This window comes from Cibotium barometz, chromosome 45, assembly GCF_041138505.1.
Source record: "Cibotium barometz isolate CiBa-2024 chromosome 45, ASM4113850v1, whole genome shotgun sequence".
Lineage (NCBI taxonomy): Eukaryota > Viridiplantae > Streptophyta > Polypodiopsida > Cyatheales > Cibotiaceae > Cibotium > Cibotium barometz.
The window spans coordinates 29,630,057-29,702,145 of NC_141090.1; the positions used below are offsets into that span (position 1 = coordinate 29,630,057).

The 72,089-nt window shown below is 42.6% G+C and overlaps 1 protein-coding gene and 2 long non-coding RNA genes across 3 annotated transcripts; all 3 read right to left on the reverse strand.

The window, feature by feature from the left end:
- Window positions 1–29,499: 29,499 nt before the first annotated feature.
- On the reverse strand, window positions 29,500–33,061 carry LOC147612621 (uncharacterized). Its single transcript, XR_015263477.1, has 2 exons — window positions 32,360–33,061; window positions 29,500–32,044 (listed from the first exon to the last, which is right to left on the reverse strand). It is a non-coding gene; the product is annotated as an uncharacterized LOC147612621 (long non-coding RNA).
- A 1,940-nt stretch (window positions 33,062–35,001) lies between these two features.
- On the reverse strand, window positions 35,002–37,282 carry LOC147612622 (uncharacterized). Its single transcript, XM_086783550.1, has 6 exons — window positions 37,137–37,282; window positions 35,933–36,421; window positions 35,717–35,845; window positions 35,546–35,632; window positions 35,293–35,415; window positions 35,002–35,193 (listed from the first exon to the last, which is right to left on the reverse strand). The coding sequence occupies exons 2-6, from the start codon at window positions 36,419–36,421 to the stop codon at window positions 35,002–35,004; spliced, it is 1,020 nt and encodes a 339-aa protein (XP_086639676.1). The 5' UTR covers window positions 37,137–37,282.
- A 4,608-nt stretch (window positions 37,283–41,890) lies between these two features.
- LOC147612623 (uncharacterized) lies at window positions 41,891–43,421 on the reverse strand. The gene is made up of 3 exons (XR_015263439.1): window positions 43,308–43,421; window positions 42,953–43,233; window positions 41,891–42,516 (listed from the first exon to the last, which is right to left on the reverse strand). It is a non-coding gene; the product is annotated as an uncharacterized LOC147612623 (long non-coding RNA).
- Window positions 43,422–72,089: the final 28,668 nt, after the last annotated feature.

Genomic DNA, 72,089 nt, shown 5'->3' on the forward strand with positions numbered 1-72,089 from the left:
TACACCCGTTGAGCATTTGAGACAATGGGTGGTGATTGGACGGGATCTCTCACCCCTAAGATGGATTAGACGAAGGGGGTGATTGAGTTGATATCCCTCCATTGAATAGGCTAGTATATCTTCAGGAGGAGGTCATGGAGGTAAGAGTATGAGTCAGGCACTTCATTCCTAGACCATCTCCAAGGTTGTCATTGAAACATTAGGCATTGGGCACCATGTTGTGACATATGAGCTCTCAAATCGATGCATTATTGGAGTCAGGTGCATCATCCATGGATTAGACAAGAGAACCATGAAATTCACTTGAGCCATGGATATCTCAAGGTTTCAACTAAATGGTTTCTCCCATACCATTCCATCATACAAGGGTTGTGGTGGTAGTAGAACCTTGGGGGACCCACTCTTGAGGCATGACCCTAACGGTTCTAAGGATCAGATCATTGACTTGATGCTCAAATTTGACTTTCCAGGTTCCTTGACCGTGGTTTTTGAAAGCCCCATGCTCTTTGCACAGGAGGTAGGACCTTGGGGGACCTACTCCTGAGGCATGGCCTTAAAGGTTCTAAGGATCGCATTATTGACCTGATGCTCAAATTTGAGCTTCTAGGAGTCTTTCCTTGACCCACTATTTTTCTAACTCCTCATGATCTCTACGCAGTGACTCTTGGTATGTTGGATGTTTGGGGATTGTGAATCTCTATGGGGTACAATGCCGTAGCCCTAGAGTTGAACCTATGCCAAATATGTTGGTCACTCGGCCAAGGACACCATTGGCTAACATAGTAGGTGAAACTGGGGCCACGAGTCCTCATAGGCTCTTGGGCCTCCATGTCACTTGTTTCAATGCTTGTGGATTCTTCTATATGAGAGTTGTTGATGTTGAAGGGCCAGTGCCCTAAGTGGGACTCATGCTACTATGCCCTAAGTAGGACTCGATGTCCTATGTGATATAAAGTTGGGTGTGTGGATGGAAGCAATGATGTTGGATACACACTCTTCGAAAGCTATATTTTTTGTAAGTGATCCCTTTTTTAAGAGTGGAGTATATTCTTGGCAATGCTTACACACTATGGGATCATATAAGTCTTCTTGACATGTGACAACACGGTGTTGCTTCGATACCTTTACTCATACCTTGGCCCTATTATGTGCTCATGGCACCATATCTCTCAACACCTTCTAATGGTGCCAGAATGTGTAGTTTATTGCAAGGCGATGGGATGTGTGTTACCCAAAAAAATCGACCATCTCTCCTTAGTGCATACATTGCTACTTTAGGTGGTTTAGTGTGGTTTTACAACAACATGCCAATACCTCACCTACTTGAATAGCTACTCTTAGGTGGTTCGCTTTGACAAAAGAGAGTAGGTCTACTCATTTGGAGACCATTTACAAACATCGGCCAAGGTAGTAAGGTTTATTGATTACTACTTTCCTCTAGAGAAGTTAGTTATTTAGGCCCTATTTTCTTGCAGAAGACTCCTTGGTGCTAATTGCATGCTTATTCCTTCTAATTTGTTGATGTATGTGTCTTAGCTTTTCCTCTCTTTCATCATCTTGTGGGTTGCTACTTTGCACTTGATCTTTGCTCTTTGGTTTGACTCTTAACTCTCTTTGAAAACTTCTTTGATTTGGATTTGATGCTCGTTGTTGCATGATGCTTCACTATTTCCTTATGTGCCTTTGAAGCATTATGTGTGGATGACATGTTATGTGATATTGTCACCTTATGTACTTGCTCATTATTGCATGATGCTTCACTATATCCTTATGTGCCTTTGAAGCATGATGTGTGGATGACATGTTATGTGATATGGTCATCTTATGCACTTGTTCTTTAGGATGCTATAACATAGTGCTTTGTCCATTTATACTTTTGATGTGTTTTTCCTTTTGCATGTAGTCATGCATGTTTTCCCAAGATACTTCTCTTCCTTTATGAACTTCTCAACCTTGAGATGGTTGATGCTATTTATGTTTTTGCAAAGGCCTTGCCACATGAGATTTTGAGATTCAATGTTAATAATCTTCAACTACATACAATGGTGTGGATGTGATGCTTGTTGTTGCATGATGCTTCACTATTTCCTTATGTGCATTTGAAGCATTATGTGTGGATGACATATTATGTGATATGGTCATCTTATATACTTGCTCGTTATTGCATGATGCTTCACTAATGTGCCTTTGAAGCATGATGTGTGGATGACATGTTACGTGATATGGTCATCTTATGCACTTGTGCTTTAGGATGGTATAACGTGCTTTGTCCATTTATACTTTTGATGTGTTATTTCTTTTGCATGTAGTCATGCATGTTTTCCCAATGTACTTCCCTTCCTTACGAAGTTTTCAACCTTGAGATGGTTGATGCTAGTTATATTTTTGCAAAGGCCTTCCCGCATGAGATTTTGAGATTCAATGTTGATAATCTTTAATTGCATACAATGGTGTGGATGTGATGGGGATGTATAGCCCAAAATTTTGATTAGAGTTTTCATGTTTCTAACGTATGCTAATTTGTCGTGGATCAAAAGTTAGCTTAGAAGTGTCAAAATGATGAAGGGGTGTGCACATACAGAATACAAAGTGTGCTTAGATGGCATTGTATGTGCTTATATGGAAGGTGTGCCATGTGGCACTACTAAGGTGTCTCGATTGATGTAGTTGTTAGTGTGCCATATGTTTTTCCACATGTTCTTATTAAATGGAACATGGCTTCTTCACCACCATAGCTATGGTATCATTCTCATTGTGACTTGTTGATTTTGTGATGTATTTACGGAGAAGAAGTGGTGCTACATGAAGTCCATAGTATGCAAAACTTTTGCTAGAGATTGTCATGTCGTGCTCAAAATTACACCTGCACCATCTTTTTTTTTTGGGTGAATGCATTGGTGATGATTGTGTGTCTTCTCAAACATTATGTGGCTACGAGCAAGTAGCTTGAGAGCTAGGACCAAGATCAAAGCAAGAGTGAGGTGAGGTCTTGAGCCATATACTTCTAATTGGAATTAGACTTGCTAGTAGATCAACAATAGCATATAGAAATTTCGTAAAGGGCATAACTTCCGTAGTTGCACCTATTTTAAGCAACATCAACCAATCTTGCCAAGGGCACTAAAGCATCATGGAGTAGAGACTAACCGAGAATTTTCTTGTAATAAAAATAGTGCTAGTACCACAACTCATGAACTTCCCTAGTAGGGCTGCTATCCAATCTCCAATAGCGTAGCTTTATGGCTTCCCCCAACACACACACACACACACACACACACACACACAAGACAATACTACAACTCAGCAAGGCTACTCCTAAATTAGATATGTGTATATGTATAGATTTGTGGCCAAGTGACATTTCAAGATATTTCTCCCTCATATTGTTTGATCATTGAATCAAATATAATGTAACTGCGGGCATTCTGTTGACATGAGCTAGGAAGTCCGTAGGCCCGAGTTCGAGCTTAATACAAATTGCAGACGTTCTTCTTTCACAGTTCGCATTACAACAGGAGTACTCTCGTTAGGAGTTGCATCATAATCGTAGGGGAATTCAAGCTACACAGGTCAAGAAGACAGGGTTTGCTGTTTGGTCAAGCATAGGAGAGCAGCGGCCTGCGGGTCTGAGTACAGCGATTGGAAGCCATATGCCCTCTGGCTGGCACTGGTCGCTAGACTTTTGAGTGGATTGACAAGCTGGGTTTCAATGGGATATGCATGGGGAAGGAAGGAGTTCACATTATCCAGATACGTAGATCGCGGATTGTCTGCTAAAGTCGTAACCATGGAGTCAAAATTCAAACTCACAATCTTGGCGCATGTCCACAGTATTATTCGCCTCAGCGCCCAGTGGGATTGAATCGACAGGCTGCTCGGGTAAAGTAGAGACCCATGGACCAGCTTTTTTTTTTTCGTACACACCCGGGGCCCACTCTCAAGTGGGTGGAGCCGATTTCCCCTTCTAACAATTAGCCAATTATCATGGTCGGGCAAGGGCCACGTACCATCGGGCAAGAGCCACGAATTAGGCATCCCCCATGACCACCGCGATGAGTCGAGCGCTGGAACAGCGGAGGGGTCTCGTATGGATCCTCCTATCTCGGGTGATCCACCCATGGGCCAGCTTTATGTGATGCGATAGCATGCAATCACGTTGTGTCTCTCTCAAAAGCCTGGTTGAGCTCCTCCTCTTTCTACGCTACACTCGCTCTCCAATCTTCATTGGCTAGAGATAGAAAGCGTGCGATATCCTTTCACCCCCATGAACCAACTAGGAAATAAGTTCAACTACAGTTCCTCAATGAAGCAAAGAGCATAGGGAAGGAGTCACTTAAAAAATTCTTCCATCTATCTTTATTTCATTTGGACCCTATGCAATCCTTCCTCAAAAACTATATATTAAGAACACACACTTATTAGGGTCTGGCACTAGAATGGGTCTACGATGGGAATGTATACTCCTGTCCTAGACCACTTGGTCTAGGAAGGGTCTACAATAGGAACAACTTGTTTTCTTCCCATCCTAGATCTTAACATTTAAATAATGAGGTTTCGTAAGAACAAAAAACAACATGTATTATGTTGGTTGCAAGTACAAGTGCCCTATGTATAGGATGTTGGAGTCACCATAGGGGCAAAATAGCCCAGGGAGTCCACAAAGCAATATATAAGATATCACGTGAGTCAAAAAAAGGAGTTTTGTTTTCGTGTGGAGTTATAGAAAATATACATACATAAGGGTTTTTTTACTTGTAAAGTGAAAAATCCATGCATAAGGGGTGATTTAATTATGAAAAGGGGTACATAAGGGGTATTATATCTAAACCTCAAAAATATGTAAGTAGGGGGTTTTGTAAATACCATTCGAACATATAGGTTTTTCATGTACTGACCTCGGGAAAAATAGTCTTCATTGGACTCATATACAAAGGGGATAGAGGGGCTATGGCTATAGGCCTTTGGCTAGTAGTTGATAGTTTCCTCCTCTTAAGAGATTTTGTGTCGTGTGACTAAAAGGGGTTTTTGTCTTTATTCTTCAACTATGGGGGTGAATCGCTAAGGGAGCATTTTCTAAGACTTTCTCAACTCAAAATTTATTAATAAATAAAGTTCGTATGATATCCATTTCCAACCAATGTAGTAGGTGTGATAGCAAAAGTAAAATTCAAAGCTTGCCATGCATATTGGCCTACCAATTCTTAACTTCCATGGCTAACTAGCCTTGATCTACCCAAATAGCCTAGTCTTTTCTAGGGCTAGACTAAAATGAACTTATCGACTACATGAGAGTTGTCATAAATACTCAATGGTCCTCTATCATGCTAATAATATTCTCCATCATATTAGGAGTTGAATGAAAGGATTTGCCTCCAAAGTCCACACACATGCATGGTGATTGAAACATATGGAGAAACTATCTAATGTTAGTATGAAGTACCTGTGTTAAACACAACCTCTCTCTTTATTAATTTGATAGATCCCAAGCATGATGACTTGGTTTGAATTTGCTATTCAATCATTTTTTGATTCCTAGTGATGTCATATTTTCTTCAACGAATGCATACTAGTGTTCTTTTGATCAGAGATGTGGATGTAGAATTTCATAATTTTATGTTATAGGTATAAAGAAAGCACGTCAAAAAGATATAACAGTTTAAGATTAATGTTTATTGTAAACAATGAAATACAAGGAATCAAACCATGATGCAAATATCCCCAATTAATTATCTTAAAAGTACAACTCTGTCTAAATTCTACTATCTTAGTGTAGTTTAACAATACAACACTAGGTAGCACTCTCAGTAAGAGAATGAGCTTGCACATATACTATGCAAACTTTTAAGGTAACATTGTAAGGTCTTTCGTAAACACATGACAAACAATTAATAAATAAAATTGTTTTAAAGTAAATTAAATGATGCAAATATTTATTGTGATCAAGAGTAGGCACATCAAACAAGATGCCATCACAACATTTTGATTAGGTTCTTTACATGCATCATAATGATACATGGCACAATTACATGGGTGCCTTTTTCGTATTTGTTCATCTATCTTGTGTCCAACCTTTTAAATCATTGTGAAAAGGAATAGAAGGACCTAAGTTTATAATCATGAAGTTCATTCTCCTATTCCAATCAAAGCTTCAAGTATTAATGTTTAAATGTTCGTAAGTGCCACATGGTTCTATATTGTTAAATATTGAGTGTGTGAGTGTATTTTAAACATAAGTAGCTTCTCAATATTTAGTCTACATGTTTTCTTTTTTCAAAACTTGGATGTGTAAGGGTCAATGCACAATCGGGTTGGGCCCTCTTGCAAAACTGTTTTTGGGGCACTTTTGAGGCTGCAATGTGACGCACTAGAGGGTGAGATTTTGAATTTGAGGTGGGCCTCTCACAATCTTTTTTTTTCATAGCATAGTGATTTGCAAAGTGCTATAATAATGACATGCAACCTATGGAAATTCCTTGCTTAGAGCATTGCATAGCCCACCACATGTCACTACATGCATTTACTCCATGTGTAATCTATGATGCTTGTCACCACCATGTCCTGTCAAAACTCCCTATGTTGAATGCTACAAAGCTTGACATGTGTCGATGCGGCTCTCATGACTCTACCACTAGTAGTTTTAACAACTCATCGTAAAGAAAGGCTACATGCTATAAAGAAGTAGGGAGAGAGGTAGGAGACTCAACTGCAGCTTTCTTCACAACTCACAAAAGAGAGAGGACACACGGTTGGAGGCTGAAGCCTATCTTCACTTTAGCACACAACAATAATACAATGAGAGATGGGTATACACTATATGTGTAACCCTACAATACACGGTTCATATGTGAACACAATTCAAACATACATGGCTATCTAACTACGCCACAAGTATATCTAATAAAAGATGGTGACATAAATGATAGTCACCCAGGATATACATCAAGGGTGGAGCTTGATATCTCAACACTCCCCCTCAAGCTCAAATACATCTCGAGTACACCAAGCAAGCTCCTAAATCTGCGAAGCTTCTTTGTACCTAAGGCCTTTGTGAAGACGTTAGCCACTTGCTCCTCGGTGCTGACATATACTAGATCAACCTCTCTAGCTAGAACCTTCTCTCTCACAAAGTGATAGTGCACCTCAATGTGCTTCATTCTAGCATGCTAAATTGGGTAATTAGCAAGCATAATGCTGCTAATATTGTCACAATAAATGACAATTGCACCATGTATTGATTGGCCCAAATCACCAAGTAGTTTCTGTAACCAAGCTACCTCACATGCAGAGATTGTTGCACCCTTATACTCAGCCTCTATGCTCGGCAACTATCGATTGCTTCTTGCTGCTAGGCAAAATTCCCAAGGGAAAACATAAATCCACTAGTAGATCTCCTATTGGAGATACTACCAGCCCAATCAACATCCGTGTAGCCATGTACCTGTATCAACACTCAGCCTCATAAAAAGTTCCATACTGCAAAGTGGACTTTACATATCTCAATATGCGCCTAGCCGCATCCAAATGTGACTTCCTTGATGCTTGCATAAACTGACTCACCAGCCCAACCACATAGCTCAGATCTGGTCTGGTGATAGTCATGTATATCACACTACCAACTATACGTTTGTACACAATCACATCTTCAAGAAGCTCCCCTTTTTTTGCACTGAGCTTCACATTCTGCTCCAATGGAACAGAGATGGGCTTACAACCTGTCATCCCATACCTAGACAATATATCCAATCCATATTGCCTCTGCAACAACCATATCCCACCAGGGGATCTAATAACTTTAATGCTTGAGAGGTAATGCAACTCTCCTAAATTCTTCATTTCAAAATTTTGCTTCAAAAGTAAACTCACATCATCAATGTCTGTATCACTATCACTTGTAATAATTAAGTCATCCACATAGATGACTACCAACACAATCCCTCTATTTGTTCTTTTCACATAAAGTGAAAAGTTTGCATTGGAAATATGAAATTCAATGGTGACAAGACACTAGCCTATCTTGTCTGACCATGACTTGGGTGCTTATTTTAAGCCATACAAGGCTTTGCGCAACCTGCAAACCAAATGAGGATGTGCATCATTTTGTTAAACTCCTAACTGCATCATATAAAACTCTTCTTGCAAATCACCATGCAAGAAGGCGTTCTTTATATCCATTTGATGCAAAGACCATCCTTTTGTAGTAGCCATAGCAATTATTGCTCTCACAGTTTCCATCCTTGCAATTGGATTGAAGGTTTCTTCATAGTCAATGCCATATATCTATGCATATCCTTTGGCAACTAACCTTGCCTTAAACTTGCTTACAGACTCATCGACATTGTGCTTCACCTTATACACCCACTTGCAGCCAATTGCCTTCTTATCATGAGGTAAAGACATCAATTCCCAGGGTGGTTTGCATCCAAGGTTGCCATCTCCTCATCCATGGCTTCCTCCCAATCTTTTCCAACTGCATCCCTAAAACAAGTTGGCTCTAGTTCTTCTAGGATTTTGACCATATATGCATAATGATGGGCTGAAAAGCCATCATATCTTAGCCTGTCAACATGATACCTTACACATGTGTACTTGCATGTACCTACATCACCTCTAGGAGTCTTCACCACATTCTTGCTTTTTCTTGCGCCTAGAGTAACAACTGAAGGAATCCCAAGCTCATCTCATCAAGGCTCATTTTTGAGTCATTGGACTCTCCATCAACAGGAGAGTAACCACATGAGACATCAAAGACAGGTGCAGGATCCACCTTCTCCTTCCCTTTACATGATATGTGTGCACCACTACCTGGACTACCATGAGAAGAGCTACTAGATCACAGTCTTCCTATCCATGCATTGGATCCATTGTTTGAGGACTCACCAGCTCCACTCAGACTTTGTGATTGTTGCTTTACATTTGCAGCAGCATTGCCATTTCCTACATCTGCATCTTCTGTCACTTTTGTTGGACCATACCAACAACTCATTTCATCAAAAACTACATCTTTGCCCACTTGCATCCTACAATTGGAAGGGTTATAAAAACGGTACCCCTTTTGTTGTGGAGAATACCCAATGAAGATGCATTTTTTTCTTGCCTTTGGATCCATCTTAGTTCTCCTCTCATTAGGAACATGAACAGACGCTATGCAACCAAATACTTTCAAGTGTGAAATACCTGGTTTTTAGCCTATATACTTTTCCTCAGGCGTCATGCCATGGATAGCTATAGTGGGGATTCTATTCATAATACACACAGCAGTTGCTACTGCTTTAGTCCAAAAATAATCAGGCATCTTCTTTTTATTTAGCATAGCCCTTGCGACTTCTGCAATGTGCCTATTCTGTCTTTCTACAACCCCATTCTGTTGAGGGGTAGATTTGCATGAGTACTTTCTCTGAATTCCTTGCTCTTTTAAATAATCACTAAATTCATCTGAGAAATACTATCCCCCTCCATCAGATTTCAACACTTTTATTTGTGTGCCCTTTTCCTTCTCAACCATGGCCTTTAAGGCTTTGAAGTGGTTGAACACTTCACTTTTATGCTTCATAAAGTACACCCATACATTCCTTATGTGATCATCAATGAAGCTCACATAATAATGGCATCCACCAAGAGAGGCAGCTTTGGTTGTCCACACATTTGAGTGGATCACCTCCAAATCCCTGTTGCTTACTTCAACATTGCGTTGAAATGCATGTTTGGCCTACTTCACATACCTTTTGCATTCCATCCACTCTGAATTTTGGTAAGCCTGCAACAATACTTTGCATTTGCTTAGATTTTAGCCTTTTTATATTCACATGCCCAATGTGCTTGTGCCATATTTCAATATCTACAATGACAAATCTTCCATGCACAAACATAATAGCTTGCGCCTCTGGGATATCAGCATCCAAGGTAAACATTCTGCCACTTTTGTTGCCTTTTGCAACCAAGTGGCACCAATTTTTCAAATCCTCAACAAAGCACCCCTCAGAGTTGAATTTGACTTGTAAACCCTGCTCAACCATTTGGCCAACTGAGACCAAGTTCTTGGTGATGTTAGGAACATGAAGTACATCTGATAAGTACTTAGTTCTTCCATCTTGCATAGCCAGTGGCACCTTACCAACCTGTGCAATTAGATGAGCAATATCATCACCTATTTCAACATAACTTGGATTTTCTAGGTTTCTGACATCACTAAACCACTCAACATGATTGGTCATGTGGTTAGGCACTCATTTTTGTCATCACCATGCCCACTAGATGATGCATAGTTGGTTTATTGCAACTTTCCACTTCTGATGTCATTTTACTTTTTATAGCAAGTCTTCTCTTTATGTCCAGGCTTCCCACAATAATAGCACTCTGTGTTGCTATCTACCAGCTAGTTCCTTTGCCATAACCCATGTCCTCTTTGGCTCCCCCTGCCTCTAGAGTCACCATGTCCTCCTCGATAGGATTTGCTTTCCTCTTGTTGATGTTGGTTCTGATTTCGTGAATAGCCACCAAAACGGCCTTTTCCTCTACCTAAGCCTTTATCCTGATTTGAGTAGAATGCAGACTCTTGAGAACTTCCTATGGTTGAACCACCATTCCTTTACTGTTCAGTCAACAAGAGAGCAACAAGTTCTTGAAAATCAGGAAAGGACTCACGAACTCCAATGAATGTCCGAAATTGTGCATATTCTCTCTCAAGGCCATTCAAGGTCATGGATACTAAGTTCTTATCATCAATAGGTGCTCCAATTGAGCCAAGAGAATCTCAAGGATTTTAACCTTCATGGAATACTCATTTATGTACAACTTATTCCTTTGCGCATTATGCAACTCTTGTTTGAGCTGCATCTTTTGTGCAGTGGTATTACTACTATACATCTTCACCAATGTATCCCATGCCTCCTTCAGCATCTCTGCATCTTCATAAATATGCCCTTATGTTGAACTCACGTGATAGGCACATTTATGAAGGAGTGACCCCCCCGAGCCTTTCACATTACATGGGATTGTTCCAGCCACGCATGATTATGTGCATGCACTCCATGTACTCACCTTGTAGGAAGGAGGAGTTGATAAAATGTCGAGCTTTGTCAAAAGCTGTGTCTATTGTACCTTTAGTCATGAAAGCGCACAAATGCATTTTGGTAAGGCACGATGTGGCCTTAGGACCATTTGGGCAAAAGGTGACTGGAATAATTTTGGCAGTTGCGGCAATATGTGCATCTATCAATGTAACTGATCCGCAACTAATTGCATCTACTTTTACAAAGCCAACTATCTTGTCTAGGAAGAAAAGATCCGATGCAGTAAAGGCTATAGAAGCTACAAAAAAACACATGTAATTCTATATGGTTTTTGTATACGGTGTGACATGATTATAGTACAACTTTGGGTTATGTTATTTTGGTATACATTACTATCAAATGATTATGCTAAAATGTCTAAATGTGTAAAGTGTCGCATACGATAGCATGGATACAATATCCACATCATTGCATACGATCAACAATGTTGATATCATCGCCAAACATGTCTAAAGTATTGCATTCAATCTTTAACATATTGCATTCAATTGGAATAATGCAAGTGCATACGATGGCATCCCATGCCTTACAATCGCATAAGAGGATGTCCACATCTAATCCTATACGGTCTTTGTACATGGTATGACACCACTATAATACAACTTTGGGTTATGTTATTTGCATCTCCATTGGTGTCAAATAATTAGGCTAAAATGTCTAAATGTGTAAAGCATCACGTATGATAGCATGGATACAATGTCCACATCATCGCATACAATCAACAATGTCACTAGCATCACAAAACATGTCTAAAGTATCACTTTCAATTTTTAAAATATCGCATATGATTGGAATAATGCAAACGCATACGATGGCATTCCATGTCTTACAATCACACAAGAGGATGTCCAAATCAATAATAACTTTGAAAGAGGGCGCAAAGTCTTGCAGGTAAGTCTCTCTACGATGCCACCTACTCCACAACCTGGAAGTTTTGGCTTCGAAGGCCAAAAAAAATGGCTTGCTTATGTTGGCACACAAGAGGGCCAAACGGCTCTGTTGTCTTGGCCTCCTACATGCCAACATGAGCAGGTCATTTTTTTGGGCCTTTCAGGCTAAAATTTCCAACTATGAATCTACATATTTTGTTAAGTTGCTTCAGGATGATAAAATCTCATTCGATTACGGTTGCTTTGCTATGAAAAAATCTACATATTTTGTGCTAGTTTGTTGTGTGCATCGGTTGCACTCTTGTTGCACGTGTGCTGTTCGACACATAACCACGTAATGGTACCTTTTTTAACAAGTTATTCACATAAGTTGCCAAACAAACTTACATGCTTCCATGATTGGATAAAAATCTTCATGCCTTTACACCACCACCCATGGATACTTTGCTTGGCAAATTTCTTGAAGCGGCTAATAGTTGAGCATCTTTTTGAAGCTTCACATTCCTACCATGCAATCCCATTCTAGAAAAGAGCTCTTCAACTTTTGAAACCCTATCTTTGGGTTTCATATTCCAAACATACACATTATGCAAAAATTTGAATTTGTCAATCAAGCACATCTCGACATGCAACACACAAAAGTGCAACCTTGCCAACAAAATGTTGAGAATTGCATCCCATTTCTCATCCAATTTTTCGTGATTTGGACCAACGGTTTGATCACAACTCATGACACCATTGGCCCATTTGTACATTCCATCATCATCAAGAATGTCGACACGTCTCTTGTTGCACAATCGTTGTGTCCGCATGTAATAAATACATGGATGAGTTGCATTTGCACCTATTTCCACTCCAAAAAAGTACTTGAATGTTTTCAAGGCTCCTAACATGTGCCACTCAAAAAGTACTTGAATGTTTTCAAGGCTCCTAACATGTGCCACTCAATATTGAAGGATCCAAATCCTTCAACATGGAGCAACTCACCATTCAATTAATCATTTATAATATCAAGGATTAAGGACTGCTCAAAACCCCACTTCAACTTAGAGTGTGTCTCTTTGGGGACTTCAAATTTCCTATTACTGATATCTTGCAATGGAGCCATCAAACAACAAAGACGGGAGAAAGATGGCGAGTGAAATAGGATGAAGATGGGAAAAATAGGATGAGATGGGAGAAAGATGGCGAGGAACAATTTGTTGTAATTGGTAGAGGTGGCTATAATGAAGAAGGAAACCTTGAGGATGATTTCCAAAGAATGGGAGGTCAAAAGGTGGATTTTGAGGCAGAAAACATGTTTTGGTCAATAGTTATGGGTTGGGAAAGGGTTTGGGAGGGTGTTGAGGGTGTTTTGGAGATTTTCAAAAAAATCAAATTTTAGGTGATGTGGCACCCACGTGACACATTTGCGGGGAAGGGGGTAGTTATGAAGAGGATCATTTTTTGGGGAGACAATGGGGACCCCCATGTGCACATTTTGGGTGGGAAATGGTCCACTTCAATGCCTAGGGAAATACAATATGTAAGAGTGTGTAAGAGGATAGGGACCCATCCTATAGTCCTAATGCACTTCCTTAATCAATTCCTTATGAGGCCCTTTTTGACTCCAAATTTCACCTAATGGTCCTTGGAATTTGTATTGATAGGTAGTAGGGTTTAGGGACCCTTACATCAACCTCCCAAATGGTTTCAACAAGACACCAAATATAGTTGTGCTAGATAAGAAGTAGAAGTCATATTGGAAAACATCGTACTCGATGACACTTCTACTCAAAAATATGTGCATATTCATTTACATATTCATAATGAATAGACAAAGTCCTGCACTCATATTGACTAGACACGCACTCAAATACTTGAAATTTTACAAGTAAATAAATGAACAATTTTCATAATTGTACACCTAGGAGATCAGCACCACTCAAATGTAGAAAACAAGATATAATTGTGCTACAAACCTAGATTATACACATTGGAGCACAATCCTCTAATAAAAAATCCAAACCAAAGGCTGAACATCAAAAGTCGGATTGCCACACTATCCAACCATTGAGCATCAACTGTGTTCAAAATACCATACATGTTTTTTTTTTGTGTATACTTCATGGTATGTATGTTGTCTACTCAAAGTTTTGATGGCATCCCTTGCAATCAAGAATGAATGAGCACATTCACATTTTGTCTTAGGCTAAAAATCCTCAAGTATATGGTGTATAGATGCTTCCATGCAAGATATGGTTTCATTCTTCTCACAAAATCGGGGCTAGTGCACAATGGATGATCGGCAACATAAACATCATAACCAAATGCTCCACACCCTTCTCTAAATGTTTCCATTGTGACGACCTCGTGTTGTTTTGAATGGAGAACTAATTCTTCAATAACACTTACATTCAATTTGAGAGCTTTTTTTTTTGGCTACCTCATCTAAGATCTTAGTCTTGCGCCTTGTCTGTCTCCCATCTCTAAAGAAGAGATTTGTTGAACTTGTGTCTTTCTTTCCAGTATCTTTCCTACCTCCTTCGATTCTATTCGGTCCTGATTTCTCCATTTGCAATCTTAAACCTGCATGAAGCAATGCATCAACCTCTTCTTTTGGTAGGTTGGTTCCTTCTGCCACCACTGGCCAAATAGAGGGCACTTCGTGGTGTAGGAGATGATCAAGATTTTGATCAATGGCCCATGTGTGCATAACATCAGTATTGTAGAAGCATATCATGTGGTCTTCCTTCCAACCATGTGAGACCTCCTTGACAAGAAAGAGAGAGAAGGCTCCCCTATCACAAGCCCTCCAATTACCCGATCACATTTCCCAACCCTCCAAGTTAGGCCTAGACATTTGACCCTACTACTTTCTATTGTCCTTCTAATTGCCCAAAAATTTTGATGTACTTGTGCTTCCATCACACTAGCATCAGTGGATTCAATGTCCATGCTTGTTGCCTCATTTATCAATCTTGCTTCATTCTTTTCAAGTCTCCTAACTGACTCTAGATCACCACTTAAAGGACTTGGCACCTTGCACATTGGAGCACTTGATGCATTGGTATCCATCAGATCCCATGTAATTTGTGCTAGAGTAGATGTGTAAAAAGCTGCCCTCTAAAGTAGCTTCTCACAGCCAGGCTCTGCTAGTATGTGCCTACCAAGGTTTTATGCAAGTTAAAACACTTATCAACTAATAAAATTGTATGGATTTTGCACTCTGTAGAAGGGCATTCATTATGTCTAACACATGCATCATAAAGGGAAATATTTCACTTACACCCCTCCCCAATTATCTAGGTTCCATGTTTTGGTTCATGTAAGTTTGATAAAGGAGTGCATGCTTATCTTTGCTCTTCAATACTTGCAATAATGACTCAAATACATTGCATTCATGCAAGGATCATGCTTTTGAACAACCAAAACATTTTAGAGAGCACACAGGGGCAACAATTATATGAACATCATTGCATTTCCCAAATGGGCAATACAAATTGCCACCAATTACACCACATCCATCACAGATATGCCGCTATGATTACTGACATTGACACTGTACGACTATTTTCGAATGACTCAAGCCTGTGCTTCTACTACATCTGTTGTTGTAGCAATCCATCATTGCTCACACATGTTCTTATGCACACTTTGAGATCTTTTTACCACATACTTCATGGTATGAAGGGAGATGCTTTGTGCCCAGTGGAACAAGCAAGACCTTTCTCGATCGTGCATTTCATGTCCATTGAATACTTCCCTTATTGTGTTCAAATTTGCATGCAAAGCATGCCACTAAGCCACAAAAAATTTATTTCTCATAGCCATGCCGCGCCATTGCTTTTTTCATGCACTCCCAAAAGAGGACTTGAGACGTCTTGTCCTCCTCTTTGCTTCACTTTCTTATAAATCGTATTTCTCAACTGAATCATCTTAATCACTTTGATCTTCTAATAACTCGGGTACAGTTATTTCAAAGTTAGGTTCCCAATCTCAATCCTCATCTTCATCTTCTCCACCATATTTCTTGAGCATATCTTCAACCCTTATGAATGGTATCTCTTCCAAAATTTGAGTCTTTCTTTTGCTCTTCTTGAGTCCTTTTGTCCTTGGAACCTTGCAAAGCTTCAATTAAAAGCTCTTTAAAGGATTCCATCTACGTCTGAAATATGTCATTACGCACTACTAGGGTTCAACTTTCCCTTTAGACCTTCTTGTACTCACCATGATGACTCACAAAGAGAACAACACAATTCCCTAGAAAACTTTAGGACAACTCCAAGTGTTTTGGAGCTCTTTGATATGGAAACAGAAATTAGGCTGCAAACTTTCAAGCATAACCACCCATCATGAACTGAGAAATAGATACAAATCCATAACAAGAACACCCATCATGAACTGAGAAATAGATACAAATCCATAACAAGAACACCTAATGGGTGAGAATGAGGTAGCTCCCCCTAGCAAGGTAATGCTATGGTATTTCTCTTTACTCAATTATGCTCAGCCACATGCCAAATAGCACTTAGTTCTCTACTATAAAAACTCTCTTCTAATGATGAGAGTGGGATAAGTCTATGACTAACTACTCTTTACAAACTTAAGATTCCGACTCATAAAGTGGAGCATGACTCAAATCCAAAGTAGCAACCACCCTAGAGTGAAATTCACCATCAATCCTTCCATCTTCATCAATAACATGCGTAAAAGCTAGAATGGAGAAAGAACAATGTGGCAAAAATCTCGTAGGGTAGAAATCTTGGGTGATGATCTCCAAGGCAACAACAGAGAAGATGGCATACTTCTTCAAAGCATCAACTGAAAAATTGGGTGATGGAAATTTGCAAGAGCAACAGTATAGGTGCATAGTGATCTAGGTGAGAACAACTGAAGGGGGCTACCTTCTTTTATAAGATAGACAATCCTGAAGAGCATGAAAAGCTCTTTTTGGAAAAGTTTTGTCTAAAATTAGATTTTTGTTAAAATTTGACTTTAGAAATTAAATCAATTAATATTTGAGCCTCCAATAATTTGGACATTTTTCATTGATACCCACTCTACCCCCTCACTTTTGATTAATTGATTGATTGATGTTTCACTACACATTCTAGCATAATTGGACCTAAACAACTATGGTTCTAACAAAACTGAAACCAATTTAGTTCTTTCTTACCAAGCTCCTTTTTAGAATGGTTCTAGATAGCTTCCCCTAAACTATAACCATATGACGCTAAACTTGCCTCATTTGACTAAGCATAATTGTTTAACGCACGAAGGATCACCTCCAAAGCCATTGAAGGTGTTAGATTTTATATTGGGTCTACTTGCCTTGTGAATCTACAAAGCCTTCTCATTCTCGTATGGCATATAGGTTATTGCCTTGTGGAGGGTGATCCAAGAAAGACATTACATATAACTTTACATAAGAAGTCCACCCATGGTCTAGCTCCCAACATCGTGTCACCTGCTTGCTGTGATTGATATGGATCTCCAAATATCCATCAATGGCCTCTAGTTTACAAAAAGTAATCCCACACTATACTATGGCTCTTGATGTGACATTAAAAGTAAACCCACACTAGTGTCACATGGAAGAGACTCTAGTCACATTGAAAGCAACCCCACAATATGTCACACTGAAAGTGACTCTACCTAAATAGCCATACTCAAGCTAAACAACCTCACATGGTGATCAGCAATGTCCCCAAAGGACTCATGAGTACTCCAAACTAAACATGTGCACATGATAACTCAATATGACCGGTTAATAGATGGAAGCCCTGTTACACAGAAACTCATACACATGTAATTATCAAACATGAGATCTCAAAAATAATAATTACTAAAAATGTAGACATTAAAAACTAGGGTTTCACAGTTAGGAGTTACTCTCTTGAGTGAATCACATCTATAAATTGTATCTCAGCTTTGAGTCTAGAATTTTTAGCCATTGAGGATTAAGACCTTCCAACTTGTATCATTTTTTGATTGGCTAAGTACCTATGTTCATTAAATATGAATTGCTTGCTTTTGGGGTGCTCCTTATTCGCACCCTGTTTGGTGTTCTTGTGTTCTACTGTTATCTCTTTATGGATGTTTATGGACATATGTTATGCATCAATGATGTGATAAGTCTATAAAATTTTGTTATCTTAACTGCTGTCAGTTGTTCAATTGGAATCTTTGTTTTTTCATAAGCACGACTCTTGACACCTAGTTGGAACTAAATCCTCATGTTGAATTGATTCATGGATGAGGTTCTTTGGAAGAGAACGTTATACTATTACACTTCAGTTCTATTCAGTTAAAACAAAGCTTTATTGTGTTTCAAAAAATTTGTGGTTCATCATCCCTGGCCTCTACTTCTTAAGCTTCATGGCATCTTGGGTAGATTTGTGGCATGTTCTATGATACAAGGAAAGAGGTATCTGACACTTGTGATATTCCTGTGTGCTTGCCCAATGGCAACAAAAAAATCATTTACAATGTGTAGCATGTGGCAAGACTTAAGAGAATCTTATTTATGTGCCAACACTTGCAGTTTAGCAACACATCCTGCAACACATCCTGTTTCGAGATTTGTAATGCAAGATAAAGGATCCAAGCAAAGATATTGCAATGGTTGCTACATGCACATATATGGACGGTATGTATACTCTTGATGTTGATCCCATTTCAGCTCAAGCTATGGCAGCCAGTGTTATAGATCCGACATCTCTTTGTCATGCACAATTTGGGCACATGAATAATTGCAACTTGCACTACTTGTAGAAGCACAACATGGTGCATGGTATGACCAGGCTTAATAGCAAGAAATCTGAATTTTATGAGGATTGAGTTCTCGCTAGATCTCCCTTTGGATGGATCAGTGAGATCTATCGAGAAGATTGCACTTGTATATTCTAATGTTTGTGGACCACTCAATGTGACCACGCATGCAAGCAAGAAATATTTTGTAACTTTCATTCATGACTTCTCACATATTACATGTGCATTCTTGATGCAACACAAGTCTAGCAACACAAGTCTAAGGTGGTTTATTTCTTTCAAGAATATAAGCACTTGATGGAAAACAAATTGGATGACAAGATCAAGACCTTGCCTTTAGATAAATATGGAGGGGAGTATGTGTCCAATGCATTCAATGACTATTTGAGACAACTTGGCATCAAACATCAGAAAACAAACCCAAACACTCCTCAACAATATGGTAGTGGAGGAAAAATACGTCTCTCTTATAGATGACGTGTTGAAAGCTTTCTCGGAAGAATTTGTCTAGACCTTTTTGGGGAGAAGTTGCAGTTACAGCTGCATATATTCAAAATAGATGTCCCACCAAGGCATTTGTAGGCATCACACATTTTCAGGCACTTGATGGCAAGCCTCTAAAGATTGGACATTTTTGTATTTTTGGCTCAGTGGCATATGCTTTAGTTCTGGACAAAAACAGGTCTAAGGTGGATAACAAAGGAACTAAATGCATATTTATTGGGTACAACCATGCAAGTAAAGGCTACAAGTTGTGCAATTAAGTCACACAAAATATCATTGTTAGTAGAGATGAATTTAATGAAGTTGAGAGCTTTAGAGACTTGAAGGGCATTTCAGATTTAGATCCAACTGCTCCTCTTATTGTCATTGATTACATTGAACCTATAGATGAGTCACAAGATGGCAATGTGCTGCAACCACAAACAGTAAATTCAGGACAACAAAAGATTCCCACATAGCTGAAAGATAATGTTGTTGAACGATAGAATATCTCTTATCAAAGGAGGCCAAACTTTCAGCCTACTACAAAAGCAAAAAGATCAATAATTTCAGTTCCCATATGGGCTACACCCACCCTCCAAGAAGCTAGTGAGCAACCCACTCTTGGTAGGACATGGGGTGCCACAAATAGATTTCACAAATTCATTTATGCATTGATGACTATAGTGATGAAATCTCCAAAGGAGCCTGCTAAATTTCAACAAGCACAAGGTAATCCTCTATGGATGGAGGTCATGTAGTCAGAGATGGATTCAATTCAGAAGAATAGTACATGGGAACTATGGCAAATCTATCATTGGCACAAAGTGGTCATACAAAGTTAAATATCATGCCAATGATGAAGTGGAAAAATATAAGGCTCGCTTTGTTTCCCATGGGTATTCACAAGCACAAGGTATTGACTACAAGGAGACATCTGCTCCTATAGCCAAGATGACCACTATCAAGAGTGTTGTGGCCATGGCCTTGCCTCATATGACTAGCCAATGTATCAGTTTGGTGTGAAGACAAGCTTCTTGAATGAGACCTCAAAGAGGAGATATATGTGAAGCAACCCTCAAGTTTCAGTGTTGCAGGACATGAACATATAGTGTGCATATTGTGGAAAGCATTATATAGTCTAAAGCAAGCACCATGTGCTTGGTATCATCACACACATGCATGTCTATCGTCACATCATTTTCGCAATACTCTAATAGAGACTAACTTGTATGTTCTACAAGAACATGACTGCATAGTCATCCTCATTCTATACGTGGATGATATTATACTCACATGCAATGATGCATAGAATATTGCAGTCATAAATTCCATGTTCTTCTTATTTCACCGCTAGTTTGAAAGGGGGTACCATACCGCAAGAAATGAATCATGGGAGTGAACTGGCCACCAAGTGCATTTCCAAAATGCATAAGAGTGAGGGCATCTTTGTGGGTGTGCCCGCTCGGAGACACGATAGTTGGGTGAGAATGTGAGAGATGGGCTTTGTCGAAGGCACTTCAAGGAGCACATGCAAGGACAACAAGAGCCAAAATCCAAGAGCCAGAAGCAAGTGCAACTGCCCGACCACCTATCGGCCAAGATGGCCAACCAAGCGTTGACCACTCTACAAGCTAGCCAACCAGCTTGTTGGCCGACCCCTATTAAAGTGCCCCCTTCCCTATATATGGGGTCCTCCTCCCATGCACTTTCTTCTTTGCAATAGCTCATGTGTTCCCTTTTCAAATGCAAATCCAACCCCTTTTATCAGGTTTCCCATCGCCCACCTATGGATGCCCAAGCTTAGCCCCAAGTGCACTATGTTTGGCAATTCTCCACGCTGGTATTGTTCTCTTTTTGTGGCAAATCATGTGTGCCGCTGGGAAATTTGTGAGCAGCCTGCTGAGCAAGGATCCCCCACCATGTGGGGCTTGTATTCAGTTCTTCTTCCTCCTCCTGTTGGAGCTAGTGATACAACAATTGTTCAGCTTCACCTTAATGATTCGTCTCCTCTCTTCTCCCATTAGGACTTGTTTGGGGTCTTCTTGGGCCCTTTTATTTGGACACTTAGTGAAATGCTTAAAATGCTAATCAAGCTTTGACCAAGCTAGTGGCCTAGGCCTGAAAATGCATTTTTCCTTTTCTACAAAAAAGAAAATAGGCCTAAAGGTAATCTAATCATTAGATCTTCTGTCCTTGGGAAGGAATATGGACCTAAATGCCTTTTTGTCTTGTAGTGAAGTACCTTTCACAAAGAATGTTTGAAAATTTTCGTCACTTTGTTCCCTCCCTTTTTGGAGGTGCTGCAGATCCCACTCTCTCTCTACATTCTCTCTCTAAAACGCGTTTAGGGTGTTTTACTTGGGTAAGGGCTTCTTTTTCTCTCTCTAGGAGCCATGGCCTACAGATCTGGACCTCCTACTCCATCATCCTCTCCACCAGCTCTCATGGAAGAGCTCACCATCCCCTCTTGTGAAGGTACAGATCTACACATCCTTGCAAGCTGAAGCTCTCCATCTCCATCACTAGCAAGCTCTCCATATCTATCATCCTCTCCACCAGCTCTCATGGAAGAGCTCACCATCCCCTCCTGTGAAGGTACAGATCTACACATCCTTGCAAGCTGAAGCTCTCCATCTCCATCACTAGCAAGCTCTCCATATCTATCTCCTCAAGGCCTCCATTTCTCTATATCCATCTGCATCTCCTCCACCTCCATCTCCATCACCATCTCCATCTTCATCTCCTCCATCACCATCCACATTTCCATCCTCCACCTCCATCCTCCATCTCCATCATCTCCATCACCATCCACATTTCCATCTCTGTATCCATCTACATCTCCATCTCCATCACCATCCACATTTCCATCTCTGTATCCATCTACATCTCCATCTCCATTTGCTAGGTACAATGGCTCTACGGGACATCACCAACAAGCAATCAAAGTTTCGCTTGCACGTGGACTTAGACGAGGAGTATGCCACAATGCGAAGTAATCGAACGAAGGGATGTATTCCTGCTGAGGTGCTACGACTTCAAGGTGCAAAAGCCATTGATCTTTGGACTGATGGAAGCATTTATCCCCTTGATCCACAGACTAGTGCACCTCCCCCTTTTCGTAATATCACGCAGGTCGTATGCTTCTTGGGTGATGGTTATAATGGTTTCTTAGGGTACTATCAGAGGCTCTATTCTTTGTACTTGCAGGAACTCTCAAATCAAAATCACCTCAGGAAGCTTCTAAAATTATGCAAGGCAGAAAAGGAAGAATGTGCGTCAACTTTCATGGCCACAAAGGAACATATGCTGGCTCGAGTCAAGGATCTAGAGAAGGAGGATGCAGAGCAGAAGATGAAGCTTGATAAAGGTGTGGAAAGGAGGGATCGAGCTATAGAGAACTATCTCCGTCTTCGAAACTCAACTCGGAACCTTCGCCGACGTGTCGATCATTTCACTCACCTCCCCGTGGGATATAATGCAAGACAGCGAAAGCGCAAGCCTCTGAGTCTTCTTTCCAAAGATGGGGGGGCTCGCAAGCGACGTGTGCATCAAACAAGTAATCACAGCTTCAAAACTAGCATTACATTCCTTTTTCATATAGTTATGTCATTGACTCTGAACTATGTGATGTCCAGGGAATGTGCTAAAGCAATATTAGGTTGTTCCAATACTGAGGAGTCTATCCTTGAGCACATTATTCCAGAGCAGAAAGTAATCAATATGATAACCAATCCAGTAAATGGTGCGTTGCGTGACAGGATTCAAAAGTATTTTCTCAAGGAATTCGAGCAGATTGTCAGTCCCATTGACATGCTCACTATGTGCGACACAGCAGGTATCAGTGATAAGGGATACAGGGCTTTGTATACTTGCATCACAGCACGTCTACGAGGCAAAGGAATGACACGATCTATACTTCCAACACCATACAGTATAGTTATGGCAAGGAAGTCAGCAAACAACAATATTGCCGACTTGCTAGGCGGCTACAGATGGGTGGATGGTAGCATGCCAATGTCAAATTCAAAAGATTTTGCTTACAACAAGTTTAACAATGTTTACGTCGAGGTGGAGGCGCTTCAACGAGCTATGATTCAGTTTTATGATATGACATTAGAGGAGATGGATGGAAAGGCTATATTTGTCCTCAAATTGGATGAATGTCAGGTTGTAAAGGGCCAAAGGGTGGAACGTACAAGTCTGACACTCATGAGCAGGGCATTGAAGCGAAAGAGCTTAGACGGCGAAGATGAAACAGGTGATGCGGAGAATAACTTGCACACAAAGCGACGCAAGCAAGATTACTTTGGAGTGCAGTCTGAGAAAGCCAACTCGCTTGATGAGCTTGGTGAAAGCCTCGTGGGTGAGAGTCTTTACTGATGGTTTGTCACCAATGCGTTCGGCTATCTCTTTAGCATCAGTGATGCCTTGTCCAAGGCTAAGGCCACAAAATCCTAGGAAAGACCCTGAACCTTTATCACCAAAGCTATAGATAGCTGCTTCCCTATTTACAAGAATACATTTATGGGCATTTTGAGCTATAGGGGCTTCAGACAGGATGGCGCTTAGGGCTCTGCACCTCAAAAATTCAGCTTGCGCATCATTTGAAAAGTCGTTGTGAATTACGCGAAGCATCTCGGCATTGAAGCTCGGGATGTAGTGCCATAGCGCAGCATCTTTCCCCTCCACCTCCTTTCGTGCTCCACCCTTTCGGCTTGCGAACCAGTCCATTTCTCTTGCGGTCTACAAAGTAGATAGAAGAATGAGTTGACTTCAAAAAATTACAAATTAAGAAGGGAAGAAATTGGGTGTACTACCTCAGTGGCATCATCATGATCCGCAAGGTCTGCATCACTAATATTGATGCTCCCGAAACTGACGGAATCCGAAATGGCAAGCGGCTTGTGAGGGGCAAAGCTAGTTTCTGGCACACTCTCGTAGAAATCCTTGCACTGGGATATTTGTACAAGAGTCTCTGCCACAAGGGACTCTGTTGAGGCATGATTTTCCGGGAGCGCAAGCACCTTTGTGACATCTGCGGAACTGAAGTCAATGTGGATGTCATCATCTTTGGACGGCTGTTGTGTGTCTCGCATGCCCGCGTACATAGCAATGACTGAGAGAGTTTCATCCTGGTGCAGCCCAAGGACATGGGCGATGTCATCCAAAAATAAGAACTCTACACCTTCTACTATGATGGGGTGTAGAGTTCGCACTTCGAGCTCTGGAACTTCATCCATGACATCGTCCCCTTCGATGTCCCGTTTCACAGCCTCAGCTTGCGGCTCTTCCGCCAGAGTCACAAGTGCAAGAGATGCTTCTTGCACTGGGGTGACAATCTCCTCCTTTGGGTCAGCTTCCTTGATCAAGAGATAAGGTGTGGCTTTCTTTGGAGGAGTGGCCTTCCTCTTTCCCTTGCTTTTCTCTGTTCCCTCTAAGATCAGGAGGGCAAGAGTCATGTCCCACCTCAAAAAACTTGTGCCAATGTTGCCCATTCCAAGACCTACTAGGTTATCTTCTTCCTCCTCCCTTAGATATGCGCTACTAAGGCCTTTGAGGAATCTTGCAAGCCTGAACCTGAAATTTTTGTCCGCTTTGTAGGTATGCTTGATAAGATCCACAGGCACCCAAGTTCCCTCCTCGTCTTCAAAGTTGACACAATATTCAGCCATGTATGTGTCCATGTAGCTAGTGAACGCCCCAAACACGTCATTATGGAGTTCGGCGGTGCCTTCCATGTCAATAGATGTCTGAAAGATGGGTGCAAGCTTCTCGATCAAGTGACCGAGGTCAAGCTTGTGCAATTGAGATAGGAGAGCTTGGGCGGGGGTGGCCATGCTTGAGTAGCGAAGAAGGCGAGGGGACCGCAAAGATGCCGAGAGTGAGGAGATGAACTCAAAGTGGTCAAAAGTGACTTATAAAGAGGTCTTTAAAACTTTTTTTATGTTTAAAAACTCACTTAAAACCTCCAAAAAAATAAAAACACGCGACAAAACTTAAAAGGGCACAAAATTGAACGCAAATTGCGAGTAGCCAAAATTGTTTTGAATTAATCTCTCAAAATCTGTTACATAGCTTGCTTGATATGGATACATCTGGGGAAGGGAATGCTTTTACAAAAGTAAGATGCCTCTTTCCTCTTACGTAGAGGTGTGTTATCAATCACAAATGAAAAGTCACCTTTCAGTGCAAACCTAAGGCCTAAGTACTCCCTTAGGTTCGCCATATTCCAATCAGCATTTACTACGATATCCCACACATCAGCTTGCGTGCTAACATGTACATCAAGCTGTTCTGCATCGTTGATGTCCGAATCGAGTGCTTGCCATTCGCCTCCAGTCAGCTTCCAACGTCTGTAAGGAAAGATAATAGAGAGTTGTTGCTTTCCAAGCTGGTACCGAACGACCATCTTCTCCGACACCACCATGCACTTTATCTTGTCACCCTGATGTTGAATAACCTTCAAATCCCACGAAGGTGGCAAAAAGGCACTCATTACTGTGCCTCCCTTTGCAATCCACATTGTAGGAGTCCGGTGAACATCAGCCTCCTTGAACAAAAACACCAACAAATGTAAAGGCATGAAGAACGTGAGAGTCGCACGATGTGACCCATAGGTGCACTTCATTGCATTGCACACATCAATCTCAATCCGACGTCTGGTTAGTGCAACCAAAGTATTGTCGGGCTTTGGCCAATCATGGTCCGTGAGACTTGGTGTAGGGAGCCTCCGTAGAGTCCCAGAACCATCTCTTGACGTGGGTACAATATACTCTGCATGAAAGAAGAAAACTGAGCGCTCTAAAAGCTCTGATGTTGAACAACCAGTATATAGTAGCTTGCCGATTTCAAAGTGGTGCGCCTCAAAGGTTCCAGAAAGGGCCTCTAAAGGCTCCCATTCCACAAATGTCGACGGAAAGATGTCTGCACAGAACATTACAAGAACACACTTGAAAAAATCAAGCTTCCGTAACATGAAATGATATTAGCATGTCTCAGTGCAGCCCATAAAACAAGAAGCACAAATAAAACTTACAATTTGCAGGAAAGCGTTTGTGATTGGCATTGTCAACACGGAGTTGCGATGCCTTGTAGACGTGTTGGATCATCACCCGCTTGCTTCCGTCAGCCCCCTGCTTGAGATCCACTATGCGACCCTTCCAATGGTGTGACTTTAACCCTATGTATCTGCGAGAGACTTTGTGGGCTCCCCTTGTGCTTGGACGCATCGTCACCCACATTCCTTTTGCAAAGGTGCTTGTAACCCACAAGCCAGTGTCGTCTTGTTCGTTGCTGCTGCTAAAGGACTCCACCCTTGAACGAGGTCGGCGACTCATTGTGCTTGGCTAACCGACTAAGCTAAATGCTATGAAGTTGTAGGTGTGTGAGAAGATCTCTGCAACCTAATGCTAGCAGAGCATATAAGCTGGCAAGAGGAGTCAAGAATGTGTATAAGCTAGCAAGAGGAGAGTGAAGAATGTGTGCAAGCAAGAGAGGATGGACTTGATGGGGAAAAAAGGACTGTTTTCCAAGCTTTCCATAGCCAAGAAGATCTCTGCAACCTAATGCTAGCAGAGCATATAAGCTGGCAAGAGGAGTCAAGAATGTATATAAGCTAGCAAGAGGAGAGTGAAGAATGTGTGCAAGCAAGAGAGGATGGACTTGATGGGGAAAAAAGTGGACTGTTTTCCAAGCTTTCCATAGCCAAGAAGGCACAGAAAGATAGATCTAACTTTAGGAGGGAAGGGGAAGGCAGAATAGGAAGGGAGGAGGCCAAAAAAGATTCTTTTAGTTAGAGAGAGACTCAAAACCGAATTGCTAGTTTTAGAGAGAGGAAGAGGGAGTGGGGAGAGGAAAAAGTAGCTTTAAATGAGGGATAATGATGGGGGGGCGTTTCTGGCCCTAGCCCACTTTTTGAGGTGGGGTCATTTATGCCAGTTTGAGCTGTCTTTATTAAAAAAAGGTGGAAAATCTGATTTTATTGAAAGATTTTGCATTTTCAGCCCAATTTCTTTAAAAAAAAAACGTATGATTCAAGTTTGACCCCTACATATTAGGGGCAGGGAAACCCAACATTTTTCTCCACATGGCCTTCTCCCATTGCACCATTCCTTAATGACTGTCATTAGGCTTGGGGCAAATTAAAGGGCCCAAGAAGACCCCAAACAAGTCCTAATGTTTCTCCAAGCATTCTCCACTTATTGTTTTCACACTGTCACACAAGAAGGGAGTAGGGGGGCTGGGGGGGGGGAGGGGACAAGGACTCTGACAAAGGAGGTGGCATCGAGTCAAGAGGAGAGGTGGAGAACATGAAAGGGAGGGAGGGACTATTAATGCAAGGATGGTGAGGAAGAAGATCATTGTGCCTTCGTTGTTGCATCAGGCATGGGCATGTGCAATAGCATTACCTTTTCCTTCCCCTTTTGTGTGTTCTTTCACTTTATCTGTTTTCTCATTTTGCATCTCACTTGGACTTTTGTTCATTCCTCCTCTACCCCTATGTCTCACCTGCTCCTAGTGCCAAGGGTGGCAAACTCTGGTCACATGGTGAAGCTCTAGGAAGATCGATCATCCTTACCACTGGCATGGTCAAAATGTCCACCTATCACTCAATATGCCTGAAGTGAGGGCAATCATATATATATATACCTTCGTAAGACTAGAACATATCCAATTTTACACATTCACATTTATGATCCCAAGTCCAAAAATTAGTACAATGGAAAAAAAGTGAGTACAAGTACTCGTGAGCACTGCCATAGGTTCTGCCAAACACAGTATTGCCAAGATAAAAGGATGCTTACTTTGCAAGACCTATGATGAAAACCCATGAGTAGAACCAGTACTATAATGCAACCACTTGCAAATGCAAAGGAAGCTTGCAAACTCTAGGTGTGTATGCACATGCGCGTGTGCATGTGCATGTGCAAAAGAGAGAGAGATAGACACGCAGGCAAACAGACAGAGAGAATGAATTTGGTAGCCAATTTGGGGGGGGAGGGGGGGCAGCAAGGGGGACGTGGCGACAAAATGTGTGGGACACTTTTTTCCAAAATTGTTCATATAGCGTAGCCTAGGAGGCAGTGCTGAAAAAGGGAAGACAAATGTAGCAAGCAAAGCAAAGCTTATGTCATCATCAGTAAAGACCCGTGGACAAATTTGTGTCACCACAAACATTTGGCACACTAGTCAATAACAATTACTTTGCTATCTATGCTCATCTCGATCAGCAAAATCTTGGCAAGCTTGGGGAGATCCTCCATAACAACGCACAAATTTGTGTCACCACAAACATTTGTCGCACTAGTCAATAACAATTACTTTGCTGGGATACTGCATCTATGCTCATCTCGACCAGCAAGATCTTGGCAAGCTTGGAGAGATCCTCCATGACACACACCTGAGAAACACTTTGCGCTAACCATTGCATCTATGAGTGAATCCGAGAGTGGAGTACCAAAGAGAGTGCCAAACCTGCTACCAATAGCCTAAGCTCCATTACCAATCCCAGAAACAATATCGTGAAAGGTAGGCAAGGAACCCTATGTTGACTCTCGAAGGCCTCTACAACAAACCTCTCAGTACCATGGGACAAGTGCAATGAGCACATCGTCACATTGGGTGGGTACAATTGGTAACTACTGCTTCCTTCGACGAAAGATTAAGCATAAAATGTTAGAATATATGATGTAGGAGTGTCAGGTAATGGGCTAGAAGTAGGATCACGGCACCTTCTACTCCAATTAGCAGAGGTTCTCCCTCCCAAGTGGTTTTTAGTAGACACGCTTGCAAGTGACTTGTGGGGTGTGCTTAGTAGCACAACATGATCCTTTGTATTGTCTGTGATGCGACTTATATGTCACTTCTCATTCTGCTTTTCATCGTATGTACTGCTCTTTGCATTATGTGTCATGTCTTATGTCTTCCCTGTCTACTACCAACAAGTAGTATCAAAGCTCGGTTCTTCATCTATGCTCTTGCACTTGTTAGCTCTAGTTACTCTCAACTCATCCAAGTCACTACACAAGAGAACTCGATGAACTTCAATCTACCGCTTCTAGCACTGCCTACAACCCTTGACGTCCTTTCATCAAAGGGAGGAAACTGTAAGCTCGAGATTGTTCATTGCCCCCTTGTTAAGCCCAAGGCAATTTCGCCCACATACATGCAACATGTATGTATGTATGTATGTATGCATGCATGCATGCATGCATTGCATATACACATATGTATGTAGGTATGTCTACACGTGTGTGTGTGTGTGCAATTCATTTTAGCCAATTGCAAGAGGGCATCCATCCTTTCTAGAATTTCGTGCTTGCTGACTTTTACAACCATGTTTGCAATTGAAGAGGGCATTCCGATCTTGCATCCATACATTGCCTCAAATGGGCTCATGCCAATAGAGAGATGCTTGGTACTATTATAGCACAATTGAGCTAGTGCCAACCACTTATCCCAAGACTTCTGAGTATCATGACAAAAGTGCTTCAAGTATTCCTCCACCTATTTGTTCACCCTTTTGGATTGTCCATCAATCTCAAGATGGTGTGCAATGCTCGGTGTGAGCAAAGTACCCATTGCTGCAAATAAGTCCTGCCAAAAGTGATGCATGAAATTTTGCATCTCTATCACTGACAATTTCTTGAGGAAAGCTGCTTAAAGACATGCTCATTGAATTGCCGAGCAACTTGTGATGTTGAATAACAAGTCTTCCTGGGTATGAAGTGGCATGTTTTGTCATTCTATCCACCACAACGTAGATGCTGTCCCGTCCCCTCTCTGTAGAAGGCAATTTTGTGATGAAATCCATTGCTATGTGAGTCTATTTGCCCTTTGGAATGGGTAATGGCTGCAAGAGACCCCCCGGTAATTTGCTATCGACTTTATTATGTTGGGAAGGCAAGCATTATGCCACATACTTAACCACATCCCGCTACATGGCTTCCCAAATAAATCTTTGTTTGATGTTCTCACGTCTTGGAGACACCCACATGTCCAACCATGGGAGACAAGTGCATTTCTTGCAAAACCTGCAGCTCTATTGTGAGTTTGGCACTAAATAAATTATGTCCTTGCACCAAAACAGCGCACTACGCAACTTAGATTCAAGATAACCTTGGCTTGAAGGCTTCTACAAATCTAAACATATGGGAGATGCCTTAGAATAATGCATGTACTCTTCCTGAATGCCATGAATCCAATCTCGATACAAGGTAGAGACACGAAACAAATTGCAAGCCCACATCCAAGACAAGGCATCTGCAACAACATTTTCCTTCCCTTTTCTATACTCCACGTCAAAATAATAGGATTGAACTGCAGCCAACCACCTCTTCTGCTCAACTGACAAACTGGGCTGCGTGAGAAGTATTTGAGTGTCCTATGATCTGTCTTGATGTTAATCTTGCTCCGATACAGAGAATGGTGCCATTTATTGAAAGCATGCAAGATGGGCAACATCTCATGATCATAAACATGATAATTCAGTTCCTTGGCATCAAACTTCTTGCTTTCAAAAGCTATAAGCCCATGCTCTTGTCACAAAATGGCTTCCAAGCCTTTGCCACTCGCATCTACCTCCACAATGGAAGGGCGTGAGAAATTGAGGCAGACCAACATAGGTGCAGGAGTCTCTTTCAGGTCCTAAAAACTGATTTGTACTTCTCTGACCACATGTAGACATCCCTCGTCAGTGAAAGGGTCTGCCCTCTTGGCAAATTTTTGAATGAACCGCTTGTAGAAAGAAGCAAGACCAAAAAATGCCAATCCCTAATGCAATTGACTTTGATAGGGTCCACTCTAATGCCACGTCTACTCATGATATGCCTGATGTACTCAACCTCCTCAGCCACAAAAGTGTATTTGCTGGAATGCTGATGCATCCTCAAACTTTCCAACACATGCTTCACGTGCTTAATGTGCTCTTGCCTATCCTTGCTGTAAATGAGGATATCACCAAAGAAAACCAGCACGCCTGCAAAGAGAAGCGGCTGCCCATCAGTGCATGGAAGGTGGACGGTGCATACAAGCACCAAGGCCATCTTGTGCTCATCTCCTTCTTTTACCCTTATTTGATAGTAGCCAGTTCTCAAATCTATCTTTGTGAAAAACTGAGCACCCTTGAGTTCATCCAACATGTCGTCAATCCTAGGGATTGGCAACGTGTTCTTGCTAGAGGCCTTGTTTAGGTCCTTGTAATCAATGCACCTACGGTACAATCCATCTCTTCTTTACCAAAAGCACTGGGGAGGCAATGAGTGGCGAAGTTCGTCTCAAGCAACTCCCACACCTGCATTGCCACTTCCTCAAGTTCCACTTTGGAAAGACGGTATGGGGCTTTATTTATGGGCATACTACCAGCCTTGGTACAATAGCACAATCCACATTCCTCTTGGGAGGTAAGAGGGAAGGCATATCAACAAATACATCAGCAAATTCAAAGAGCAATTGCTGCATATCCGAGTCTCCACATGGGGAATGCTACCCTTCTGAGCTACATACACATTCAATGCATAGATGGCATTCTCCTTCTGCAGCTCTGTAGGTAATTGTCTTGCTGAAATGACCAGCATTTTCAGGGCTATTATACCATGCAATACTATTGGCTTACCCCAGTATGCAAAGCAAAGTGTTAAGGCATTCAAGACCATGCTGAATTCTCCCAGAGATTGAATCCACTTGTAGCCCATGACAACATCAATCGACCCCATGTCCAGTGCAAAGAGATCACCTGCAAATTTGTCATCCTCAAAGAGTCGGATCCTTGCATCCTGGCAACACAGTTTGCTGATCATATGCTGCTGTCCATTGGCCACCTCTACTCTCTCAACCCGAGGTCTATCTCTGTAGCAATCAGTCCCACCTTATGTAAGGCTCTGGTGTCGATAAAACTATGAGTGTTGCCGCTATCCACAAGCATGTGAACAATCCTATGCTTGACCTCACCCTTTAACACTAGTCTTGTAATGGAGCCACAAAAGTGGCTAAAACAAAATCAACAAATTTTGCTTATTTTGGATATGACTTTTACATGCGACATGAGAAACTTACAAAATCAATCAATTTGTTCCGGTATGTGATAATGCATAAAACTCAACTGAGTAATGCTCTAATTTCAACGAGGATACAAAAGGTTGTGACCATTAGTTCTTTCAATACCTTCCATGTGGTTGGAATTTGAGGTGACTCTCTCATGTACCGCCACCACGTGTGAGCATAATCTTGCATATGCATGCCGTCAAAAATGATACGATCCTCATCTGATTTGGGGTAGAAGTGGAGGCAGTCTTCCAGCTTCATGTGCCACTCCTCAAGCTCATTTAGGCGTACGGGTATCCCCCTTGCTGAAAACATATACAGAGAGGAAGCATACATATATGAGCATCAGAAAAAAGACAGAGATGCACAAGAGAGGCCTAAAACACTGCTGTATATCAGCCCCAAACAGGGCAGCGAACTGAGATACAATATCAGGGGCTGAACAAGGGACTGATCTCGAGCAGATGGAGGAGGCCGGGGCTGCAACCAAGGGCAGCAATGGAAGCCAAACAAGAGGCTGAGGATGTGCGAACCTAGGCACAAATTTGGGGGCTGGAACAAGAGCAAATGGGGCGGCGACCGTACGAACAGGGCAACCACCAGGAGAGATAGATCTGGGCAATAGAGCTCAGAGGCAAAGAAGCAAGATCCACGGCTGGAGGAGCTGATTTGCAAAGCACATAGGCAAAGGAGCAGATCCAAGGCTGCAAGATACAAGGGCAGAGGAGGCCTGGAGACTAATCTCGAGCAGGAGCCAAGGAGCAGCAATAGATCCAAAAAGGGGAAGGACCTATATATAGCCCCGGGTGGGGGGGGGGGGGCGTCGCTATATCACACGGTGCTTTTAATAAGCGCCTCAGGTGGGATCGATGGCTGAGACGAGCGCGCGGTTCTCGGCCATCCGATCCCATGCGATCTTAAAGTAAACTAGGACGCGCAATCGACGGCTGCCACGATCGCGCGGTTCCTGGCCGTCGATCCAAATTTTTTGAAAACTAAACTAGGATCATCGCAGCGCGAACTGGGAAGATAATTTCGGCCGTCGGATCAAGCGAAACTGGCAGCGCCATCGTGGCCGTCGGTTGAACACCTGTAAAACCTAGCTGGTGAGGGAGACAGAAGCTTTCGAGACGGAGGAGTCTAATTGACAATGCACTCGGCCGTAGTAGAGGTATGTGAAAAAACATACGTTTTGTTCGTCGATGGTCATTAGAGACAATGCTATGCAAACGGTGATGATTTCAAAGATTTCAAAGATTTCAAAGGCATATGCAAACGGTGATGATCCTAGTTTAGTTTAGTTTGATTTATGAGACTAATGCATAAACGTTGAGTTTATTGACAATGCAACAACTCCTCCAAACGCATATGCCAAGTTGCCAACAATGATGATTTTATGGATTGACTTTCAATAGTGTGTCCTTTGTATAGCATGATATATGGCATTTTTTGTATTGCATTTTTTTGGGAATATAAATCATTTCTCAAGATTTTCTTCTTAGGAAATCTATTGGTTGCCTGTAGCGTTCAATTAATCAGGTTTGAGCGCCTTTCATTGTCATTCAAAGAATGCCCGCTTCCACCTTGTCATATGTTCCTTACACCACCCCTTTTGATCCCTTTCACTCAAAGAAGCTTGCTTAACATTCAAGGTAATTTGCTCTCTCTCTATCTCTCTCTCTCCCTTCTCTCTAAATCACTCAGTCTATTTGATATGTGGTAGGAAAATCAAAAAACAAGGTCTACGCAGTAAAATAAGAAAAGTAAGGAAAGTAGGACTGTGTAGTAAACTAGGACTGTGAGCAAACTACGACAGTCTAAGGGATAGATGAATAGCATTGTATTAAGAAAATTTTTTCGCGTTTTCAAACATGATAACTTTCTAAATATGTCCATGCGTGTGAAGGATGAGCTTGTGGATTGAAGATCGTGGGATTGAAGATGGCCCAAGTGAGCAAACTACGATCGAAGAATACTTGGTGCCTGATACAAGTAGCCAAGAATCTAGTTGGAGTCAAGAAGAGGATGGTTTCTTTGCACAAAGGGTTGAAAGCAAAGAAATTGAAGAAAGTGCCAAGGAGTCACTTAATCCACTGCTTTATCTATCGCCTATATATTTCTCCTTTGATAGGAGAAGTTATGATGTGATGGTCATGGTTATTCAAGGGAATTTGTCGATGACCATTGAGAGACTTAAGACTTTCGATTCTAGAGGAATCCTTGATCTGAAGAAATGGAGGCGAATGAAGGAAAATCTTTGCTTGGATCAGAATCAAGATGGCTCCCTTGTGCTTCGCTTAAAGTCATTTCCAAATTTAAGGATATCATGCATAGAGGAATGGGAGAATATTGTCATGACATGTCATAATATATTGGAGTGTGGAGATCATAGAGGGATAAAGGAAACCCTTGAAACCATTAAAGAAACATGGTGTGTTGACATTCGTCAACATGGAATCCCTATTTCTTATGTAAAGGACTTCATTAATTCTTGTGCTTGCAGAAACATGGTAAAAGGACCGGATGGAGATTCTATTCCACGTTGGCTTCAAAAGAACCCAAAAAGAGAACCCACTACCATTTTGAATATTGATAGCTCTAATGTGGAGAGGCATTTGATAGAGATAATGATAGAGCACAAAGTAAGGCTTGTGAAAGTTCGCTCAACAAAAAACCAAGGGCCATCAAAGAGGGTTGTTGATTACTTGTGCCATAGAGGTGGAGAACCTACTCAAAAGGGGACACTAAGGAGATTGAGGACCTCAAAGAAGTGTCACTGTCCGTTTAAGGTACAAGTGGAGTATTTGAATACAAAAGACATAAGGAGCCATGGTATGTGAAATAAATCCTACTCTTAAATTGTGTACGAAGAGACATCTTCCACCCCTTACCTTCTTCCGTTTCTTACTTTTTTTAGAGAGTCCTACATGAGCCTCCTTGTTGACAATTTTCTCCTAAAGTGAGGAAACAAGAAATAAAGCATATTTATGTATTTTAGGGTAAGGAAAACAACCTCAAAGTAGTACAAAGGTTGAAGAGATGTATTTTCATACCGTTGTAAGGGAGGCTTTTCCCTCGAATTCCACATTTCTCATCGACACTTCGTCATCGATTATTTTGTTGCCATGTGAGGAGCCTTCACTATCATGGATTTGAACATTTTTCTTTGATCGAGTCTTATGAATTGGAAGATTACAAAGTTTCATGGTCCACGCAATTTAAGGTTAGTACCATGTTTTTAAAGAAGCCCTCTACTTAACTAGCACATCAGAAGCCCTCAGACCAACTAGTACATCCATCTCTTACCTTCAAAGGAGAAAAAACAACACACTTTTGTCTCTTCTTCACTTGAGATGGAGCCACATGCTCATGGTTCGCCTCATCAAGAGAGCCCTTCAAGAGAGTGGCATGTTATGAGAGTAAAGATAACAAACAATGAACAAGTTAAAAAAAATCAAAAAATCATATCTTGCATACCAAAGGAGGAGACTCTTTCTGATTTTCATCCTTGCCGCTTGTCAATATGTCCTCATCGAGGTTTTCCATCCGTTGAGAACCCACTTCACCATCGTCATTGTCAGAATCATCACTTTCTTTTTGGCGTCGCTACAAGATGCAAAATGAGAGCTTAATAATATTCATGGTATAAATATATTTCACAATTAAGGTTAATAGGACAAGAGAAAATCTCACATGTCTGGAATATCCCTCTTTAATGCGCCGTTCAATCCCTTGCATGCGTTTCTCCTTGTTCTCCATGTATTGTTCCATGCCCTTGGCAACAAATCCCTCGATGAATGCTTCCTTTCGCATGTTGTAGGCTCTCTTAGACAAGTTGGTAGGAGCTTTCTTTTCCCAAGCATCTTCAGCCAAAAGTCTTTGTTTCTTTTCATTGTTTTTCATGTTGATTTCAAATTTACGTTTTGCATCTAGAAACCTTGTCTGTGCTTGCTTTGCAGCACTCTTTGAAGCTCCTTGCATTCCACCACCCAAGGGGCGTCCTGTCTTTTGAAGTGGGATATCCACCTCTAAGCCATGGTCGACTTTCAAGTGGCGAATCATATGAATTCTCTTGATATAGTTCGTGTTCCATCTAGGACACGTATCTGAGACTCGACATTGCCGAGCAAGTTTCCCAGAAGGAAGAATTATCTCCTCATAAAGAGGGTTTGCAAGTGGCATCTAATAGGAATGAGTACCGAACTCACCATCAATATAAAGAGGTGACATACACAAATTGGAACCACATACTTTTAGCAAAAAGAAAGACTACAAGAATATGTGCACAAGGGTTAAACTAGGTTGAAGCTTTAAGTGTGTCATGTATGCATGGTTGCATATTACTAAACACATGCATGACAAGAAGACATTAATCATGGCAATAAGTGAACCCAAGCATGGCTATAAGCATGCATGCAATAAGCACCAACGTTAAAATAAGGCTGATTTTCAAACTATAAGCATGCATGCAATAAGCACCATCGTTAAAAGAAGGCTGGTTCTCAAACTGGGTCTGTTTGTATAGTAAACCAGGGATAAATAAGCACCATCGTTAAAATACGGCTGATTTTCAAACTATAAGCATGCATGCAATAAGCACCATCATTAAAAGAAGGCTGGTTCTCAAACTGGGTCTGTTTGTATAGTAAACCAGGGATAAATAAGCACCATCGTTAAAATACGGCTGATTTTCAAACTATAAGCATGCATGCAATAAGCACCATCATTAAAAGAAGGCTGGTTCTCAAACTGGGTCTGTTTGTATAGTAAACCAGGGATAAAGTACGACTGTGTACTAAACTAGTGTGTAATCTATTTTGAAAAAAAACGTCAAGCTACTTGAACGTTTCAAAGAAATTAAAAAAACACGTCAAGGAGGAATGCAAGAAGAAGGCACCGTGTGGTATAGTCTGATTGACGGCTGAGGGAGGGAGGACGTGCCTCGTCGCTCGATGTATCACCGCCAATACTTGGACTTATGCCTTGGCGGACGCTACAGCCTCTTCTGCAGGTACGGCGAACGCTACAGCTTCCTGGCAGGTACGGCGGCAGGTACGGCGAACGCCACAGCTTCCTGGCAGGTACGGCGGACGAGCGCGCAGTTCCTTGCAGAACTAAACTAGGACGAGCGCGCAATTCCTTGTGAACTGGGGCGGCTGCAGGATAGCGACAGGTCCCTAGGTATTGGCGGTGTCATCCGACGGCCAGGAATCGCGGGATCATCTCAGACGCACGATCCATGCTTCTCCCAGTTCGCACGGCGCTCGTCCTAGTTTAGTTCTTGCATGCAAGTGATCGACGGCCAGGAACCGCGCGATCGTGGCAGCCGTCGATTGCGCGTCCTAGTTTACTTTAAGATCGCATGGGATCGGATGGCCGAGAACCGCGCGCTCGTCTCAGCCATCGATCCCACCTGAGGCGCTTATTAAAAGCACCGTGTGATATAGCGACGAGGGGGCGGGGTCACTTAGGGAGGGTCGGCCATAATTGGGCCAACCTGGTCAGCTAGTTTGGCTGACAGAATGTCGACCAAGGATGGCCAACATGGGGCTAAGAGGCCAAGCAGGGCCGATAGAGGGCCCTTGGGTTCCCCTGTGGAGTGGCACTCGGTGCCCCCTCTGGGTCCGATGCCAAGATCTGGAGCAAATGCCGAAGTCGGAGCCAAGGTCTGGTATCTCCCAAACTGGTGCAGATTGTCCTATCTATTCACTGGGTGGGCACACCCACAACAGAGGCCCTCAACTCAGTACACAGTGCACATTGGTATACTGTAGATAGGAGATGCACATAATGCTAACAACTTATGCACTTGTGAGCTTGTCCTTTGCATTTTGGCTGTATAGTTCTTATGCATGTAACCACCAGATGACAAGGCATCATCACGCTTGAGATTCGCATACTTGTGGAAGCGCATCTCATCACGAATATCCTTGAGCAAGGCCCGCTATGATCGTAAGGTATCTAAAATCATATCATCAACGAAAACCTGCTGCCCATTAACGACATTCTACTGCAAGGTAGCACCACTCGTCTGATGCCCAGGCTGTGTGTGGTTGCATGTGCTCACTAGTGGAGCAAAAGGAGCATGCACCCCTAGCTATGTCTGTCTACCAACAACATCTCTCTGAAAAGATGGCTTACCAAAAGGCCAAGAAGAGGATTGACCTCTCTCCCAAGGGAGTGGGCTGCCATGTAAGCCAAATCTAGCTCTAGGAGTACTCATCAAAGCATTAAAAGGAGCACTAAATGGATGCATACCCATAGGTCTGCCCAAAATAGATAGCTCAACTTGCATAGATGCAAAGAACTGCGAGCCAAAGATAGCCTGACATCCTGCAAGAAGGTGCTCTACGGCACAGAGAAGGCATCAACCAAATTTATGATGGGGTACATGCAAAGGTTTGGGAGACTCATAGAAATATTGCAAGGGGTGCCAGAGTTTGGGGCCATTCGGTGTTATTGCCTTTGGAAAGGGGCATTCTAGCTCTTTTGTGATTTCTTTTCTTTTCAGAAGGGGTGATCTTATAGGCTCATGGGTGGGGGAAAACCCTTTTAAAACCATAACACCCTTGTGTGGCCCAAAAAACACATCCTGATTGTTCGTTGATTCCTGTTGGCTGGTTGCCCTTATCCTGCATAGCAATGGTGGTGGTACTTTGTTGACTAAGCCGATGTCCCATCTAAATGAAAGCATTGTCATGCATAGCCATGGCGGTGGTAAGCGATTAACCAAGCTATTGTCCCATCTAGCGGAAAGCACTCTAAAGCATGGAAGAGAGCGCATCCAAGAATTGTGACTACTCCACGGATGTTGGGGATGCAAGGCGAGTGGCCATTGTGCTACTAAGAGGAGCATCCTCAAGGGCTAGCAAGTGTCTCCTGCTAAGCTCCCTCGCACCCGCCGGCCTACGCTGATTTGAAAATGTGAGGTAGACGCTTAGGTGCCATCCCACTAAAGGTGGAGGTCTACAGGAAAGCTCCCACAACTGTGCAAACGCAAAGCAAGAAGAGGATACGTGAGCACACTAGAGATGTCTCTTGAGCCACGTGAGACGCATAATAAAAAGTGATGTGAAGAGGCGCAAAAAAGGGCTGGAAATTACACCTAGTGAAGCGAAATTGTGGTTGAAAAGGAGGCTGGAATTATTTGGGGGGAAGGGGTGGGTGTGTGGACACCTATAACCGCTAGGACTTGTCCTAGGACCCATAGGACAGGTAGACAATTAAGACACCCCTAGTTTTGTCTAGCCTAATCGGGCTAAGGTTTTAACCCTGGTTACACAAGTAACCCCACCAACTAAGCCCGGTAAGACTCAACTCACAATTAGCTAACATGAGAGTTAATTAAGATTAAACCTAAACCTTAGAAAGGATGGTAAACTGGAAACAAAGTGGGTGGTGGAATCGTGAAGGCAGAAATCACAAGACCGGCAGCAGAAGAGCTACGGCATTGCGCAATGATGTCATCTACACCAGCTGTGACAAAGCAGGCAGTGGAAACCGAACAGAAACTGATTGCAAGACAGAGAGAAAGAAGAGACAAAGAACACTGTTGTATGCCTGAAATAAACTGCTGTATATCAGCCCCAAACAAGAGGCAAAAGAACTGAATAAAACCACCCAAAGAAGGGGAAAACAATGGTTGTATCAAGGCTGCAAGAGGGAAGCAAATCTGAAAGGCAAAGGTACTGCAATCAAGAGTTAATCAAGGCAGCAAGGAGCCTGAAAAGGATCGACCTGAGTGGGGCTGAATCTGGAGAATCGTGAGGCTGGAAACAGGAGCACACAGGGCTGAAAGCTAGGAGGCTGGACAGCAGGAGCACGGGGCTGGAAACAGGGAGCATCCGGGACTGGAGACTTGTTGCCTAGGCAGCAGGAGAAGGAGCATTTAGATAGGAGCATTTAGATAGGGAGTAGGAGAGGTGAGAAGTGGGAAGGAGGGTTGCCCTCAGGCTTTAAATTTGGCACCCATACTGGAGCCTTTCACAATTTCAAGTGCCAAATGGCACCTCCATTTTCTGGTTAAAGTGCCAACGTGACACTTTGAAAAAACAAGGGAAGTGCCCAATGGCACCTAACCTTAGGGGTCTAAGTGACCAGGGGTATATATCCTATATAATATATATAATATAGTACACAATACATAATAAATATGGAAAGGCCAAAAATTATACACAAGTTGGAGCAGGACTAATATGAAAAGGCCAACATAATATGCATAGGGCAAAAAGAATTAAGCTACGCAAAGTTTAAACAGGCAAAGAGCACGCGCGGCTGCTTGTATCTCTGTGCGTGACAAGAAGCGAGGCTCGAGAGCAGCTTCCAGCAGCTATGGACGATTGCGAGCAGCAGCTATGTTTGTTATTAAAAGGGGCACTCAAAATTTTAGCCAAAGGTGACATTTTGACACCCATGGTTGATGGCAAAAGTGCCACTAGATTTTCTATGGCACCTAGACTTAGGTGCCAAATTTAAAGCTTGGAACTTGCCCTATATATAAGACCAACGGGCACCCTAGAAAGGGGGTCAGCCCCCTGCTAGTTGACCCCCAAACTGGAACGACCAGGTCAGTGGTCGACAGGGGCAAAAGGCCCACTCTTGAACCCCCCTTCTAGGCCTCCTGACTAGTGACTAATCCTCACCTTGGGAGGACACACCCACAATAGAGGCCCTCACTTAGTACGATGGTGCACACCGGTATGTTATAGACATGAGATGCTCATAATACTTACATCCCCTCTCAATTCCTGGACGCGGGAGGAGGATCAGAGAGCTAGTTGTGTCAGGGGAACCTTTGAGAAGGCATCGCACAGACCGCATTCGATGAAGATGCTTGCCCTCTTGAGAGGAAAGAAACCCCTCCAGGCATGCACCATCAGAACAAGGCCGGAATTGAAAGAAGCATATTGCACATGAGCGAGGAGTTGTAGAGCTGAACTGCAACATAGTGGACCTCCAAGGAGCAGAAGAAGAACTGCGAGCATCGGAAGGAGAATAGGGGAGACCAATACAATGGGGTTGCTAAAGCAATGAGCCACCATCTGCTCGCAAGGATCGAGAGAAGCACAACTACTCACTCTGAATTTGCTAATGAGGTCGTATCGGGGAGCCCAACACTTTGGTTTTTTTTTTTTTTTTTAAGGGCAGCCGAGCAAAAAAGAAGTCATGGGATTCGGGCCTTTTGAGGCAAAAGGAACCCATCTGGATTCTCTGGCAGTGCAAGAACCGAGCATGGTAACCAACAAAAGTAAATCCTCTTTGGGTTTGCCCGCACTATACGTCTGAATAAAACACAAAACGGCACAGGGCCAAATGAGTTGGTAGAAAATATTATTGTTGTCAAACCTATGCCGCTAAAAAAATGAAGGTACAACTACCACACAAGCAAGCAAACCTCAAAAGTGCTTGTCGGTACCGTCACCAGACCTGAGCCACATGAAGGGCTGAACCTCTGTGAGGGCAAGTAGGGCAAGTGCTGCAGAATCATCCTCAATCTCCTCTAGTAGCAAACTAGAGAACATTGTCACCGAAATTGACCCCTTCTTGCCACCACAAATGATTACAGGTCTTGTCGATGGAGGGCTTTGGTTGGGATGTGGAGCCGCTGCTCTTTGACAGACCACCGCCTCTCTTCACATAGACGACCTCGGCCCCACCTACATGTTTGAGAAGACGTCCTTCTTGGTCAAGTGCTAGATGGACCAGCTCCTCCCAAGTGATGTTATCCATACGACCACTTGTCAAAAGAGAGAAATAGAAAGCCGCATAATCACTGAGCTTACCAAGCTTTATAAACAATGTAATAGCCATATCTCAAAGTTAACATCCTTACCAGCTTACATGATGTCTTGCTAAAATACATGCATCTTATATTGAACGAGGATCAGGGTTGAGAGTGCATAATTGAATCTCAAGGGTAATCCTTTTCATTGGAGTGACCCGGTTATACATCATATGAAGTAGTCCCAAGTATCTATGGCCACGTCATACGCTTAATCAGTTAGAGACGTGGGATCGGCAGTTGAGAACAATGAAGCACCGTACCCCGTGCATTACGCTTCTTCCATATCTTGAATTCCCACTCAAGACTCAAGAGTTGGCTACTGGATCACGGTGGCACTAGGATTGGTACGGTGAGCCCCACCCAGAACAAATCTCTTCACATCATAGGTTTCAAGGACTGCTTACATAGCAACCTTCCACAAGGCACAATTGCATAGCTGGCATTTTGGAGCCCGGGAATGCAAAACGGCAAAACGAAAATGGCCCTCGAGAACCTGCAAGCAGCAAAAAATGTTTTGGGTTTGCAAAGAGTTAAAACGCAGATCTTTTTGCTATTTTTTTTGTGCGCCTTTGTGTCGTTTTCGTGCGCCAGTGTGCCCGCCTGCAATCAACTACTTCTCCTCATCTCCAGCCTCCTTTCCCTCACCTTTCCCTCCTCCTTTTCAGCCATCCTCCTCCCCCTGTCCCTCCTTCTCCCTCCTCCTCCTCCTCGTTTTCCTCCACCTGTGCTTTCCTCCTCCTTTCCGCCTCCCTTCTCACTTGAGTCCTCCAGGCTCCTCCTCCAGGACCTTCACCTCCACACAATACCAAAATGCAATCCAACTCACTGACTGAATTGGCACTCTGCTGGCCCTCGTTCTGAGGATTTTGCTGTCAACCATTGAGTGAATAGTTCTGTGTTTATGCAGCGAATATGACTGCATAAATTACCTGATTTGAGCTCAAGATGAGGGCTGGTTGTTGCTGTATTAACAAGCACGGCTGCTGCTCCAGATCTGATGAGTAGATAGCGGTGTATGCTCAGATTTGATGCATGATTGATGGCTGCAGGTAGGTCACAGGTGACCTCTGAAGGAAAGAGAAGCTGAGCTGCTGCAGCTGATATGAGGAGCAGTGGAGGCAGACAAGGTAGACTTCCGACTGCTGTAGCAGCTGCTGGAGGTGTGAAGAATGAGGAATGAGACAGTCAGGTACCTGAAACAGGACAGGATCTGATCCAAAAATACATCAATGTTTCACACTAAATTTAAGTAAGAGGAAGGGAATGTAAATTTAAGTCAGGTACCTGAAACAGGACAGGATCTCATTTGAACACTCTGTCAGAATGCGACCTGCGTTAGCCGGAGGCATTCTAATGCAGTCGCATTCTGGCCGACGTCTAGCCCTCCATGCTCGTAGGAGCAAACAAGAAATTAGCAGGTGATGGAGCTTTTCTTCTGGGACTGGTGCACAGATTCAAACAACGAAAGCGACATGAGCAACAAATTCTCCCTGTAGACAACCCAGGATTGTAGGTTCAGCCGGTGTTTTCATCGAGGCCAAAGCTTTACGAATAGTTAAACCTTTTTCTTTTCCAAGCCCAATCATTGAATCAGCGTACAATAGCTTTACAGAGTATGACTTGAACGTAAACACTCAAGGGCAATGTCGTTTTAGGAGAATGACTCCCTCCTTAATTGTAATGCGTCATCGATGCCGTTGCTGAGAATTTAGCCAGCAAGATTCTGAACGAGTTTGTGTACACCCAAATGTGCTATGGACATGGGACAGATTTTCTAACTGCACAAGTGTAACCCACTCCTTCACTTGCCTCACAATCCTGGCAACTAGGACCTTTACATGCATTTCGATCTCATCGACTCAAACTTCAAACCGGCTAGTTTTCCTTCCTTATGGGCATTCTCCTGAGAGCACATCCCCTTCCTAAATTCAACGTGTAACACTCATTCTGCCCAACCTTGCTCTCTTTTATAAGCTTCCCCTTTGTGGAAACCACCAGGGTCAAAATAGAACACCATAATCAAGGGGTTCCAATACTACTTGTGTATGAGAATGAATCTTTACAACCTTAAGAGTTTCTAATCACTATTCCTTTCCACCATAACACTTTCTTATACAACCATAAGTGTATTCTTGAAACCTTTAACCAAGACTTTGGTAATTTCCAAATTCAGACACCTTTTCCTTTACAAGTTGATCATACACCCTTCCTGACTCATGTCATGCCGCATTGGGCTACCTTTTTCATGCCCCATGTGGCACATGATTACATGATTTTTCACATACGCTTTTCTCCCTTCCAACAATATCCTAAGTTGACCTAGCTGATATTTGTATCACAACTCTACATCTCCCTCCCTCATCTCTCAAAAGAGTAATCGGTTGGGGACTCCTTCACGATAGCCCTATTGCCCCTCCTTGCACGCCCGACATCCAACTCCTCCCCACTCTCTGCCCTCCTCCCTCATCACCTTCCTTGCGCCTCCTCTATTGTTGTTAGCTCTAGCTCGTTGTCTCTCGTTGCAAGTTTTGTCATCAGATTCCTATGTGTAGCAGCAATGTGCTCCCCTTTGGGCATGGGGGTTGAGCATCTGAGGACGGACTTCTAAGCCCTCTCACCCAACTACAACTTGTTGTGGGTTTTGGTAGAGCTCTCTCAATTGCATTATTATAAGGACTATCCTTACAAGCACAAGAATGCACCACCACTTACCACCGCAGCTGCTGCCAATGTCCCATTGTGCAGTGGTTGTGGTATTGATCATCTCTATAAGGATTGTACAATGCGAAGAGCACCTGTAGATGCTTCAAACCCAAGAACGACGAGCCTCAACTTGTTAGGGATCGAATGCAGACGCATTGCTCAGGTATCCTTAAATGCGATTGCTTGCATGCAAGCCAAGGCAATCACGTGAGAATTACGCAAGAGGGAGAGAGAAGGTCAAACTAGAACATCACAGGCTCCAAAATCCCAAAATAACCCACCCAGAAAGCAAGTGTTCAAAGTGGGCAAGGGAAAGGATAAGGTGATAGTGCATAGCGGTTCCGACGAGGACACGGCCACAGTAGCAACCTCAGAGACGACAGGAAGTTCGGAAGGGAAGTCCAGTCAAGGAGGGCCTAAGGGAAGGAAAGGCAGAAGAGCTCAGACCTAATACACCTAGCAGATTTCACGAATACCCTAATCCCATCCAGGAGTACACCGGTCAAAGTACCATCCATCATAGCAGAAATGAACGAAGATCGATTGTCAATCGATAACCCTCAGCTCATGGATCATATGTTTGAGGAGGATCCAGTTATGGAATGGTTAAGACACGAGGGTCTGAACAACCTTCACGATGATATAGGGAGACAATCTGATGGCATTACTGTGCCAGATGGGCCAAGAGATGTCGCAGGACTTGCTGCATTCTTGTCCATGGAAGTCAAGATGCCAATCACTTCATTGCTTAGGGGAAACCCGACATTATGGCATGACTTATCAGATTAGATGAACGGACACCTCGATTTGATGGAAAAAGTTCATGATGATGACAAGTGAACAAAGGAAGGATCAAATTCAAAAAATGACACACCTATGGTGCTTATCAATAAGTTAGGTCAATACTTTGAAAGTGACGACTCTAATGCGGTCATTCCCATATCATACCATCATAGGAAAGTAGAAGCTATCTTGGATGGCGGTGCGGGAGTAAGCATCATGACGAAGCAATGTTGGGAGAAATGGGGAAGCCCGCTCATGGAATAGACTTCGTTGATAGTCAAGTTGGCTAGTCAAGTTGGCTGATGGAACCACTACAAGACCAGTGGGTGTGTTGAAGGACTTAAGGGTCAAAACCTTTGGCATCACCTACCACATGTGGTTTGTAGTCATGGATTTTAAGAACCCAATTGACTCCTATGACATAATCCTAGGAAGACCATTCTTGAGATCAACAGGAGTAGTACATGATTGGTCGTCAAATACAATCTATCTCAGAAAGGATACTTCCGTGACAAAAGTGGACCTGACAACATGGAAATCTCGTCCACTAGGTGGCAACTTGTTTGCCGCTAAATCAGAAACGATAGCTAGGACAACAACTGTTAATCAGTTTGAAGCTGCAAAAATGAGAGGATAATGGGGGGTGATGCTGATGAAACATTGTACATGCCTCTATTTGAGCCAGAGTATTCGCATAATTGGATGCACTTGCTTGCTACCATTGATGTGCCTGAAAAGAGAGGAACTAGCTTGGTTAAGGATGAGAGTGGCTCAGAGGGCACGGTAGTCCCACTCCGCATGATCAATCTTGTAAGGCATGACAGGAAGCTTAACAATGCGTTACCAATCAAACCAAATCTCCAACATGTTAAGTGGCAAAATGTATTACCAACTCCTTCTTATACCACAACCAACATGGGTGACGATGGGGTGGCATACGTGGAATCTGACCTTCAATGGTTACAGTATGTACAAGCAACCACGGCCGATCTCACGAATTCACAAAGGATTGGGGTAGGAGGATGGAAGAGATCCTAATTCCAGTAGGATCATTGAAGATAGAAGAACCATCATTGGAAATGCGAGGGCAGAAGGGGGATAGGAGTGAGAAAAGAATTCCAAACTCAAGAAAACCCAAGGAATCCGTTGAAACCATGCCAAAGAAACAACGCGAACCTTAGCTTGAACCAGTAACGAAAGGGATGCCATTGCATAGTAAGAAGTCTCAACCGTCTCTACTTGATCGGGCTTTGGACAAATTGCTGGAAGAGGAAGATCAGAAGGATGTCCCGGTACATTTTAAGTCCTACTCTATTCAAGACCAAGATATATTCTATGAGAAGGCTAAGAGGATAGCGGCCACATATGATGATGGAGTCTATGAAGGACCAGCAAAAGTTAAGGAAATAAATTTGGCTGGGCCCGGAGAGACCCCAAAGCCGGTCTTTATGTCAGTGGACCTTACCAAGGAAGAAGAAGGCGATTTAATCGCTCTGTTGAAAAAATACAAGGATTTTTTTGCCTGGTCATACGAGGACATGAGGGGTGTGCCACCAAAAGTGGTGCAACACACAATTCCCATACGAGATGATGCGAAGCCAGTGCAACAACGACCTTATGACATGAATCCCAAGTATGAGACAATTGTGAAAGAAGAGATCGATAAACTTCTTGATGCGGGATTCATATACAAAATCGAGCATACAGAATGGGTGTCACCTATCGTAATCGTTACAAAAAAGAATGGTAAAATACGAGTGTGTGTTGACCTCAAAAAGGTCAATGCAGCAATAGTTAGGGATCATTATCCCTTGCCATTCACTGAACATGTGCTCGAGAGAGTGGCAGGTCATGAGGCATACAGCTTTCTGGATGGATTCTCTGGATACAACCAAGCGTCCATCGATCCCAAAGATCAACACAAAACGATCTTTGCCACAATGTGGGGTGTGTTTGCATATCGCAAGATGCCATTTGGCTTGACTAATGCCCCGTCAACTTTTCAAAGACTCATGAGTACGGCCTTTAAGGAGTACTTGCATGTGTGGCTAGAAATCTTTCTAGACGATTTATGCATATACTCTCGATGGCTAGAACATCTTAAATATTTACGAATGGTCTTTGAGCGATGCAGGTTGTATAGGATTTTACTCAACCTGCTAAAATGTCAATTTTGGGTGAGACATGGTGTTATCCTCGGTCATGTGGTGTCCAGAAATGGAATTGCCACAGACTTTAACAAGATTAAGTTGATCTTAGAATTTCAAAGGTGTTCAACGGTTCACTAGGCATACTGGGTATTATAGGAGATTCATTTATATGTATGCAGAGTTAGCTCGACTATTTTATAGGTTATTAATTGCCTTTGAATGGACATATGAATGCCAAAAGGCATATGATGCCTTGAAATGAGCTTTAGCATCAGCACCAATCTTACGCGCACCAAATTGGGATTTGATATTTCACGTTCATATTGATGCGTCGAACTTTGCAATAGGGTGTGTGCTAGCTCAACCTCGTGAGAGCAGAAGCTTGATCATCCCATATACTTTGGGAGTCACCAGCTGAATGATGCAGAAAGAAACTATACCACTACAGAACGAGAGGGGTTGTCAATGGTGTATGCAGTGAAGAAATTCAGGCACTACTTATTGGCAAACAAATTTGTGTTTTTTATTGATCACCAAGTACTCTTGTACCTGGTGAACAAACCTTGTATTACGGGAAGGATTACTCGTTGACTGTTGATTTTGATGGAGTTTGACGTTACAGTCGCAGTCAGGAAGGGAAGAACACATGTTCTTGCTGACCATATGTCTCAAATTCCCAATGGAGAAGCGCCAATAGGGGTGGACGACGATCTACCAGATGCACCCTTGTTTCTAATAGACTTAGTTCCCGAGTGGGCGAATGAAATCTGTCATTACTTGACAAACGGACTTCCCACTGATAGACCTCTAGACATGGCGAGAGCAAGAAGGTTGATTAGGGACGCTGCTCCTTACCAACATATAGCAAGACAATTATATAAACAAGCGAAAGATGGAGTTATACGCGCCGGTGCATTAGAGAAGATGAGTTTATTCTCATTTTGGACGAAGCACATTCAGGGATCGTGGGAAGACATTTCGCAGCTAAAACCACAGCACAAAAGGTACTTCAAACAGGCCTTTGGTGGCCCACCCTATTTAGTGATGCAGCCGAATTCGTGAAAAGATGTAACCCTTACCAGAGAGCAGCGAAGCCACAAAATTGGGATAGAATGCCCCTGTCCATGAACCTAGCTACACAACCTTTCAAAAAATGGGGAATCGACTTTGTTGGCCCCATTAGTTCGGTTGCCATTAATAGCCAGGCCAGGTACATTATAGTTGCCACCGACTACTTCACAAAATGGGCCGAAGCGAAAGCAACACGTAAGGTAGATGCCAGGTCAACTGTAAAATTTCTGTACGAGCAAGTGATATCACGTTATGGATGTCCCTTGGAATAAATCAATGATCGCGGCTCACACTTCTTGAATGAAGTAATTGCGCAACTAATAAATGAATTCATGATAATCCATAGAAAGTCCTCATCCTATTATCCTCAAGCCAACAGTTAGGAGATGAGAGCACGAATAAGACACTATGTAGAATCTTGACCAAGACGGTGGAAGCCAGTCATGGGGACTGGGAGCATAAGCTCACCGCAGCTTTATGGGCTTACCGGACTGCATACAAAGTGGTAATGCATTGTACACCCTTTAGTCTTGCATTTGGGTTAGAGGCAGTCATGCCAATGGAATATTTGCTACTGAGTCTAAGGGTGGCAGTTCACAAAAGGTTAACAGAGGAATCCTTAACAGAAAGACTAGTGGATCTAGAGCAACTCGAGAAGACTCGACTCCATGCAACCTATGGAATGAAGGTGGAAAAACTGCACAGCGAAAAAATTGGTTTGACCGAAACCTTAAAAATAAGGACCTCAACGAAGGGGATTTATATCTCATGTACGGCGTTAGAAACACGAAACGAAAATTGAAATATCAAGGTATGGGACCCTATCAAGTGGTGGAAATCACGCCAAAAGGTAGGATTGACGAGCATTCTGAAGCAGATATCATCAAGGAAACCACAACCATGCTTAAGAACCTTGCAAATTCGCCACCACCCCCACCACCGCCATCCTTGCCACCCCTGTGGCCACCATCCTTGCCTCTTTTTATGCTCTTCTGTACCTGTTGCTTGACTATTCTATTCGATTTCATGGAGGGCCTTGCGCCTCTAGAAGGCAATTATTTTCCACATGTGGTGAGACTTGCATTGAGAACATTGGGAGGATTGGTGCCCCATGTCCTCAAGGATAGGCCTGTTTGGTGCTTGAGCTAGTGAACCTCCTTGATATGCTTCTGTCTCTTTTGTTCCTGAGTCTCCCACACATGGGAACCCTTAGGCCTATCTAGGTCAATCCTTTCTACCCATTCATATTCAGCAACCTGCCTCTCTATTGCCATTGCTTGCTCTTCAACTACTTGGGCTCGCCTTCATTCCTCTAAAAGTTATAGAATAGCATGCGTGCAATCGCAAGAAGTCCTTGTAGTACATATATCAATTGGTCAACCTATCTATTTGAATCTTGCCATCCACAATTGTGACACTGATGTCTGAGGGGAGTGTCTTGTATAGGTGGGTTAAGTCCTTAGGGTTTATGTTAAAAACGTGCCTAGGTTTGAGTGCCTAGGTATAATATCCTCAACCTAAGGTTTTTTGTTTTTTCATTGAATTCCAATGAATTAAAAAGGAATAAGCATTAAAATAAAATACAATTTCATATAATTGGAAAATGTAGAAACATTGCAATACCATCATCAAGAGGATTTGTTGCAAAATTATAGTATATTTATCATCAAAAAAATCGCATAATTATCATTTCAAATGCATACAACGAAGCTTCAACTCAAAGGGTGAATCCATCTTTTCCCAAAGCAAACTCTTGTTGCTACCCATTATTTAAGTCTCTCTGAAGCACATGAGGCTTTCCAAGACACCTATTTCTTGCCTTTATTTGCATCGTGAATGGCTTGAACTAGTTGCATCTCCAAGGCTTTCTCCCTCTCAACTAACAAGCCAATGATTACACAATAAAACCATTCAAAAATTTCATGCATTGCTTTGAGTGACACCACCACCATGATGTATACTTTTAAAATATGCACATCTCGTGGTGCAATGTGACTTTTTCCTACCCTGTGCACTCCACACATTCAAATATCCATATTTCTTTGCAAACCATGGTGCATGTGCAAAAAGAATGTGCTACATCATAAAAAGAAGGCATGGAATGTCAATATTTCATTGCAAAACAAGTAGTTTGTAGTGAAAGTAAAGAGATTGGTTTGACCTGTGTGATGTGGGTTTCACCCCACCCATCAACCACAACTTGAATGAAGTCGACAAGAGCATCCTCATGCAATGGCACATCATTGCTGGTGGTGATGGAATGTTATCGTAATATGTTTGCCAAATTTTCGAGAGATTTCCAAACACGAGCTCTCATATTTCTCACAAGAGGATAGGCTTTCCAAATTTTTTGTGAATTCACACAAATATTACCAAAAACCCCAACCTATGTTTTTTTGACTTCGTCCATGATTGGATAAAAATCTTCATGCCTTTACACCACCACCCATGGATACTTTGCTTGGTAAATTTCTTGAAGCGCCTAATAGTTGGGCATCTTTTTGAAGCTTCACATTCCTACCATGCAATCCCATTCTAGAAAAGAGCTCTTCAACTTTTGAAACCCTATCTTTGGGTTTCATATTCCAAACATACACAATATGCAAAAATTTCAATTTGTCAATCAAGCGCATCTCAACATGCAACACACAAAAGTGCAACCTTGCCAACAAAATGTTGAGAATTGCATCCCATTTCTCATCCAATTTTTCTTGATTTGGACCAACAGTCTGATCACAACTCATGACACCATTGGCCCATTTGTACATTCCATCATCATCAAGAATGTCGACACGTCTGTTGTTGCACAATCGTTGTGTCCGCATGCAATAAATACATGGATGAGTTGCATTTGCACCTATTTCCACTCCAAAAAAGTACTTGAATGTTTTCAAGGCTCCTAACATGTGCCACTCAATATTGAAGGATCCCAATCCTTCAACATGGAGCGACTCACCATTCAATTGATCATTTATAATATCAAGGATTAAGTATATAGAAGACGAACATGCACTTTGAAACCGGGTCATGAGAAAGAAGAGGAAGAAGTTGAGGGTGGTCACCACATGGCCCAAGCTAAGGTAGACTAATACTCAAAGTGGCTCTAGAAGTGGAATTGTGGCTACTAGGAGAGAGATAGGATCATTCCTGGTGTGTGGAAGGATATACAAGATCAACATTGTTCTGATACCATGTTGGAAGTGAGGGTGCAAGAGAGCTTGGACAATGTAGACACAAGGCAATGGAGCAATGTAGGGTGATTTGTATTCATCATCATCCTGGTTATATATAGAAGAATGCCTCTGGGTAGGTAGCATAATCATCTCCCTGATTATCTCCATCTATATGACCAAGTCCTCCATCAACTAGACCATCAAGCCCTTGAACTTTCTCATCACATCAAACTAGGTGACACCCAACTGATGAGTCACCTGACACACCTACCACATGTGCTACCACACACTCACACCATGTCCTACATACGCACTGACTCTAGGCACACACTGACCACATGACCATGTCCTCTAGGCACATTCCTTAGGACATCAATTTATTTCCAACACATCTAAACTCTCCTCTCAGTTACCTCCTCGGCTAGAGTTCATTTTTGACCTCCGTGCCAATTTTGAGGTTGCTACTATAGCTGTGTTTTCATCAAAACCACTTTGAACTATCAATTTATCCTTCCCCTTACCTAGCTTAATCGATTGCTTTTTGGGTAGGGTGTTTTGTTGTTTAGGAGTTTGTGATGTTCCTGCTTGACCCCCCCCCCCTCTCTCTCTCTCTCTCTCTCTCTCTCTCTCTCTCTCTCTCTCTCTCTCTCTCTCTCTCTCTCTCTCTCTCTCTCTCTCTCTCACAAGCAATTCTCATGTGATCGCCTTTGCGTGCATGTGCATGACTGTGCTTAAGGATACTTGAGCGATGCATCTGTGTTCAATTCCTAACAAGCTAAGACTTATCATTTTTGGATTTGAAGCATCTACATGTGCTCTTCTCATTAAACAATCCTTATGGAGATGATCAATTCCTAACAAGTTAAGACTTGTCATTTTTGGATTTGAAGCATCTTTAGGTGCTCTTCTCATTGAACAATCCTTATAGAGATGATCAATTCCATAGCCATTGCACAATGGAACATTAGCAGTGACTATAGTGGTAACTGGTTGTGCATTATTATGCCTGTATGGACAATCCTTATAATAATGAGGACTTGCACATCCATAGCATTGGACAGGTTGTTTCGCTTGTGCCTTCTATGGACACTTATTTGCCTTGAATAGTCCATTGCATTTGTAGCATTGGATTGGAGGTCTTTGAGCCATATTATTCGTATCCCTAGCTTTTGCATTGATTGGCACTGTCTGATATATTGGGATATGTTGATCTCCTTGAACAATGTAATTGCTGAGGTAGCTCATGTATTCGCTTTCCTTTGGAGTGGATATCAATTGTTCAGCATATGTTTCTGTGATCCTTGGATCAGGTTCCATCCAATCTTGCAACATCTCTTCCACCATAACTTGATTCATTGGGGTGATTCTTGGTGGAAGTGGCTGAGGTCCTAGGATTGGTGGTGGTAATGGCACATTCTATTCTTGATATGGCATTGGATTAGGATTGGTAGCTCCTTGAATCATCTGAGTGGATTGTAATGGTGGAGATGGTAATGCTAGTTGTTGCGGCCTTGGCTGATATGTCTGTGTCTATGATGATGGGGTAAACATTCTAGGGTATTTGCATTGGGATGTTTCATGATATCCCCATTTAGCACAATGTCCACACCACAAGGCTTGTTGCCTTGTACATAGCCTTGGAGAAAGTAGATACAAAAAAGAGAAGCTTCAATGAGCTCATAACCCACTTGATCTAGGAGACATGCAAGCATATGAGAGATGCTTCCACCAACTACCATCACTCTGGTGCAAGCAACATCAATAGCAAGAGCTCCAAGAACAAACACATTTCTTGAAAATACATGCTCATCCCTTGCTCTTTTATAGTTGAAGAAAACTATGCTTTCATCGAGAAAAAGACAAGTCCTCCACAAAAGAGGGACGAATGCTATGTTTGATGGCTTCTAGCTTCTTCCATAAGCTCAAATTGGTGATCCATTTTCATGAATGGTTTTCTTGCTCCACAAACCAAGCATCTCCATGTAGAACACATGCTCAAGAATGAAGTTATGGAAATGATGGGCGATTTTCTCATGAGAAACACCTTCCAAGCATATCTTGGGCATCCAAAAAGCCATGCTCCCATCAAAAGTAGGTGCTTTTTCATGTTTTTGGCTTGCTTTTCATGCTTCTACTACAAAAAATTAGTCAAATCCATAAAGAAGGTCGCTCCCATAAGCTTTCCTCCTTTCTTTGCCAAGAAAAACACTTTTTTGGCTTTGCTAGATTGTTCCACAAACTTCCCCTACAATCCATCAAAAATTTTCCAAAACGTTAGTGCACCACCCTATGCACCTAGATCCTAGGTTGTTCCACATGTATGCCATACACAACTTACTAACAACCTCAAGTCATCTTGCAACGGCTTTACAAAATCATCCACTAGGGTGTGCGTGTTCATGTGTGTGAAAACAAAAAATCAGAGCACCATGTGAACCCAATGAGAAGACATCAATTGTATAGTAGCATGGTGAATTGGGATAGTAATTTCACAAGCATCTGGAGCCTCAGGTCAATGGCATGGTGGTTGGATAATGGATTGAAATAATTAACTTATTTTGACTTAGCAAAGTGATTATTATTGTAAATTCAAGTAATTTGACTCTTTTTATTACATATCATCTTGCACAATTGGATGCACATTTCATTATTGCCTTATGCAATTAATTGATCTATACATGGTTTGTGAGCCATGGGGCATGGACTTCAATCATGTTTCTTGGTATCATATCTCTATCCTATGGAACCACCATTATACCAATTGTATCAAGAACTTCACATCATGTATACCTCCTTGATGACTTGTTGCCCTTTGAAACCCACATGTTTCTTACAAGTGTAATTGCTCCAGGTCTTGTGTTAACCATGCTGCTTCTTACCAAAGTATGGGCCATGAGCCTTTAAGATATGATGCATTTGAAATAAAAAAGAGCTACATGTGATTGCAAAATAACAAAAATATTCAAAAAACTATTGCAAGTTTTTTATCATGTAAGGTGTAATGGCACTCAATCTCCATGTATTCGTTATTAAGGTGTGAAATTCTTTCACATACATTGTGAAATTCTTGATGTTTATTTATGTGAAATCAAAACATTAGGGTGATCATTCCCTTATCCATATGGTGAGGGATGATCCTTCATCTCATCAACTAAAGCCCCAAACATAAACACTCAAAACAAATCTACATCTCTAGTCAGAAGGTCCTCCCATTCAGCATCCTCATGATCCTCCATAGAATCCGATGAAGAGGTATAAGACAACTCCTAACTTTTAGCTTCTTCTACTCCACTTTGCTCTACGTCTCATTTCTTCATGTCAAACACCACCCTTTCCTTTAATGGATGGTCCTTGTGCAAGTCGAGCATCCCATTATGCCAATCTTATCAGGTCTTCATGCTAATGAGCCAAGGATGACCCAAGATGATTAGATAGGCACCACATCTTGCTAGCATGACATGAAAATCAAGTGTAGCTTTTGCCCTCCTACATTAAGTTTAATATCTTCAATGCAACCCAAACAACATACCTTGGCACTATTAGCCATCTTCACTCATAGAAATGAAGTGGCATTCATCTTCAACTTGAGTTGACTCATGGTGTCTTCAGTAAGCACACAAATCTCTACTCCTTCATCCAAGTAAGCTTGCCTTACATTCATACCTCTAACACTATGGGTATGTCCCTTAAATTAGTAACATGCATCATGTGTGCTATTGCTTTCTTCTTCAACCGCTTCAAGCTTACCACTCCGTGCCACTATCTCCTAAGGGAGAAATGGAGCAGTAGCAATGGTCCATAAGCTCTTCATCAATCATGTCCACCTTCTTCTATTTCAGGTCCTTTAAAAGATCATAGGTAGGTTGATCGTGACCTAGAGCATAATCCTCCATCTGGATCTTTTGTCTCATCCTTTTCTTCTTGGTACTAGGTTCTACTTCCTCTTGGACTTGTTTCCCCTTCTTAGCATAGGTCTTCCGTTCTTTGTGTGGCTCTCGAGCCCTCTTGTGTGGCCATCACATCCACCTCATCATTAGATGTGTTGACTCCAAGCACACCTACATTACTTCCCTCACCTAGCCTTCAATCTAGCTCATGTCTAGTTGATGATCCATCTCTGCAACCTTTAGCACCCTACTTCTCGCTTTGGCTACCTGTGATTAAAGATAGGGTACATCTCCCTTTCTCTCTTCGTGGATGAGGCCAATTTGAAGCTATTCATCCCCTCTCATGAAAATTGTAGCAAGTTGCCACCGCTTGCCACCGGTGCCTTGGTCTCCCACCACCTCTTAGATTCAGAGCAAGCTCTCTTTGTTGCAACAACACCAATGACATATTCATAACCCCTTGTGCCAACAGTCAGATATCCTCATCCAAAAGAGTTTGTGAAGCCACTAATTGCATAGAAAGTATAGGAAGATCAAGAACCCACTCGTTGAGAAATCACAGTAGGTTGTGGCTTTCTCATGGGAAAGTTCAAGGGCTACAACACCACCATAGATGTCATGGGCAAGTGACCTCCCAATTGCATCTTTTGGTGCTTCTCACCCTACTATCACATAGGTATCGAGATCATTTTTTTCCAACTTCTCTTTTAACATTGGAATCAACGAAGAAATAAATTTCTCTTTCTTAAAGAAATCTATTCGAATCTGACCAGCATGTGCTTACATACCTCTCTCCACCGCTAGCAACATCCTCATGCTCTCTTTGGTACATATATGCCCTCATTTGCCCATAGCTCTTCTACTATCTTTCTTCTTCTATACCATTGCAAAACACACAAACATATTGTGGGCAAGTAATCTTCTCTACAACCGGAATCCCATCCCACCATAGACGAGCTAGTCTAGTAAGCAACATACCAAGCATCTACAATCTATCATCATCCATGTCTCGATCCCAGTCATAAGCCAACTAATTGATTTGTTGGATGAATTATTTGGCATCTTCTCCATCATATCCTTGAAATTATTTGTAACTCATTGTTGCTAGTATAGGTCTTGAATGTATTGAGGGCGAGGTCTCCCTTGATACATCTATAAAAGTTGTTCTAGATAGCTCCTTATGAAAGTGACCACTAGGAAAGGACAAAGGAGTGCACACTCACCACACTGCCAATACAATTGACACAAGATAGTCACCAATAACACAATCACCAAAGGCTACTACACCACATTGTTTCTCCTCAAGAAACAACACCCAAAACCCAACAAGTTCACCAATGGCCCAAAGACATCTAGCAATAGATTTGCAATAGGGAAAGATATACAATGCATATGAAAGAACCCAACAACAAGACGTATTGCAGTAATCCCAATGCCATAAATTCAATAGCCACCACATTTCAAAGAAGTAATCAACCACCACTATGAAATACCATAAACCAAGATACAAGGAAATTGAAGAACCAAGAGAATAGTGGTCCGAGTGCTTGTGGAATGAAAGTAGATATAAGAAAGAGAAGCTTCAACAAGCTCATAACACCTTGTTCCAAGAAACATGCAAGCATATGAGACATGCTTCCACCAACTACTGTTAACCAAAAAAATGAGCTCTTGTAAATGTAATAAGTAAAGATGTGAATGCATGTGTGGCATTAGTTTCATAGAATAATACATGTCCATGGCCCCATGGTTGAGGTGGCAAGGAGCTCCATGTGCCACCTCAACCATGGCCCCATGGTTGAGGTGGCAAGGAGCTCCATGTGCTACCCTCCATGTAGGTAAGCATCTTTTCAATTATGCATATAGGTAAAGGTGTGTGCATTATCATATGCATAAATGTGATGAGATGGAGGCACATCTTGAATGGGTCATGCCTCCACCTCACCCACATTTAACGAGAGGGAAGCTAGTCCATGGTCCAATAATATAAATAATTTTGGAGGACAAGAATCATGAGTCACCCATGGGCCAAGGTACATAAAATATTAGGAGAGAGGGATTGAGGTGGCAGAGCATCTTTGTGCCAACCCATCCAAAATATAAAATAATGAGGATCAAATCAAACGATCTAAGATATGGTTTGAAGCATAGGGAAAAAGAAGCCCAACTATTGTCACTTACAATTCATGGTGCGGCGGGCCGACTATGGGCTAGGAAGAGGACAAACTTGGAAAAGTAGCATTATTATGTTTTGGGGGTTACAATTTCACCTTGCCTATTCAAGAAGGCTCTTTTCTTTGTAATGGACACACACACTCCTCATTCGACACCCAACATACCCCTTGTAGCTATGCTCCTCTCCACTCCTAGTGCACACCCATCTCCTTTGATGCTCTCTCTCTCACTTAGTTTTCCTAAGTCCACATAGAATGCTCCATCACTTCACTTCACTTGTATTCCCTCCACCCCTTTCCATTGTATATGAGTCACCCTTCTCCATGAATATAGTTTCACGCCATTACCCTTTTGAATACCCTTTGTGTCACTTCCTACTTCTTGTAAAATCCTATTTTGACATTTGTATCATGCTCCTTCTCTCTCTTCCTCATCTACCGTAATTCAAAATTTACGGCACCTCATACGCCATGATGCATTACGACATCCCAAATGTGTATGTTCGCAACAATGCCACCATAACGTTGCGCATCCACATTTTTGGTGTGGCTGCTGGGATACGTAATCTCCATGGCCAGCAACACTGAAAAGAAAAAAACGTCTCCTGCGATTATGAAGTGCAGGATTGTGACTGCTGCGATGGTCCGGCTGGCTGAAGTGCAAAGCAACGATTGCATTCCCACAACCGCATGAGGTGACTGCACGACTACAATTTCGCATGTGTTTTCGAAACTGTTCTGCACCATGCGACTGTGACTATGTGGTGAGGCACACACAGATCTGCTGTAGAAAAAATTTCGGCCGACTTCTGCACTCCTCTCACCCTACTATCTTCTTCTTCTCCTTCTCTTCTTTTCTCCTCTCCTCTCCTCTCCTCTCCTTTTATATATATATAACTAAATATATATTAAAGTAGTAGGATTTAAAGTGGAGTGGGATTTGAACCCATGACCTCCCAAATGCCAAAAGCCTACATTATCACTAAGCTAGCTAGGGTTTGGTGATTTAATTGGGAGGATATTGCTTATATGGTGAAGCTCTTGGAACCATAACTTTTTAACCATGAGGAATTTCCTCTTGATGTAAAAAGCAAAAGTGCTTCATTTTATGTGCTTTCTTCAAGTGTTGAAATATATTTTGAAAAATTTCAAGATCACTGCTTCAACACACACAACATGAAGAAGGTGAAATTTCATGTCACTTCTCACCGAATTCAAAGACTTGGTACTTGGGCCCCAGCATGTCAATGGAACCAATTGGTGCGATTTGCTCCTAAATCTCCACATTGACCTCCAGCAAGTAATAATCGAGCACTTTTCCCATGGAGATGATGGATGGGATTATTCGCCATGGATGGTTCGTGGTGGTGAGCTCGTGATACATTGGAAGAAGTTTGACTTCACGTCTACACATTGCACTGTCATCGAGCTTCTTGTAGCCTCCGAAGTAATCAAATGGGTAAACTTCTCCCAAGACTGGAATGACCCTAAAGACTGGAGTGAAATCTTGCGTATTTGCTTGTTAGTTCCTGTGGACAAGCTTATGTTGATGGTTACTCGGCTTCTATCAAATACGTATTGTAGAGGAAGATGTCATCAAAACCACTTTCACTAGACCGTGGGGTACATTTGCTTTCAAGGTGATGCCATTTGGGCTCACTAATGCTTCTGCCACTTTTCAATGTTTCATGCAGATGATATTTGCCTTATAAACCATTTTGAATAATACTTAAGTATGTGAAAACAATGTTATTTTTAAAAAAGACTGTATGAGAGAGTTGTTGGCCTTTAAGTGTGCTACAACTTAAACTCGTTGATTTTTAGGGGATCCTTCTCCATCCAGGTCAAAAAGTGCAAAAGAGTTAGTAAAATGGCAATTTTGGCTGTTTTTCATATATTGGGAATGGTGTTAAACTTTGCATGCGAGTTTTGATGCCCAAAGCAATGGAATTTGGAGAAAGGACATGAAGAGACGATTTGTATTGCTAAAAAAAAAGGTTTCAAAGTCTCCTCATGGGAATTTGGCAAAATCCTCACCGTTTAAAAGAAACGGGCTTTCAAAGAGGGCAAATTTCCATGCCTTCAGAAAAAAAAGGAGCTAGCAGCTATAAGTTATCATCCCATTATTACAAAATTGTTGATCTCGTTCTATACCACCTTGTAAAAATTTCATTCTCTATTTTGAATTGGATTCATTTCTTGAATTTCGACAAAAATGTTGATTTTGAAGGGGTTCAAAACACCAAAACCCACCACAATGCGACCAAACATGCCCTGGTCACGCCGTGGCAACTTTTGGTGTTTTTGGGTCCCTCATATCATATTGATCAACATTGTCTTCACTGGCATCACCAAATTCCTCATACATTTGTCAAAAATGATCATTATATGGACGAAGATTTTCTTAACTTATAATTTACTCATCATGCACTTGTTTGAACTTAAAACAATGGATACAATATCAAGAACAATTAACTGCACGAGACATCCAAGCAATAGGCTTATGCGCAAAAGATCACCATTTAGCAATGGATGAATGAAAAACTATCCATACATGGTCGATAATATTCTCAATAGTGGAAGTTGTGCTACAAAGAGCCGTCATAGCATGTCTCTTCTTTTTGTTGATTATGATAGATCGACAATACTACGGGCATCGAAAACCCAAAGTAATTCCTCGTGTAAACAACAATACATAGCATTTGAGCCTAAGACATGGTTCATGTCGTCAATGCCATGCCATGAATATTCAACGCAAGTGCATCTAGAGAAACGCAATGGTTCTAAATGACCTTGTCCGCATTTTGATCGGTGTCAAAATGCCCAATGACCCTTAACAAGGCCATGCACTTCATCGTCTCCACAAAGCTCAAGGCTATTTCTATCGTCTGTATTTTGGAAGACCTTTTTTTAAAACCGTTGTGTTGCAGGCATTTGAACACAATGCAACACAACTTGGAATGACAAAGAAGCTAAAGAAAGGGACTAAGAGTGACAAGGCTTGATGGGAGGAAGTTGCAAGAGAGGGCGGAGCAGCAAGTGGAGGACGAGCAGCAATTTCCAGAAGAGGGAGAGGAGGCAACAACACGAGGAGGTGGGGGCAGAGTAGCAACATGAGGAGGAGGAGGAGGAGGAGGAGGAGGAGGAGCAGGAGGAGTTGGGGGCAAAGTAGCAACAGTAGCAGGAGGAGGAGGAACAACAGCACCAGTAACGACAGGAAGAGCAACAAGAGGAGCAGTGGCAAGAACAAGAGGAGTGGTGTGGTATCTGTCACCATTTTCTGCCATGTCTTCTCTCGCACAGCAGCCCCCAAACTACCTCAAAAGCAGCCCCATACAAGACCCAAGGGGGCACCCAAGAACCCCCCGGAAGGGCACCCAATAGGGGCCCTTACGGCCATAACTGGCCGACCAGCCCTAGGGAAAGTGCCCCCAACTAAGGGCTATATAACCCCCCCCTGTCCTGGTTCCCTGTGCACTATACCTTGCTCCTACGTCACTGCCTTATGCCCTGCTCCAACCTCCTTGAGATCTGCCCTACTGCATCCTTGTACCAGATCAGCCTTGTGCCCACATCTCCTGCTGGATTGGCTCATCAGCACATTGATTTTGCCTGCTGCTGTTTCTGTTAGTTTCCAGCTCTTGACATCAGCCTCTTCATCAAGATCTCCATCTTCTCTTGCCTTCGCTTCTTGGGCAGACTTGGGGATCCCCTACAGAGGTTCTCAGCTTGCTGTCTGCAGCATACAGTCCCGTGTTCTCAGCCTCCTTCGAGCCCCTGATTTGCTCTCCAAAAGTCCACGCTGCTGGACTATTTGCTGTCTTCATCTGACATCAATTTCTCCCTCTTTCTGAAGATTGTATTCAGATTTATTGCCATGGTATCAGAGCACTAGGTTGCCTCTGATTGAAGCAAAGGAGGGATCGTTCAAAAGAAAGAAACTTAGCTGCTACCTTCGAGATCTATCAATGATCCAACTTTGTCAGCAGCCTCCACCCTCCCTCCCCTTCTTTTCCCTCTTTTTTCCATGGCTGCTGCAAAGAAAGCCTCTAATTTCCTCAACACCAACCCCAGAGATTGCTATAAAGCTGAAGAGTTTAAACAACCTTCGGTTCTCTCCCACTTCCTCGAGGATGCTGTCTCCCTTGAGGTTCTGCCTATTTTCTCCTCCTCATTGATGACTTCAGTCAATTCTCTTGGATCTATTTCTTGTCTCATAAAGATCAAACCCTCAGCCGGTTTCAAGCTTGGCACACTATGGTGGAGAAGGAATCCATGCATTCTCTGAAGATGATTCGCTCCGATAAAGGCAATGAATTTACCTCTCATGATTTTGATTAATACCTCTCCACTCATGGCATCCGTCGAGAGCTTGCTAATACAGTGACCCATCCGAAAACGAAGTTGTTGAATGCAAGAACCACACATCTGTAGAGATGGCCTGCACGATGTTGAATCACAATAAGCTTCCTCAGTGCTTATGGGGTGAAGCCATGATGACAATCATTCATACATTGAACCGCTCTCCTACAGCTCTCCTTCCCGACATGACTCCCCATGAAGCATATCTCAGTACCAAGCTCAACGTCTCTCACTTTCGCATCTTCCGTTGTGACACATATGTCCATGCCCCTAAAAAGGACCATGGCAAGATGGATCCCACCTCCCTGCAGATGTGCTTTGTTGGATACAACTCTGCCTCCACCGGCTACCACCTTTATGATCCTCGTCGCAAGGTGGCCTGCACTAGCCGTGACGTGACATTTGATGAGCAGGTCCCTTCCTTCTCCTCTGATTTCCCCTCTATTCTTAGAGATCCCCCGGAACCTCGCGAGACCTCTTCAGCCCCTGTCTCCTCACCAGTTGCCTCTGCCCCTGCCTCACCTTTAGTACCAGCTGCCCCCAGGTCTCCTCCGATTCCCCCTTTGTTCTTGGGGATCCCCCAGAACCTCGCGAGACCCCTTCGGCCCCCATCTCCTCACCAGTTGCCTCTGCCCTTGCCGCACCTTTAGTACCAGTTGCCCCCTAGGATCAAGTCTCCTCCAATTCCCCCTCTATTCTTGGGGATCCCCCAGAACCTCGCGAGACCCCTTCAACCCCTATCTCCTCACCAATTGCCTCTACCCCTACCTCACCTTTAGTACCAACTGCCCCCCAGGATCAAGGGTCTGCCAATTTCAAGCAATGCATTGTCAAAGTCCCTCGTTGGCTCCTAGACACACTTCACTCCTCCGGCATTGGTGATGCAGCTCCCTACCAAAGATGGCCCTCACCGTTCCTACCGCCATGTTCCTTGTCTTCCTTCCAACACGCTACAAGTCAATTACGCTCTCATGTCCCGTATCCTCGATGCCAGAGAACCCACCTCCGCTACTCAATCCCTTGCCCAGCCTCACTGGAAGGATACCATGGCTACTAAACTAGAAGCCATTCACCGCAACCATACCTAGGATCTTGTACCTTGCCCTCGCTCATCAGTCCATTATCAGTGTCCGTTGGATCTTCAAGATGAAAAATGCTGCCGATGGATTGGTTGAGAAATATAAAGCTCACCTGGTCGCCAAAGGATATGCCCAACATTTCGGCATCGATTTTGGTGAGACATTTGCTCCCACCACTCGGATGGCCACTATTCAAATTGCCATTGCTTTGGCTGTCACTATCAGAGATAAAAATATCACATTAATTTTGAGTTTAAAACTCATTCAAGCATGTGAAATATGCACCTCCTTTAATGGAGCTTCATTGATCCACACCCCCCCACCATCGTCTGCCGCATTCGAAAGGCCCTCTACGCTTTGAAACAAGCTCCTCGTGCATGGAACCAACGCATTGACACCTTCTTCCATCGACAAGGCATCTCCTGCCCTATTGCCGATCATAATCTCTATATCTTTTATGATGATTGTGTTCTCAATTTCCTTATTTTGAACATGGATGATCTTATTCTTACTGGCAACCATGGTGCCCACATCTTGGCCACCAAAGCCACTCTTGGCAACCATGGTGCCCACATCTTGGCCACCAAAGCCACTCTGTCTCGAAAATTTGAGATGACCGATATGGATCTCTTACACTTCTTCCTTAGGCTCGAGATCCGGCAAACCCCCCAAGGGTACTTCATCTCCTAGCAATGTTATATCAAGGAGCTTCTAGAATCCTTCAGATGGTGGATTGTACTCCTCTCACTTCTCCCATTGGATCCTAATTCTAAGCTCTCTGCCCACCACAGCCCTGCTGAGCTCACCGCCGATGCCACTTTGTACCTTAAGCTCATTGAATCCCTTTTAGCTTCGCCATCGATACCCTCAGCTCATTTATGCAGAAGTCTCTTCGCCCTCATTGGCTTGCAGGTCTCCTCCGTGTTCTCCGCTACCTCAAAGGGTACCCTTCAGCTTGGCCTATGTTATGCCAGTGGTGGCTCCTCCCTCCCCTCTCACTCTTCGTGGCTGGAGTGACTCGAATGGGCCAGCGACCCTGATACCCGTCACTCCACAACTGGTTATGTGTTCTCCTTTGGGTCCGCCACCATCTCGTGGACCAGCAAACACCAACCCACGGTGGCTCTCTCTTCCGCTAAGGTTGGATACTGCGCCATACGCAGTGCTACTTGCGAGTCTGGCTCCGACGCCTGTTGTTCAACACAAGAATTCTGCCAAATCGGACTGACCACCATTTTCTGCAACAATCAAAGTTGTATCGCTATCGGCCTCAACCCAGTGTTCCATGCCAGGACGAAGCATATAGAGATAGAATATCACTACACCCGTGAGAAGATTGTAGATGGCACCATCTTCCTCCTCTTTTGCACTATTCCCAACAACGCGGCAGGGCCCATTCTTGCGGCTATTTCTAGCAGGGGGTTTTGTCAGTAGAGAGGGCCAGTCAAGGGCCACACCTTGGACCAGTCGACCACGGCTCAACTATGTGCATCTCTCTCTCTTGCTTCCAGCTGCACTCACTCTCTTTTCACAAGAGAGGGGTCTAATGCCCTATAACTAAGGGGCCTAGCAAGCAGCCTGGAGATGGTCCATGTGACCAAGCACTATCAAAGGTCCCAGAGAATGCTAGCTAGGTCTCATATGCCTAGCAAGTAGTCTACGATTTTGACATGTGGCACATTGCCAAATTAGGGGAGTTTGGATCATCCGTCTCCCATGTATTAGATTGAACTTGTGGATTCTAGCATGCCCAGACACACTGCACTCTTGTACTCATTGGAATTCAAGTAATAAAGACCTTCACAGGGGGTCCAGCCCAGCTACTTGTCATGGGCCCTAGCTCAAGTGTTGTGCATGCTGGTTTGAAGTATTTCAGATCTCTATTTGTGAATTTGAGATGCTTTGAGTGTGAGGAGATGCAGGGAAAAGAGCAGGGCAGATTTCACTCTCTGTAGCAATCAGTCCCACCTTCTGAAAGGTCTTGGTGTTGATAAAACTATGAGTGCTACTGCTGTCCACAAGCATGTGAACAGTCCTACCCTTGACCTCACCCAATGTAACCACTCATCTCCACGAGCATTGCCACACGCATCATCTCGTGCATTGAATGGCATAGTAACATGATGCTCCACAAGAAATGCTCTAGGCATATGGCCTTGCATACCACAAGTGGGCTGAATGTCAGAGTGTGTATCACTAGCATGCACATCAAACTCAGTAAGACCATCAAGATCAAAAGGAAATCAGCACCCTTTGTGGCTCCAATATCTAGCTCAAACACATCCACCAACTCCTCATCATCGAATAATTCAATAATCATGCTGAGTTTGGCTGTGCCACTATTGCGCATCTTGCACACATCCCTATGCTTGGGAGTCCATTTGTGCCCACACTTAAAGCGCAGATTTGTCTACCTTGTATACTGCTTAATGTCTGATTTTTCATTTCCAGCACTTGCCTTGCCTCTTGGCTTTGCATCCAAGTGTTTGTGGGGCTTGACATGAGGCATCTTGCTACCCGATATTGTGGGAAACCTTGGGAATGGTGCTGCTGCAGATTTCTTATCATGCCAGTCAAGCATCTTAGGCTTTCTCTTGGCCTCGTATGCAGCCCCATGTGTGCTGACCACTGCATTCTTCTACTTGCTGGCCTTGGGCTCAAACACCTCTACAAGTCAGGCAGCTCGCTCAGTGGTCCGAGACTGATGTGCCTCTCATCTGCAGCCAAAGGAGGGTGCAATCCTTGTATGAAACGCAGCAACTTGCCCTTCTCAAATATGCCATGTACAAACATAGAGAGCCTCCAAAAATGCTGCACATACTCCTACATCGTTCCAGTCAGTGATAATACATAAAACTCAGCCAAGTACTGCTCTAATATTAGCGAGGATACAAAGCTCTATGATAATACATAAAACTCAACCAAGTGCTCTAATAGCAGCGAGGATACAAAGGTTGTTCCTATAAGATAGTGCTCTGCGGCACAAAGAAGGCATCATCCAAATCCACACAATCCCTATGCTGGGGTACATGCAAAGATCCATAAGACTGATACTCATAAGCACGGCGGGGATCTACCATAAAACCCCTACATGGACCAAAAAACACATCTTGTTTGTCCACCTCATCTCCATACAAAGGTACATGATGCTTGCCCTTATCCTGCATAGCCATGGCAATGTTAATATGTTGACCGAGTTGTTGTTCCATCTGGAGGAAGGCACTGTCCTGCATAGCCATGGCGTTGGTACGTACTGGCCAAGTTGATGCCCCTCTTGAGGGAGCACTATGAAGCATGGAAGACAGAGCATATCCAAAGAGGCTGATGCTTTTTCCTACTAAGCTCTCACACTCATCAGAATGCAATGACTCCTCAACACAAGGTAAACGCTTGGGTGAGGGTGATCTGGAAACAAATAACTTCAATAAGGAAGCCCACCCATGGTCTAGCTTTCAACATCCTATCACATGTCGTGACTAATATGGATCTCGAGATATCCATCAATAGTTTATGGCCCCTGTTGACACTGAAAGTAACCACACTACACTGTGGCCCTTGGTCGCACTGAAAGCAAGCCCACTCTCTATCGTCACCCCTAGTTGCATTGACAACAACCCCACACAAAAGTCATGACTCTGACTAAACAGCCACACTTAGACTAAACAGCCTCTCTTGGCTAAACAACAGCTCTTAGGCAAAACCTCTCTCTAGCTAAACAGCCATACTCAAGCTAAACAGCCTCACATGGTGATCATCCATGCTTTCCCCAAAAGGAGTACTCCCAATTGAACACGTGCACATGACAACTCAAGATGTCCGGTCCATAACTGAAGTCCGATCACACAGAACTCATACACATGTAATTAGCAAACATGAGATTTCAAAAATAATAATTATAAAAAAATGTAGACAACGTTAACACTAGGATTTCACAAAGAGAGAGAGAGAGAGAGAGAGAAAGAGAGAGATTTTAGGGTGCAGGGAACGAGGGAGGTATGATTAGGAGGCTAACACTTTAGACAGCCCACCCCAAAAAGTACCCATTCCCCCCCCTCCCCCCTTCATCACAGCCATAGTCACACGAGAACCTACTCCTATCAGAAAGGAACGTATTTTTAGCATCTTTGGTGCCAAACATACATTTCTTTTGCCTTGGAAATATCCTTGAGCTTGTAACAACTTTTTGGGAATCCACCTTATCACTGATGATGTTGTCATGGAGTTGCGTGAACAAGGCGTTGGTCGTGGATGAGGTTGAGACATGGGGTTGTGTAGACGAGGATGTAGGTGTAGAGTTTGGAGATGAAGAGGTTTTTGTTGATTGGGTATCCTGTGGTAGGGCAGTTTTACCTTTACCTTTTGCAATAGTGGAATCACCATTGTTTTGCGTTGGAGACTGCGTTGATGTCCCTTCTTGTAGCAATGGTATTTGAGTAGCATGGCCTTTATATACCATCTTGGCTTGTTGCTTGTGCCAATCAATTTGACAATTTGTCAAATAGGACCACGTACGTCCAAGGACCACATGCTCTTCCATTTTACCTGCAGGCAATACATAGAAACGTACCTGCAACACATGTTTAGCAATGATTATATCCAATGTCACATGTCCAATTGGTTTCGTCCGCGTGCCGTAGTGGGGATCTTCAGCCAAGCCGCTTCGGAGAGCTCGTCCTCCTAGCAACTTCCTTGTGGGAGCTGATTCGCATGCAGTTGCACGATGTTGTCATGGACACCGTCCTTGGATTCAATCCGAGTTACTACGCGATCGTAAGGCGGAGGGGAATGAGAAGAAGAGAAGAGAGAAGCGTGAGCGTGGTGAATGGGGAATCGATCATAGTCGTAGCAACAAGACAAGAGTAAATGGACAGGAGGCAAGAGACATCAACACAAGGTAGAAGAAAGGTCGCTCTCTATTCCAAACTCCAGCAATGAAAGAATGAAGACCAAGCCAACCCACTTGGCTTTTATACATAGACCTTTTGAAGGGAGGTTTAACCCTAATTTCTGGCCTTAGCCTTCTAGCCCCTATTCAACATTCTTGGCCCACGACCTATAATGAATAGAATACAATGAATTGCCAAAATGGAAGATGTTACTTGCGTAACAAGGCTACACAACAAAGTTGGCCAAGGCTATCTGCAGCAATGGTGGAGCATTTCCGGATAGAGGTGGAATGCGAGAATGTTCATCATTTGGTGGAAAACATAGGATAGTCAGAGGGAGAGTTAGTGCGATGGTATGTGGACCGTGCGACTAAGCTACTTGATCGTCCAACTGCCATGTAACCGGATAACGAAGTGTTCCAAGCAGGAAAGCTACTTATTTGCTGAGTTGCTTGACCAATGGAGCGTCGGATGAGTTTCGATTGAAGCTCAAGTATGAGGAGCCTACTACTATGGCACAAGCGCAAGATATTGCTCAAAAGGTTGACAAGGTACTTTCTGACCCCGCTTCCAAGAAGAGCTTCGTGCCACTCTTTCCTCATCCATCCACTCATCCTTATCTTCTTCATCAGCTAGATCGTATTTGGAGAAATTATCAATACAAAAGTAGGATTTATGTCTTTCTTAGCTTTCATCTTGAAATAAATTACGAATTGCACTAGGAGTTGCATCTAAAGGTCCTGGTGGTTTATATTCGCTAGCCATGCCGAACACTGTGTAAATACCTTGATTTATTGGGACACTACACAATGCACATGTGGAAGTATTTTGCATTTGCCTCACTAAACATATTAAGTGGTAGTAGTGTCCACAGGGTAGTATATACTGGCTACTCCACCCATCGAATACTTTGTAATATACAGGACATTGGGGGGTGGAGGAACTAGTAGCCTCAGCAGAAACTCCCACAAGATCAGGATGTATCAAAAAATGAGAGATGTGGTTTCCTTGGCGCACAGGAGCAATATGTGAAGAGATGCTCTGTACATCTTGGCTGATCTTTGTGAGCTGCTCTTGAATCCCTCTATTGGCCGGGGGAGGAGTTGACGCTTGAGATAATCGCTCAGCTTCTTTCCTTCTCTGCTAGCTGTGCCCCTAAGCTTTCTTTGACCTTGTTTAACTCCAATCCAGCGCCCTCCACCATGAGAGCAAGTTCTTCCCTTGTGAATGTCACTGTCTCTTCACGTATGTCGTGGGTGTTGACAGTGGCCTCTCTGGAGGCGAAGTCCACTGGAGTTTCTAGGATAAATTGTGCATATAGCATCTTAGCAAAATAGAGTTGAGCGTCGGCGTTATGGAGAGGACGACCGTACACTTCCAAGAAAATGCGCTCGGCATTAGTTTTGATATCATTGTGAGTGCAACGTGAAATCTTCCATCTTCCCTTCTTAATCTCGCCATCTGGACATGGCCATATTTCCTTTATCATCTCTGTGGTTACGCATTTGTTTATGTCTTTCCATTGGGCATAAGTAGGATTTGTCCATTTCGACAACCTGCATGCTGTTCTTGTAGCTTCACGGGCTATCAGGCCATGTGCAAGGGCCTTCATTCGCTCATATGCCTTCTTGGCTAACTCTTGATGCTCGTTTGCTTGCGCCTCTGCCATATCTGCATGAACATAAATGACTTTAGGATTTTAATGAACTGTAAAGATCAACGTAAGATAAATTGACCAGGGTGGTTGCAAGATCAGGGTGCCCAGTTTTGTCCACTCAGGCACCCTGTAAACAGCAAAAAAATAGGCATTTGTTTACCTTTAGTGGCTAATCTCTCCTAGTAAATGAAGGAATTTTGTTTCAAGTTCTTTTGTTGGAACATCATATTCAAAGTTGGAAATATAGTTGCATAATTTGATTAAGCATTAGATAGTCAAAAGTCCTCATTTTCTTAGGTACAAAGTCAATGTATACACCCTGTCCCAAATTTGAGCTGATTCCATAAAATGCTAATATCTTTTACATATAAACTTATATGAGATTCCCACTTTGTACCTTAGATCTTCACATAATATGGAGCTTAACTTGATTTTTCGAGAAAATTTTAAGATATTTGCCTATTTTCTTTAAATATTTCAAGGTCTTTAAAGTGTTATAATATACGCCACTTTTTGTACCCACAATAGTTACCACTTAAAATCCTCAATCTTGTAGATCAAAAGAGTGGGTAGATACTGAGATATTAGTAGAATGTGGCGGTTAGTGAAAATTGCAAATCCAATGGTTGGATTTTTAATAATCTCTTTTTTAAAATTCTTCCAGACTATCAGAAGGCCTGCAAATATTAATAATCTAATTAGTAAAATTACATTTTTGATGTGAATCATCTAAAACCTATAGGGACTAGTGTACTTGTAATGGTGCGTCTACAGAAAAATAAATTGAATCACTCTAAGTATGGAAAGATCATTTATTTATCATTTTATCATATTTTTAATTAATTTTAATTAATTAGACTAATTTATATTAATTTAAGTTATATTGGGTTAGTTTAAGGTCAAGCATATTTTCTATTATTTGCTTGATCTCATTTTAATTACCTTGCCCCCTAAAATTTGCTCTCCAAGCATTGTCCCAGTCTAGCAGAAACATGATAAAACTGGACACCCTGATCTTGCAACAACCCACCATTACCCTCAAAAACTTAAAGTTTAACACCACGAGAGGAGATATGTATTGCAAAGACTCAATGAGAAATATCCACTTGACTCCAAAAATACAATGCGCGCACATCAAATTTTGAAGAGAAAACATAAACTTAAACACCACAAGAGGAGAGAGATATTGCAAAGACTCAATGAGATAATATTTTAAACAATGGACACATCAAATTTTGAAGAGAGAAACAAAGTGCCATTCCTGAAACTTAATCTCCTGATACTGTATCATTACAAAATTGGGGTGAATGACACCGATAGCTCTACAAGAGGATGTTGTGCCCTCGTTGGGTCAGTATTTAGTGATCTAAAAAATTCAACTACTTGCAAAATTGATTTTCGCTCATCGCGATTAGGCAGGTACATCCAATTTTTGACTCTATAAATAATAGTATCCATGGTAACTTTGTCATAGGAACTATTATCCATCCACAACTCTTGTACTTTTTGCCAAAAGTCATATAAAGTTTGTAATAAATATCCCAAGGCAAAAACATCAGATGCAGGAGTGTATGCATCTGCCAAAAACGGATCATAAAGCTCCGGGGCTATCCATGGCCATTTATTTCACTCTCTGTCTACGTAGGAGACCGCCTGTGCCACCTTCTCAGGGTTCTTATCTGCTTCAAATACAAAATTAAGAGACACCCGTTTTTTGGGCGTTCTCAGCAGTAACCCCCAATCGATAATACCTACGCGTGGCTTCAACTCTTTTGTAAAATCCAACACTACATTGAATGGATGTAAGTCGGTATGTACAATTCCTGCCAGATGTGCTGCCGCTAGGCCTTCCACCAGGGCATGCATAATATGTGGCATGGTTATTACTATTTGTTTTATTTTAGAAAGTTTTAGATAACTTAAAGGAATATTATTGAGCGGGGGTTGTCTCCATCCTCGATCCAAACGGAAAATTGCTTTGGTGAACTCACTCAATCTGAAGGGGACCTTCAGAACAGTATCACCAAGCGAGCCGCCATTATAGTACGGGAAAATAGTGATCCAAGGAGATTCTTTTGTGAAGGCAATTGATACACCTGACAATCAATGGGTGTAGAACCTGCATGCCCTGCTCTGCCTGG

Coding starts and splice junctions, on each gene's coding strand:
- LOC147612622 (XM_086783550.1), bottom strand. CDS start 36,421: ATGCCACTTGCAAACCCTCTTTATGAGGAGATAATTCTTCCTTCTGGG. Junction 35,633..35,716: donor AGAAAGAGTCTCCTCCTTTG/GTATGCAAGATA, acceptor ACTCTCTTGAAG/GGCTCTCTTGATGAGGCGAA. Junction 35,416..35,545: donor TTGTTTTTTCTCCTTTGAAG/GTAAGAGATGGA, acceptor CCAATTCATAAG/ACTCGATCAAAGAAAAATGT.